We start from the raw sequence: 72,089 nt of genomic DNA on the forward strand, positions 1-72,089 counted from the left end.
TGGCTGCACGCCTCCGCCTTTTTAGGCTACTCTCTCGTAAGCTATTATTACGTTCCGCCGTACTAGTCCTCATTTTACTAGCATTAATTATCTGTTGTTACTTAGTTACAAGTCTACTTATTAATTCTTGTGTTACATATATTTCGTTTCCTTATTTTTTGCATTTATCGTGTTTACTAGTAATTATACTTGTAATAACTTTCATGTACGAGTTTCTTTAAATTAGTATAAAATTACTTCTTAAATTTCATTGATAACTGATATAATCAACAACGCCTTGAAAGATTAAAATACTTTATAAAAATACAGTATAGATTCAAACTGCAAGAATGTGCCTGAAAATGAGGGTAAAACATATTAGTAATGAAGACATACAAGAAGAATCAGAATTTAACTCTGCCCTTGCAATTCGACGAAGACAAGTGAGACAATAATTGTCATGATGAATCAACTAATGTTAATTATCATGATGAATCAACCCAAATAAATGTAGAATTAATATATTTTCTATGGTTTTAGACAACAGGTATATTCCGTTAAATGAAATTTTTAAATGACTAAAACTAGACAGTGATAAATATGATTATTTAACGGTATGTTGGAATAAATAATGATAGTTCGCAAAAAATATTGCGTTTTTAATAATATGTTGGAAAAGGGTAGAAAGCGTTCTCATATAATGAAGTCAGACAGTAATAAATTTGTTTATTTCAAAATGTAAAATAAATAATGAAGATTTGGCAAAAAATGTTACATTTTTATTAATTTATTGAACAAGAGTAGAAAAGATATCCATAATATTGAAGTCCATCATGAGGCATGTGATCAGAGGGATAAGCTGCAACAAGAATAAATTAAACTCGAAATGCAATGTTCATAATCAAAAGTCAACTTGTACGTATGATCATGACACAACATAACATGTAAATCTTGCCTGACAAAAGAATTAAAATTCTACATGTGATCATAGAGACGTAAAAAATAAATAAATAAATTCCACAAAAATTACATAAGAGGTTTGCTTAAGTATAATTTTATTTCCTGTATATTATCTCAGAATCTCTTTTAACAGGGAAAAAAGTAAAAATTATAAACTACTGGAAACTTCTTTTTCGAATTCACAGGCCGACTCCGGAAACCATAGCGGCAGCCATGATCTCCAGAATTATAAAAGTGCGTTCGTTACTCATCAGTGCAAGAAATAAGTGAATCAATTGAAAACTATTTATTTGTATTTCTGAACAAAATATTGCAACAAATATATTTGTTTAGAGATATAAGCAGAGATATGTTTTAATGCCAATTACTTCTAATGCCTTATATAAAAATCTTTATTTATCGATTTCAAAATTTCTAATTCCAATTCTTTTGCATGTTAGCATCTGCATCCAGAATTAAATTTAAAGGTAACGATAAAATTTTGCGGCAACATATATACTTCAAGCTTGTCAATTTGATCAACCATCTGGAATCGGAAAATTTCCACTTTTTTTAAATTCGCTTTACCTGATAGAGAAACAATTAATCTATCACTAGTTCAGTTAACATCTGCCCTATCTTAAAACTCTCTGGTCTATAAACGTGTTAAATATTTTTAGTTAAGAATCACCTGGACTTAAGATAATATATAAAAAAGCAAATACATTGAAACACAACAAAACAGAATGAGAGTGACCTGTGGTCATTCTCCACTTGATAATATAAGAAATGTGACAACACATATTTTTATCATGATGTTCCACTCTTGCAGTAGGCGAGTATATGCTGCATTAATTTATTTGATATTTGATTTGCTCAAAACTATCGGAAATATAATATCAAACTTTATTAAAGACAAGATCTTGGTTTCAAGATATGCTTTCCGGTAACTCCACTCTATTTGTTTAATAAAATGATTTGGCCTTAGGCGAAATTAGAATTTAAGGATAAAATTAAATTTCTGTTACTTGAAATGATATAACAAATTAAATTTATAGTATAATAGATATGTTACCGTGAAAGACCGAAATTGGAGAATGTCGACTTTCACCGGAGAATGTCAACATTCACCAAATACGTCGGTGAAAGATCGAATATTTCTTTACATTCTTGTACATTCGGACCCTCACCGGTGTATGTCGACAATCACAGATATGCTCTGGTGTAGGTCGAAAAGAGAGGAGTATATGTACACGCTGCCATTCCAAAAGGAAGTGTTCCACAAATAAATGCAGTTGTAAAAGCAAGGGCCTCTTGTGCAATTCAAAGTGGCATAATAGTTTAAGTTGTTGCAATAAATAAGATTTGAATCACATAATTTGGTAAGTTTATAACTTATATTACTTTCGTTTCTCATTTTGAATGTACTGTGTGTTTTAAGTTCTTATGTTCTTAAGTTCTTATTCTGAGTCTCAAGTGCGTTTTTTCGCGAATGAATTACGGAGAAGGAAATATAATATTCTTATATGTTCAACATTCACCCATTAGTACATGGTGAATGTCGACATTTACCGGTATAAGTCAGAAATAAGAGTATTTGGAAAATATTTCGGACATACACCAAGCGACTATGCGAATGTTGACATTCACCGGTGAAAGTCGACATTCTCCAGATTTCAGCGTTTCACCGTAACAGATGTTATAAATAAAATTAAATTAGATAATTATTTAAATAACTATCTAATTTTCATTTTCCTGTGTTAGAGATATGAAAAAATTGAGAAATGAAAAGACAGAGTCAGTTAAAAATATAACAGCTTAATTAAACTTAAAACAAAATGAACGGTTAAAACAAAAGTACGGTACGTACTTTAAAAATGTTGCATTCTGAACATACCTCCTAATAGTTCAGACTCCTAACATGGAAACATGTGAAAAAATTTGACCCCCCCCCAAAAAAAACATTGTCATTTTTAATGATTTAAAATAGATATCTTAATACTTCTCTAATTTAATATTTAAAATATGTAATACTAATTAAAAGAGTTTTAAAATAGAATTTAAAATGAATTTCATTATTTATTCTGATGGAGTTTAATTAAAATATCTGCCTATGACACCTAAATTTAATTTATTATATCATTTCAAGTAACAGAAATTTAATTTTATCCTTAAATTCTAATTTCGCCTAAGGCCAAATCATTTGATTAAATAAACAGAGTGGAGTTACCGGAAAGCATATCTTGAAACCAAGATCTTGTCTTAATAAAGTTTGATATTATATTTCCGATAGTTTTGAGCAAATCAAATGTCAAATAAATTAATGCAGCATATACTCACCTACTGCAAGAGTGAAACATCATGATAAAAATATGTGTTGTCATATTTCTTATATTACCAAGTGGAGAATGACCACAGGTCACTCTCATTCTGTTTTGTTGTATTTCAATGTATTTGCATTTTTATATATTATCTTAAGTCCAGGTGATTCTTAACTAAAAATATTTAACACGTTTATAGGAAAGGAAGAAGCTTCAGAGTCTAGCCAATGAATGAGAATCGTGAAATGACAGCCGCGGCAGAAGAGGGAGGGATAAGGTTATCGTATTTCCTGTCAACACGTCAGAACACTGGGTAAACGACGGCACACATTTAAAGTGAACCTCACTACCCATCACGACGGAGTGATAATGTGGACAGTTATTGTTAGCATAACCGGTGAGCCCTTTTTCTTTTTTGAACCTAATCGAGAGTAAATAAATAAATAAATAAATCATGCCGTAAATGTAGTACCATCGGTAATTAAAAAATTATGCTTGATTCCATCTAGTACATGTAATGAATATGAAAAATATGGAATGATGAACAAAATAATTTTCCGTAAATTAACCTTTCTGTTTACCTCGCAAAAAATATATATATATATATATATATATATATATATATATATATATTACTGGTTTTTTTTTTCGCTTTGAGCATATTATTTAGTATATTATTTGGGTTTAAATTTCTATGTGTTGCTTTCTTGTTTTCCCATTTATGAAGCTTTTCATTCAAGAAATAAAGCTCTTAATAATGAATCATTTGTAAACAGTAATTTTAATACCTTAGAGAGACACAGTTTCAAATAAGTATGCAAAACTTATATTTTTATTTCAGACTGATCATGTACATATATCTCCTAATTAAACTAATCTCGTGGTTTCTTCATTAAAGTATGTTAAACTTCTAAAAGGAATTCTCAGACATATAAGATCTTAAAACCTACAAAATTTCAAAATATTATGAAAAACCAATTAAGTATACAGAAATTCCAGAAAATCTGACAAAAGTATTTAATTGTAACAGCTCTCATTGAAAGATACCAGTTTGATTGAAATCAGTGACTTCTAGGAAACTTCAAATCAGTGGCTTCTTGCAATTTGTATTGCATACATACTTTTTATATATTTACAATTTAGACATAATATAGGGAATATGCTAAACATATGTCTTTCGAAGCCCGAAATGAACCATGAAATGAACTGAGGTAAAGAAAGCAATTTATTCCGAGGAAACGTGACTGTAGTTCTGCTTAAAATATTTGTAAATTAATCAGTAGTCTTAAAATTTAGTCTGCATACTAAACAATATTTTATAAAGCACTAGAAATATCAGTTACAAAATTTTAATGAAATACATGGGAGAAAGACTCACAAACATATTTCTGCAATTTATATGAGAACAAATTTTTTTTAACAATTTGTGATAGTTTTAGCTAATTTGAAGCATGGTAATCTTTTATGTTGAGATGCGCTTCAAGACTTTCAGTGAAATCTGAGGTCTCTATTTTAGGCCATTTTTGCTTTTCAATGAATTTGAATATTTGAAAATATTAATTTGACGTTTAAAATCCTTGAAAGTAATATATTTCTCATTTTTACAGCTTTCGCATTTGGTTTTTCGTAAACTCACACCTGGCTGTAATTTGGTTGGTTTACGTACAATGATTCCGAAACAGATCACCGCGTCTAACCCAGAAAGTAATGAAATAGAAAAGCTGAAAGCTGTTGTTGAAAGAACAGTGGAGACATTTTCCACCGGTAAAGACAAGCAAGATGTGGATAGAGCTAGTTCCTCTTTTATGATTGATGATATTTTAGGGATTAAAAAGACCAAATCATATTCCTCTAAACTTTCTGATAACGCCAACTTAACAAAAGGCTGCCGCTTGGTGTCTTCCACTTCAGAATTTCAAGACATTTACCCTCATCATAAAGATGAGCAGCCTGTCCTCTCTTATAATCAGCTATCAGTCAGACCACCTATAAAGCCTACTCCTATGCTTCTTTCACCATTGCAAGTTATGAGGTTTGGCTTTTATTCGCCTACTGACATGTCACCTTCTCCTTCATGCTCCAGCCACAGTCAGAATGTTTTTACATTCCCCGGAAATGAACTCGGGGACCACACGGACGCTTTTAGCATAAGGAATGAGCAACTGCTTCGCTCAAGCATGTTCCGTCCACCAAATCTTTTAGAGTTCCCGAATCACGCTCCAAAATCATCAAATGCTTGCATTTCCCAAGCGTCAATTGTAACATTGTCTGTTCCTAATGTAGGTAAGTAGAAATTTCGATTTCTGTATAACAAATTATTTGCCGGTGTTTTCTTAGCTTTTACAAAAATTAATATAACATTTTCCTACTAATGTACTAAATATTTTATGAAAGGTAATATTCTTTAAGAAGGCGTACATTATTCCTAGTTGCTAACCTTGGAAATGTCTCTAATTTTTTAAACAGAGACATAAACTCTGAAACTCCTTAATTGCGAGAATGCCTTTGGAAGATAATTTTTGGCATGCTGTCATTTACCTTAAGTTCAGGTAATCTAGTTCTCAAACCGAATGAATCTGAAATGCCGTTTTGTATAAGTCTGATAAAATGCAATCTGTTCTTGGAAAGAATAGTTCTGGTAGCAGATGACAGGATTAGAAATTAATGAGGGAAAAAAAAAAAAAAAAAAAAAAAGATAGAAAACTAGAACAAGAGAAATAATTTTGAGAAAATAGCTCAAACTTTTATGAGGGTTCTTCTCGGAATTGAAAATCTAAGTACATTAAAAGCGATTTTTCCTCTGATGAGTTCTATGCTCTGTTTCGTGAAGCTAAATAATTTTTTCCCACGATTGTTTATAAAAGATATGAATCAAAAAGGAAACTTTTAACTCACATATATTTTAAGTATATGCTGCGGTAGTTGAGCTACGTAACCTTGAATTAAACAAAGATTTTCGTTTAACCACGCAATGCAAACAAAAATATTTAAATATAAGGAAATCCTGACGTGAATAAATATAAAGCTGCCTTTCAAAAAACCATTTTTTGAAATAAAATTCTTTCTAACTTATTAAAAAAGTAAAAAAAAGCAAGCTCTTTAGAAATTTTATTGATGTAAATTGAATGTAGATATCATAGAATAATTATAGTTTAATTAAACAAGTTTTGACAGCAAAAGAATATGCCATATTTTCAGAATGATCCAAATTCACCAAACTTTTTAAACATTTGCATGTCAGAAACTTTAAATGTATAGTAATACAATTAAGTAATAAACTTACGGGAATTATGTAGAAATGTATAAAATTATGGGTTTATTTTAAGGAATTTACTACGCAGGTTTTTTTAATGCAGGTTTTTTTCAATTACAATTATGTTCCTCGGCCTGGGCTTCATCTATATAAGAACGAAAAATACCTCGTAACAAATGATGAATATAACGGCCTTCATTATTGAACACTGCCTGAAAACGAGCTAAGACATATGGAAAGTAGATACAGCATTTTTTTTTAGTATTCGTTTATATATGACGACATAGAGCATCTTTCCCCACTGCTAACGACTTTAGGGAATCTCTGTAGACACGGGACTTCAAGTAGCTCCATAATAAAAAAGACACGATTTGATATATGATTCTGTGAAGCATCATTCATTCTGACAGTAATGGCCCAATATCCGTTTTAGCTAGAAGTTCAGAAAAAAGTTAAACAATATGGAGTAAAAAAGTTAAACAATATGGAGTAAAAAAGTTAAACAATATGGAGTAAAAAAGTTAAACAATATGAGAATAAAAGTTAAGTAATATGGAAGAGTAACGCAAAACACAGTGATTGTCTTTCCTCCAAAATAAGAATAAAGTTGTTTTGTAGCTAGGTCAGCATAATCCACGCTTTTGATACGGAAAGTTCAAAATGAAACAGTATATCCAGGTATTAAAACAAAATGTTGAATATTTTCTTCTGCTGCTTGAGAAAGGGCAAAGAATTTTTACCTATTTGTTTTGATTGTATTATTTTTATTATGTTATTTTTACTGAAAATTTTTTCTGTTCCAGTTTTGATGTATGTGCTTTCTGTTAGAGCACTGATAACCAAAATTTTGATTTAATTATTTAATTATTATAACTTTGGTTATTTAATTAATTTCGCAGCATACTGTATGAATTTAAAAAAGCATCTAAAGGAGATTTTATGAGCCTTCATTATGTCAAGGTATACTCCGACTAAATCAGTGAGAAAATATCGTTATTTAAATATACATTAATATTAGGAATTACCAAACGAGGTTTATTAACTTGCCAATCAAAGTGCCTATTATATTGATACTATTTTTATTTTTAAAATTAATGCAAATAATATTGCAAATGATGTTGAAACTGGTTAAGTTATACAGAATATTCCTAAGTGCAGCTTTGAGAGAAGAATTTTAGTTATGATATTATTATAATAGTAAGCTACAAGACATTTCTTTTCATTACTGTATATGATATATAAAAATTATTTAATTTTCCTAAATCTTACCTTCGACTTCGCACATAAAAAATTACTGAATTAATCACGCTATTTTTAATAAAAAAAAAGGTTTCTTGATTTTGAAGTTTAATAAAATGAATACTAGTACTAATACTACTACTGATAATAAGGATAATAACACTTTCATAATGATACGAAAAATGAGGAGGAATCATGGTAAGATATTTTATCATACTTGTGCTCAGCATCTAATGAACGGTAGAAAGTTTTAAAGTCTCAGAATTGCAATGCTTAAAATATTAAAGTAAGATTTCTCTGAAAGAAACATCATATCGTAATTGAGCATACGTCGTATTTTGAAGAAAAGTAATGTTGATGCTAGGTTTGGATTAGTATCTCAAGAAGAATCACAAAGCTGAATTAGGTGAGAATAATTTATGACTTTTGGCCTGATAAATTAGTTTTATGCAAACATAAATAGAAGTGCAAAATAAAATGGTTTAACATTTTGCTGTACTGTAGCTCGTGAAATAAATTAATTTTAAGAAGCTTAAAATTACATATTTAATGCTAATAAATCTAAGTAAGTTTTTAAAAGGAAAGTCGTAAATGTCTGGATATGTCCTTTTAGAATTTCAGAATGTATTATGCACGTCGTTTTCTTGTACGTGATAAAATACGAATGTATATTCGCATTTACTCAGTCTCGTATGAGATGAAACTAAGCGGAATTGATTTTTTTTCCTAAACAGGTGATTCACAATAACGTCCACAAGGCTAGAAATTATTTCTGAATTTTGCAGTAACTGATCATTTTAAGATTCTTTTAATATAATTGAGCTATTCAGTATCAGATACATTTTCCACCTTCCAACTTGTATAAGGTAAAAGAGGTAATGTTTTCTGTCCTATATCTCGATAATGAGTTTTCAATGAAAAAAACACGAATTAGGAGGCCAACAACGCGTTTTTGCTGTTTTTACGATGATATCTGTGTGTCTGTATGTGTGTCGTCCACGATAACTCTTAAATCAAGCTCTCCAAAAGTCCCATTTTTCGTATATAAGCTTTTTGCATTAATACGAAGAGCCAGTTAGACTCTGTGTAAAACTGGATAACCGGAAGTTGTACTTTACTCGAAGACCATAAAGGTCTGTTTACACAAGCTGGTCTTTGATCCCAAGAACCGTGCATAAACTTGATGGCGCTAAAAAAAAAAAAAAAAAAAAAATCGATGTAGCTAGCACATAACCTTCCGCCAATTCCAAGTTTTAAATAACAACGAGCTTTAAGTAAAGTGTTTATTTAAAGCTTGTCGCTATTAAAACATGGAATGGGTTGATCCTTTGTAAATAAAACCTAAAATGTTTACTGTTGTTTGGTTTTTGGTGTTCTAAAGAGTAATACGTAGTAAAAAATGTGCTTGCTTACCAAAGGAACGTACTTGAACTAACTGAAACGTATGTTTTAATGGTATTTTCCATGAGATTAACAAAAGAGATGAAGAGGGCATACCAATCTATGACATGTGAGAAAATGTAAGATGGTTAAGAGATGATTAATTTGACTGGAATAAACTGCTGCGTTATGTCAGTAGAGCTTACTTAGCCATTACATTAGGTCGGCAGGTACTTGGCTGCAAGAATTTCATACCTAACTTCATAGTAAATTCTATGGATACTAATTATAATGACTCCCGTTTTGGCCTTCGGCAGCTACATTTCATGCCAAAGTTCCATGCTTCAAATCGCCGCACCACGCGGGCGAGAATGACAGCTACTTGTCACGTCGATAAGCAGCACGATACACACACAGCGCGATTATATATAGCACTGGGCTTTTCATCTATTCGGCACTGCACAAACCAAAGAAGGAATGCAAATTTCCCAAATTTTTCTGCAAGCAAAGTTAAAAAAAAAAAAAAAAAAATCCTCTTAATTTCATTTTAAAATAATTCCTAATAATTTTTCGGGTAAACCACAATAAGCAATTATGTCTATGATTTAAGAATAATGAAGAAATTTTGAGGTGGCCAGCACATTTCCATGTTAAGATATGGATGGTTTATTTTATTTGATTATGGCAAAACACATGAGGGAGGTATGTCCTCATGGAGGGTTTTCTAAAGGAAATTGACTCACGCTATCATCCCACATAGGAAAACCCCGAAAAAACCCATGCAGCCAATCGTTTCGCTTAGAATGGATACCATGTCGAGCTACCACGTCTCAGCGACGTGACCTCTCGGCTACTAGCGGTTTGGTTTCGTTTATTTAATTATGGCAAAGTACACTAGGGCTATCTGCCTAAGGGGAATGACTTCGTAGAGGATTTTCTGAGGGATACTGACTCGTATACATGTTACACAAGAGGAAAACCATGAAAACGCTCTTGTAGCCAGTCCGTTTGCCTGGATTCGAACCCTGGACCGAAATACCAGTGTTGTGCAGCGACTACCGCTCGGCCGCTGGTGGGCAAGGCTAGTGGTGGGCTGTTAAGACATGGAACTATCAGTATAACAACGAGCTTCAAGTAAACTATGCGTTCCGATTCATTGTTTGTAAATATAATCTAATTTGTTTATAAATGCTATGGCTCAATACTAATTACAAACATTACCCTTTTTTTTATCACTATGTTTTTCCATACAGTGGAAAATAATACCTATATGAGTTCAGGTACACATTCGCTCTCATGCTTATGTTTGAAAATGTCGCATTGAGAAATAAACAATTCTCTAGTATATCATCTGTATGTATAGTGTTTCGGATTGACAAATCAAATGATTTAACAATCACAAAATTTTTTATAGCAGCATACATTTAGAATTCCCGATAGAATTCCAGTCTTTTCTCAGTTCATGATACCCAAGATCAGTTTCCTTAATAAGATGATTTTTTAATTTAACTTAATTTATTAAAGATCACATTCTTTGCGCTTTAGCCGTATAAAACGTAACAGTAAAATCACAAAAGTCTTTAAAATCAGCATATCTTTAGTATTCTAAATAGAGTGTTAAGTTTTGCCATACATTTTTTTATATTCGCTATACTATTCATATTTGCTGTATGATTTCTTTAAAAATAATGCATAGCGATAACATTTGGTGGCAGCATCCTTTTATTTGAAAAGTGATTCGGCACAAGAGTAAAACGAGGTTTGAATTTGAGAATGAAAAAAATTTGAGGTTTGAGGCTAATTAATTGCTTCATAAAGAGACCTCGTCTTCATAATGAGCTTGTTCTCGTTGCATTTGGCCTAATTCCAAGAATACATTTAAAGCTTATAAATGCAAATTGTTTTGAACCCCATATCAACCACAAGAGTTCATATCTAAAACGGTTTTTATCTTATTAAGAATACTGAATACTGATATCATAAACTGAGAAAAGACTAAAAAAGAAAAATATAGTAACACTTAATACTGTGTCGAAAATTCCAAAGATATGCTGCTTTAAAACATTTTGTGATTGTAAAGTCATTGATTTGTGAATCCGAAACACTATATTTCGATCAATTTGACATTTTCAAATGAAAGCATGAGAACGGATGTGTACATGAGCATATAATAATTATTGGTGTCCACTGTGTCGGAGAATAGAATAATAAGAAACAGAGCAGATTTTATAATTAATATTGAGCCATAGATTTTATAAAAAAATTACACTCTATTTACAAACTATTAATCGGAAGTTTACTTAAAGCTCGTCGCTGTATAACCAATTTCATGTCTTGAAAGCCCGCCAGTGGCAGAGAGATAAAATCGTTGAGCCCTGGTAGCTTGACTTGGGATCGATTCTAAGTGAACGTTCTGGCTGCATAGTTTTCGTGGCTCTGCCTATGTGTAACGTGGGCACAAGTTAGTTTCCTTTAGAAAATCCTCCATGAAGGCATACCGCCCGTCAGACAAATAGCCCTAGTGTGCTTTGCCATAATCAAGTAAACCAAACGATCTCTGTTTTAATATGGATTGGTGGGAGGTTATATGCTGGCCAGCTCAGAATTTCTTCATTTCTAATAACTATACTTAATAACGAGAAATTCTTAAATCATAAACATGGTTGCTTCTTCAGGCTTGCCAGAAAGACGAGTGGGAATTTATTCTATATGAAATTGAATGAATTTTTTACCTTTGCTTGCAGTATGGTATGAGTTAATGCGAGTAAAATTAAAGATATGCTCTTTTCACGCGGCTTTAAAACAGCATAATTTATAACTCCAATCTGTTTAATTTCTGATCCAATCCGTGGCTGAGTGGTTGACACCACTCAATGCTGAGTTCGATCCCAGGCGAACGGACTGGCTGCAAGGCTGAATTCCATGGCTTTCCGTATGTGTGACACGAATGCAAACGAATTTCCCCTAAAATTTTCTCCTAACAGATTTTCCACGAAGGCATCCCTCCTCTTAAGCAGACATCTCTCATGTGCTTTACTGTATGCAAAATTTCAGACTTCACTTTAAACAGAAAATTATTTGTAAAATAAACTAGACTTAATTTTCGCATAAATAAACTGCGATTTTATGCTTGAAGGTTTCACTTGAATTCAACTTGCTAGCATAAAATGTGAAACATTTTACTTACTCTTGTATTTGTCAAATCTAAAATTTTCAGACATATGGAGGGCGCGGAGTGTTGTGTTCATGTCCGAAATAAACAATTCGCTCTTGGAATCGTGAAAATATTTAGTTCTCAAAGGAAAGTACTATTTAAAGTTTTGAAACGATAATGGGCAATTCAAATTATTACTTTGTACTCCAAAATCCAATCCCAAAGTAAAACAATCCATGTTATTAGTTTTTAATGCATCTGAGTTTGTACTAATGCATTATAATTTTTATTTATACCATTTTAAGTACGCATTAGTATAGACTCAGAAATCAGAGCCATATGAAGAGGCGTTGAATTCCCGTGCATTGATGACAAGGAAGTGAACGACAACTTTCAGCGTAGAATACGCGAGAGTTTCGGAAGGAAAGAGACTGACGACTAACGGAAGCCATTCTTGTCCAGAAGAATATACGCGCTTTCGTCAGTTCCGCGAACGGAAAGCTCTTTTTCAGTTCCTATTACCCTTATCCGAAAGATTTGCGTGAGCCGGCTGAAACAACCAGCACGTGAGGAATCAAGAAAGGTCTTCAGCCAGTCGAAAGGGCTTAAGCATGCCCTTTGACCTAATGTCGGTTTTCAGCGCCTTAGCACTTTTAGATTATATAAAGCACTGAAAGTGAAAAAAGAGGCTTATATTGAGTTTATTAAAAACTGCTTTTGTAATGTAGCTCTGCATTCTTCAAAGGTAGTCTCAAGGAGTTGTTTTTTGTATCCAAATTGCGGATAAAATAAAGGTCTAAGACAGACGAATATGTGAATTTGATTGAAAATATAAATTAGCATCTATATAGACCAAAAGTGTCATTCCCTTGATCTGATGCAATCAGCTTGTACTTTGTTTGTAGTAAGCATAAAAAATTTGAGTAAAGATGGTGCTACTTAAACTGAGAAGAGTGAGGTTGTTTAAAACACAATGGGCCTAAATAATATCTAAAACACAAGAACATGAATATCTAAAACATATAAATATTTAAACATACAACGGGAAATTCAAATTATTTTGAAAGTGGTTTTAACTTAGTTAAAAACTGGGCTTTGCAATTTAAAATATTCAAAGAGATAGTATATTTTTATTTAATTTCAAATATCATAGTCTGAGCGGATATGTCAACGCATGCTCAGAATCAGCCTGCAAATCTCCTACTTCTAGCTCTCACTGATACGGCAATCGATTTTGGGTATCATGCAAGTGAGTAATGGTATCTAATTCAACTGCGGTGCAGTGAGTAGAGCTAAAGCACTATCTTAAAATACTCTTCCGAAATTTAGTAAAGTTTGTCTTAATTTTAAAGGTAAAACCCACAATTCTGTGATATTCAATAGGCTCTACATGTACGCGGTTACAAATAATGTTTTGATCAAATATCAAATATAGACTAAGGATATTAATAACTGCGACTTAAATTATTTTCACTGTCCTCCTTTTCCGTTCTCTAATAGTCTTTTATGCTTTCTGTATGAATAATAAATTTATTTCTATTAATATTTCTGATTAAACTGCTGTACTATATAACAATAATATTTCATACTATTCAACGGATTTTTCAGAATGTATTTTTTTAACTCTGATTAATTTGTTTGAATACATCCAGAGGAATACGCCCTTCTCCATATGAAATTTTCCTTACGAATGCCTCATTTTGGCTTACCGCCAATTCGAAGCTAGACATGCGGTGAAGATGACTTCAGTGAAAGTTTTAGTTTTTGCGCTTTTTCTCCGTTGCAGAAGCAGTTAACTTCCTATAATACACCTGAGGAGCGTTTCTAGTGACGAGAGAAATGAATTAGCGTTGGGTTGCTCCATGAATCTCCGGGAAATACGTAATCGGCAGATGTATCCCTTCGTTTAAGAAAAGTAAGGAACAGAGAAAGAATTCTAACAATCAAGCAAAGTATTTAATTCAAGGTTTTAAACAAAGTACTTACTGCAGGAGGGGTGGTTCTATAAATAAGGTCATCCAAATCAAATCTCCGTACTTTTAGTAACAACCGAGAAAGAATTTAAGACATTTTTATGTGCATGCAGTTGCAACTCGAAGTATCTCCTTCTGCATCAATTAACGCTCAAATTTATTATTAACAGGTAGTTTAAATTTGGTTTTTATCTTCTACCCAGGGCTGTACGAAAAATATGCTAGTCACATGGACTTGTATCTTTAAGATATGGCGGATTCATACCCTTAGATTTGCACTCTGCTGAGCTTTTCACTACCATAAAAGAATCAGATAGTGTATTTTAAATCTCCTTGCCAGTCTGTTCCAGTCTGCCAGTGGTACAACAGTCTGTTCAGGAAATCCAATATCTTTCATGATTTAAAGTTTCGTTTGGCTCTAAAACTCATAATGAAATTTTCCTTAGTTATCCATGGTTAGTAGTAGCATGAACTTGAATCTACGTTTGTTTACCTGTGGAATGGATGGCCTTTTCTCCCTTTGTTCAGGTCTTAATTTTGTTTGATCTTTTTCTGGTGGTCGGTCTGTGTTTCAGAGAAAGTTATTGTATGTAACTGTCTCTTCAGAAATCCCCAAGTATAGCTATTTGATTTGGAATTAATTTGTGAAAGACCCATTTTGCATTCTTCTTAACCATTTTCAGGTTTTCATTACAATAGTAACGGAATCTAGGGATTCCATTAAGAGACGACAAAGGCATCATAGGCCAAAGTCTGATTCCTTTTTTCGAATGGATAGATATTTTTTGCTTCTGTCCATTTTTTTTACTTTCAAATTCAGATTTGTGTTCTTCTCCTCAATGCTCAGCCAAATGTTATTTTTCTCTTTGGAAGTACGGAACTGGTCATATATGGTGACATAAATAAGGCCTTCAAGACCATAACTTTAACCATAAATGTTTTCTAGCTACAGAAATTATTTCAATAATTAAAGTTTGATTATGTCACCGTGCTGACGCTGAGGGAATTTTTATTTTAAATTCGCATGAGTATCTGCAACAGAAGAAATAAAAAGTGGACAGATATCTAATAATATGAATAGCCAACTGACCTTGAAACATAAGATCATAGCATTCTCACGCTGTATATAAATTTTAAAGACTGGCTGGTTTAATGCAGATGGCATAATACCCAACCGTTTTAAAATATCCGGAAGAGGAAAATAAAATATTGTAAAAGAATTGTTTGCTAATCTTGTGTATAAGAAAACTAATGAGTCATCTGTCTAGCCCCATCAGTTTTCTGGTATCAGAAAAGTGCCTTAGAATCAAAATTCTAGGCTTATGCTATCAAAACGTAGCAATAAAGATTAATAAAAAAGTAAAGCTTAGTTTAATGTTGAACTCTCTTAATACAAATTCGAAAGTTATTACTGAAAGTTTAGTCAGATATCTTAATGCAGCAAGAACTGCAGCTCATGACTAAAACATTTTGCTTATATATGTTAAAATATAATTTAATTCACATGTCATAAAATAACAGAAAGAAGTGCGGTTTTTTAATCTTCTATGGTAATGCACATATAATTTAATACTAGGGTATTAAAAGAATTTAGTTTCTGTTTTGCGTAATGAAATTCGGAAACCTCGATCAGTCGCGGGCCAAAAGGTGTAAAACTGGTGAGAGAGGATTAATTGTGAGAGATTTAGTTATTTAATCATTTCAGCCATTCTACCTTCCATCTTTACGAAACGATCCTGCAGCAAGAACGTCCCTTAACAGTTTAAACTGACAATACTTTCTAAGAGAACTGAATTAATGAATGTAAGTCTTTTTTCAACATTTGAATTAATAATTCAATTATAAATGTTTCTGAAATTTTCGATTTTTTTTTTTGCCCCGCTCAGGAGGAGTTTTAATTTTTGCTCATTAAAGAAAGATTTTATGGCTTTTTTAACTTGTGATTCCTTTTTATAATTAAGGTAGAGGATTTTTTAGTCAAACGCCTTACTAGATTTTTTTTTTAACATTTAATGCGCATATATCAAAAGACTGCACTTAAAGTCGTTTTTAAATATACGTGGGCACATCTATCGTAAAGTGTAACTGGATGAGGAGTAAAATGTTCTGATTTATTATATGCTTAGTGTGAAAGCTGCTTAGACCTGAGAAAAAGATACGAACATTTTCTTCTCTTTGGATAAGTGCATACATTAGTTTTCTGTTTGTCGCAATGCGAACATAGTAAAACCATTTTTTTTCCATAAAATGGGCAAGCAAAAGCACTTTGACTCCACCCCCCCCCTAATAGCATCGTAATAGGTTAAATTTTTTTTAGCGGCAGGAAATTGCCACTTCCTGCGAAAAGAAGCATCTAATGTGTTGATCTCCGTTACCAATCAAAAACTTTAACTCTACAAAATCGAAAGCTTTCTCCCTCATTTCTCTTTTCAACAAATATTTACGTCTAGATAAACGTGCTGCTTTTTAGATAAGTTGCTCCCTAAGGAGTACGGATTTTTGCCACTGAAACGTTGTGAGTCAACTTTGTAATCTTCTCCCAATATACACTCTTGCATCAAATTAATGAGAACAGATGGGCGGCAGTTCATTTCGATATCGTTGGGAGTTTTTCGAGCACTTTGGCACGGATGACATTGATGTGCCACTTTATCGACGGACATCATTTGGTATAAAGTGTAGGTATTGTACAAGAATAAATTTTACTTTTATATAAAGCGTTTTAAATAGATTACTTTGGGGCCTTTCGGGAGAAAAAAATCCGAAGATTATCACATTGGATTTTGGGGGAAGGAATAGTAAATAATTAAGGAATTAAACACAGTAAAAATAGGCATTAATTTTCATTTCCACCATGGGTTGAATTTCGGATCTATCGAGTTACCATTCGAGTTGACGAAGGTTATTATCATTGCCTCTAGGTTTCTTCCTGATTGCACTACACTGAATGTTCTCACAAAAACGTGTTTTTCAATTAATGATGAAAGTAAAATATGATGTCGAAATTTTTATCCACATCAATGAGAACAAGAAGTTTAGATGTGTACAGTATATTAGATTTTAGGAAAAGAAAACATGAAAAATCCGGATGTGCTACCACTTACTTCACGAAGGCGCAGAGTGAAGGCAAAAATTTACTAAGAATTCGAAATATGAACGCTATTTATAATTTTTTTGCAGGATAGAATGCTGTAATTATAAAGTATTTGAGTACTTGCCTTCGAACGGGGTTCTGAATCCTTTTTTGCACATCATATAAATCAGTGCTTAGTTGTACTTCTGACCGAAATATTGAACGGAGATTTATTTTCTTCTACCGTAACCTCTTGTCATGGATATGCAGGGTTAAAGCTGTAAGGTTAAATGTAATTGACTCTTAAAACTACACTTTGTTTAACCTACCTATGATACACAGTGTCTTCCTGGTCGGTGCACATGTTAGTGACTCTGGCTGCCGTACCGATGTGCATCCTGGAAAAGGCAAGAATGTTTGTAAACATACAATATCTGAGAGGCATGAGACACTTAAAATACTGATAGCCGATATTCTTTTCGAGTGGCTTGGTATTAGGAGAAGAAGGGTGGGAGACTCTCGGACCATCCCACGGGGTGTTTTCCATCAAAGTTGGGGAGAAGTTGCACAGTTAATGCGGTGGGAAAATACCTGTATGACCAATGGTGAAATTCTGGTGTTTCGTTCACTAGTACCTGTACTTGTGGTATGGATTACTTATTGCATTCTCATTTTATCTTGAGGTCTAGTAATCTAAGAATCACGAGCAATGAATAAAAATTTATCAACACTGTGACTCGAAATAGCACAACTAAAACATAACAAAATTTATCCGCTGCTATTTTAGGGGGGTCTTGTCCAAATACAAACAATTACGAATTCGAGAGTTCACCGAAATCAGCTCGACAAAATGGTGAGGGACTTACGGAATAAATAGGTTTCCACAAAGCTTTTTAAATTCCGCATTCGTCCGCTATTTAAATATCACATTATTTTCATTCCAGTGCCGTAAGAAAGAAAAGTAACAGGAAAAGATTAACATAAAAATGGAGTGTTGCTTAAAATAAGGCATCCAAAGCTACTTTTAATCATAAATACGTAATACTTTAGATATGAAGTTTTTACAGATGAAACTGCTTGAATCATTTTCACCGATAGTTGCGGCTAACACCTAATATACATCTGCACGCATTGATTGTTCTTACTTACAGCAGGTGAAACATATCCAGTTGAGAACAGCGCAAGAAATAGAAGACATAAAGAACAAATGTATTACAGCAGACTGTAGTATATACCAGAGATAGGGGAAGCAAAGGCACGCACGCGACAAAAAAATTTGGGCACGGCATTATTTGATGAATTTAGGTACTTGCCACTAACGCCAGTCGATGCCTGACTACTGTAAAAACTGTTACTCTCACGAGCAGCGATTGTGGTTAGTCCTGCCTTTTTGTCTCATGTGTGGAGGTGGGAAACTCAATGCTTGTCCGAACGGGAATGAGCGTACGCGGACGGCGTAAATTCGTGAGAAACTAGTTATTCACTTTTTCTTTTTGTTTGGTGTGTGCGTATGTCGGCTGTGATTTTGCATAGCTTTTATCGTTTTTAAAATAATTTTCTTAACATAATTTCTTGCTTAATTTTGTGTGAATTGTACTTAAAATTTTAAGTATTGTTCAACATGGCCACTGATTTGACCCCCCCCCAGAAAAAGCAAATATATATAATAGAGAATTTAAAACTTAATTGATAAAGGAAATGGCATGATTAATGAAGGCGATAAAGCGGTAATATATATAATAGAGAATTTAAAACTTAATTGATAAAGGAAATGGCATGATTAATGAAGGCGATAAAGCGGTGTGCGTTCAATGGTCTGGAAGAGAAGTATGTAGATAGTCATCTGTAAAACAGCATTAAGAAGAATGCCGAATAAGTTCTCAAGAGAATCAAATTAGCAACGTGGGCGGACAGAAAAGCACATTAACATAAAATGACTGGTTATTGAAACCAAAGAAACTTTATAAGCTTCAAGGAGAAAACAAAACAGTTATCTCATTCACGCTTTTGTGGTGAAACTGCAAATTTTCAGTAAAGGTATTGCTTCCAAAAATTACAAATATTTTCCAAACTTGAAAAAAAAAAAAAAAAAATTACCTACAGTTTGGATTTACAAAAAAAAAAAAAAAAAAAAAAAAAAAAAAAAAAAAAAAAAAAAAAAAAAAAGACCAAGCAGAAGTCACTGAAGAGTTTTTGGTAATAATTTCTTCAGTCAAAGAATTTTCATTGAGGATTTTAGAGTTTAAGGAGCTATCGGAAATACTCAAATTTATAATGTATATTAATGTAACTCCACTTAGTAAATTTAATTTCTCCAAGTTTAATTGGTTGGAAATTGAAGGCATTGAAATGCTGCTAATTGATTTAAATATATGGACAAAAACTTATGACAATAAGGGAAAAATTAGAAGTAATCGAATTAGAAAGATTATCAGGCAATATGAGCAATAAGCAAAAATGCTAATACTAAAATCACAGAAACGTGAAAATCAATTCCAGACACATATTGCTGTCTGAAGGAACTGGCGTTTTCGATTTTGACAATATTTTCATCTACCTAAGCCTGTGAATCGTTACTTTCAGAAATGAATAACATTAAAGATCCGCTTAGAAACCGTTTGTCACATGACTCCGATTCAGCTTGCATTCGGCTAAAAGTAACAAGGTACGAATCTAATATAAATTATTTGATACCTTATATGCAACAGCAGAAGTCGTACTATTTTTTTTTTTGTTAAATAAACATAAAAACTATTAATGTTATGATTGGTGTATAAATGTCTGTTTCTGGTTGCAGATAAAGAGTATTAATGTAGAAGTTTTTAATTCTAATTTTTTCCTCACTAATCTTTAAGTTAACATTGTATGTTGGCACTTCATTGCCAAATTAAGTATTTCTTTCAAAACACTTTCACGTAGATGTGTAAAGGTTCACCATCCCGAGTGTATACCTTTACGCGAAAATATAATATGCTGTCTGCATTTGCTTCAGGAAGATGCGTTAGCGAGTACAGTAGAACCCAGAGGAGAAGTTCTGTAAAACGATTTTCCCGGTAAAATGCTTGATTTTTAAAGTTTATAAATAAAGGTTAAAAAGTGTATCCAACTTTTTCCTGAATTATACAGTTTTTCTTTTTAAGTTTCCTTTCCTAACAAGTCTAATTTCATAATGAGAATAATGCGTATTTTATGAAGTTTGATTAATGTAGTAAGATTTTAAGACATGCATCCAAATTCAAATTTTATCCAGTTGATCGATGCCTTTTTGTCTGCCTTCCGAGCTATCGATATATTCTACGATGCGAACAGGCAGTACTCATGTGAGACGAAAATTTTACAATTCCCGCAATTATCAGTTTAAAAGTCGACACGGCTTGGAGAGTGGATTTCATCATTTAATTAGCAGATAAAATTAATCAATGCATTCCTGTTAGTGTGTAGTATGGAGTTTTCAATTATCTACTGAAAAATTATTCCCTTTCTTTCTACTGAAAAATTATTCTTAGAAAACTGCTGCGATTTGAGAAAGTTATATGCACTACGTTTAATGCGGCTTCTTCCTCCAGGAGATAGTTTCACCAAAAACAAAAATATTGACTTACTTATTAAATTCACTACAGATTATTGTAAAAATATGTAAGTTGTCTCTCTTGACTCTCTTAATGGTTTCAACTTTGTTCACTACGTATTCAATTTCTTTCGAAAAGCCGCGCACGAGTGATCGAGTGGTAAAATAACTGAAAATTGATAGTTCAATTCGAGTTTAAGTCAGGGTGAACGGCTGGCTGCATTTGTCATAATCCAAATAATCCAACTTAGTTATTTTAATAAGCTTTCTCGCTTGAGGAACTTCTAAGCACCTGGCCCTTAGGAAATATTTTAACAGGATTCTATTATATTTGAATTTCCAAAATTTTATCTTAAAGGATTTCCTGCCGCATTATTTTAATCAAATTTAGAAGTTTCGTAAAGCTCTAATTATGATAAAACGAAACCCCACGATAAATTGAGCTCGGCCATTAGCTAGCAAGAGTATAACTCCGGTTTCATATCAGTCCATGTCCAGGCGTTATTATTTAACTGAGAGTTATTACCTCCCAAAAATCTATATACATAGGTAAGACAGGTAATGCTTCCTGTCCAAAAATTCGATAATAAGTTTTCAGTGAATAACCACGAGTTAGGGTCCCCACAGTATGTTTCTACTATTTTTAGAATGCTGTCTATCTGTGTGTATGTGTGTGACGATTTTTCGTTCATGATAAAACTTATATGAAATTTTCAAAATTTCATTTTCCGTATTTAAGTTTTTGCATTGAAATAATTTGGGGTAAAATTAGACAACCGGAAGTGATAGTTAAAATAAAGCCCGTAATAGTTTTTAAGAAAAATGATATTAAAATATAATCCAACATTTTCAAATTTTAGCATTTAAGACATTTATATCGATTAAAACAACAGATTTGCTCTTAACTGATAAAATAGAAGTGATACTTTACTTGAAGTTCTGACGAGAATTACGTGAAAAAAATATATTATGAGATATTCCAAAACCTCTAAGATTTGGTATTTGAAACATGTATGTGATTGAAAACTATATATTACATTAATAAGCATCAAATGTATTCTTGGAATTATGCGAAATTACAAGAAAAGTGAGTTTCATGAGAATAAATTTCTGAAAAATTTCGAAATAACAGAATTATTTATTTTTGGAAGTGCCTTAAAGATCTTCAAACAAGCCTCAGTATTAAAAGAATTTAAAATTTTAATTACTAAAAAGGATTTTAAAACTTCAACTCTTTAAAAATTTAATAAAATAATTCTTACATTATATAAGACCATTTTTAAACCTGTTACAAAGAACAAAATTCATATTACGTTTGAAAGTTTACCAGAGAGAGTATAAAAATACGTTTTAAATATACATACCTAAATAATTTTTTTTAAGGACCTGTTAAAAATAAAAATCTGAACTATTCCCTGCATTCCTGGAGCAAACAATCAGTTTCATTATAATGTGCTCGCTCATTTTAGAATACAAAAATTTGGGCTCAGAATAGAATTGCGTCGTTCAGTTTTCAATGTACAAAAATCTATTAAATTCTTTTGAATTCAACTATATACAAGTTATAAAATGTAACATGTTAATGTATTCAGTATCAACAACACAAATCTTAAGTTATATTCAGAACTGCTTAAAATATGTGTCCATAAATCAATTTTACTTTAATTGCAGCAAACTTTTAATTAAGTAGCAATGTTCTATACACTTCAGTGAAAATTAAATAAAGTTTTCTTTTATCTTATGATGTTAGAGCATCAAGTCATCATATAAAATTCTATGAAATGAAAAATAAATGGAATAAATTTTCTACATATATACGTGTATATACGTACATATTCATATGTGTTCTAATGCACAATTATCTGTGTCATGAGATAATAAAAATACAAAAATGAAGGAAACTTAATTTTTATTTCCTTGTACGAAGTAAAAAGGAAGTATTGTAATCGGGAAAAGTTTCAGGCAGCATATTTCAACGCAAATATCCATTTTCACCGCTATCGAATGCAATTTAACGATGCTTTGCTTGACATCTGCTCGTAAGGACAGAATAAAGGACTCTTTTAACCACCAAAAATCGTCAAACTAATTTAAAATGAATTCTGAAGAGAATTTTTCGTGACGTCTGTGCGTACCTACGTATGTATCTCGCATAACTCAAAACGAGTAGCCTCAGAACGTTGAACTTTTGTATATAGGGTGCTATAACATGCAGATGTACACCTCGTATTTTGGTTGCAATCGGCAGCACCAAATATATATATATATATATATATATATATATATCCACTTTGTTACTCGGCTCAGTGATCTCAGTTTTTTTTATTCTTATATGTTTGTAAATTGTGCATTTTTTGTTTTAAAAATGATTCAATTAGGCTGTTCTTATCTTCCGGTTAAGGTTTCTATGCCTTTAGTAAATCTATATGCAATATTTTTAAAATTATCATAAATTTAAAAGTTGTTTAAATGCCGCTAAGCCTAATAATCTTTTCCATGTCGGCCATTGCTTGTTTACATTTGAAACAAGAGAATAGTAGATTTGTTGCCAATCTAGAGAAAGTAAGCTTCGCAATAACAAAGATAACGCCTTTTATTATTGCAAATTAAATCATGCTTAATACATTCTGGAATTTATTCGAGCAAATAAGTGTTTAAGATTTACTTCATAATTTTCAATACAGACATTTTGAGATTTTACGTATTTTTGCCTTGCCGCGAAGTGAGAACTGAATTAATTGAATGATAAATGCTGAATCGTCTGTGAAAAACTGTTTCTTCCTTTTTTTTTTTTCTTTCGGTTTTTGTTGTTGTTCTTTGCTTAATTTCTTTTATACATCGTTTTAGATTTATTATCATATTTGAATAGAACATGTGCGAACGATTAGATAATTCTTAAAATGATATAAATTTTGTGCATTCTGAGTTAAAAAATGATTGCGATGTAGCACTATTAAGTGAACCTAGGGCCAGAGTGTCGCTATGGTAAACAAATATAGTGAATTTGCATTTATTCTATTGTGGTTTATGCGCTATCGACGAAGTAGATTTGATTCAATCCAATAAGTTTAAATGAAATGCAAGAAAAAAATGGGTATAATTTAATATTCCGTACAAGGAAGTCATGTGGTGCACACATCAGAGTATTTATAGAAGAAATATCAGTCGTATTTATGAATTATATAAATGAATTTGTAGGTGTTATTTTAATTTCCTAGTAGTTATTTTTTTATTTTGAACATCTTTCCTTTATTCTCTTGCTTCTCCGCCAGAATGAGTTTTCAGGATCACGCTTCATGTAAATGAGGTAGAACCAGTATTTAAGGGGAAGTCTTGGTCACTTCCGTAAAAGAGCTTAAAAGTTGTTAGTAGACCGTGTTCCGCCTTCTGACCATGCCGTTGCTTTAAGTCAAATCTTACTACATTCGGTCGTATTGTTACGTGCCTGGTAGTATTAGCCTGTGAGCTTAAAATAAGGGCCAACTCTGTTAGTTATTTCTGTGCAACTTCGAATAGTTTTTAGTTAGCATTAGACTAGTTTCTTATTTCCTGTCTTAAGCCCAAGCGGAGGCTTCCTGTAAGCCTGAGAGGGGTCAATTGCAAATATTCTGAGTCAAATAAAAGGGAAATTTAACCTTTTCCTGGACTTGTTCTTACAGCTTTAAGAAGTAAACGATTAGTCGCTACACACTTCCAAAGTATTCTAGTTGCTAAAGACAACCAATTTAGCTAGAATGTTATAAATTATTTAAGTCCTTTTAAAACAATATCTTTTCCTTTTGATATATTTTTAAATCTTTCTCCATAAAAAATCACTCTTCTTTAATATTATCTGTATTCTTCCACAAAAATAAATAATAATAATTAAAAAAAAACTCAACCTTAATCACATTCGTTGCAAGTTCATAAAGTGTAATTAGAAACACATTTTAATTATTATAATAAGGCTACAATTATTCATAATTACCTACTAAATGCATTATTTACAATATAAATTAATTTTAATTTCGTTAATTAAATGTGATATTAAAATAAAAACAAAATTTTATTAACATGAAGCATTGCTAACATTAATACTGAATTATAAATTTTTATAATACATAGGATGTGTATAATTAACTAAATATCCAGAAATGTCTGTAATTAGCTGCGAATGCTAATCTCAATTTGATATTTTGTAAATTAAACACGTACTGAATTATATAAATTAGCTTTGTACTTAAAAATAAAAAGCACAAAGAATTACAACATTTAAATCACTTAGACATTTAGGCAATTATAGTGCGACTAAATTTGTAAAATAAATTAAAGATTCTATGCACTGACAACTGACAACAGTTTGAGCGAGTCTTATTCGCGAGGTCATCGTGTAAATTAAAGTTCTTATGCTTCCTGGCTCTTATGTTGCATTTAAAGTATAAGTATAGCAATGACAACATTTACCAATGACGCGTGCATTATGAATCAAACTGAAGAATAAAACCAACTTTATCAGACTGCAAGAGATTTTATGAATTAAAATTTTCAACCAGACGTTTAAATAGTTTACTAAGAGAAAAATGCCGTCCAACCGGTATAGTGGTTAGCGTCGCAGACTGCCGTGTCGAAGGGCCCGGGTTCGAATCCAGGAGAAGGCATGGATATTTGTAAATGTATAGTATCTTTGCGGCATGGGGGCACTCTAAACATGCAGCAAGCCGAAAGTCCTCTCGAGAGGTTGTTGTAGAGGAAGAGGGAGAACCTCGGACCCCCCCGGCCTGCTCTCCGTCAAAATTGAGGGCAGAATTGAACTAAATCGCACTGTCACCTGTAAGGTGCTCAAGGCTGTTGCCAACGACAAGCGTAAACTTGGGCTCCTTGCCACGAGGAAGGAATTTTATGGGCTTGGGCTGACTATTGATTAGACAAGTGAGCATTAGCAACAGCAACGAAAAAAATGAAGTCACATTGGTTACATTCTTAATACATATGCCTCTAGCAGTGTAATAACTACATCTACCGAAAGATTCACAGCCAATTTCAGTGTAAATACTTCTCTAAAGGTGTACCATGAACTTCATTCCATACTACTCGCATTAGCACTAGTTCCAGGTACATATAAATAAAACAATCCCCAACTATATAAACTATTTACAATATAGGGATAATGTATAAAACGTTCTACGTATCACATAATGGGAAAATTAAAATATATATTTTTTAGACATTATAAAACTAGCAGTTATTTTCCCATATGCTCTGAAATTATACATGCCAAAAACAATTAAAATGTAGATTATTTTGATAAACAATATATTAAGTTTTAAAGAGAATATACACAGTTTATCAGATAAAGTGATACACTTCTAGAAGACACCTGAAATTCTACACTGGCAACTGAAATTGGGAATTATCTTCCTTTAATATATTTATGCCACACATGGTATATGTTTTCATGGTTATGGGAAAGATCAGTTAATCTTTATAGTCAGCTGCTTAATAATTGCAAACACAAATTAATATTTTAAATACAGCTGAACATTGGTAAACCAAATAAACATAGTTGCATTTCAGTCAAAATAAAAGTGATGATAAAGGAAAAAAATCGATTAATCAAAATTTTGTTAACACGAAGAAAGATTAAACATTAATTTTGAATTCTAAATTTTGATATTCAGAAAGTATATTTCTAAATGACACTTCTCAAATATTTTATGGGCTCTGAAAATCACAGATCTGAGCAAAATTATTACACGAGTCGTATAAGATCATTAACCTATCAATCATATAGTATCTGCAGAAATTAAAGCATAGGATTGACATTAAAAATAATGAGTTAAGAAATTAAAAAACGAAGATAATGAAAATACATTATAATAATGAAATAAAATATACATTATTATATTATAAGATAATGAAAGCCCTAACTATTTACAGAATATTTTCATCATACAGATAGGCAGGCATAAAATCCTAACACATAATTTTGATACACCAAGATCTTAAAACTTGACTTTTATTAATAATGAAAAATATTTTCCATAAAATGTTTAAAAAATTTCTTTTTACAAAATTATAAATTTATTAAAAACTTAGCATTTGAAAACATGAGATTTATTCTATCAATACCTAAACATGAGGTATACTTCAATTAAGTTACTTTAAAATAATTATGACAAACATACTCACCAAGCATATTTCGGATACAGAATATAGACTCAATAACTATATTATTTGAACAGTATGTATTTCAAATAAAACTTAAATTATGTACATATCTTTGGAAAATTAACAGTCAATTATTCAATAATATTATTGTAAAAGATATGTATTTTATAGTTATGCATCAGAGAACTATTATCTATAGAACTTTTTATTATTCAGTTAAATAAATCATAGACTTCTTAATTATTTTTAACTAAGAACTGACTATAAATACTTTGCAGAAAAAAATTCATGCGACGTAATTCATAGTTAATATAAATACTCCTATTTATATTATAAGAAATTTAAAAAAGTAGTTTATGATAGAAATGTAAACCCTCGGGTTTAAAGCTACTGATGTAAGAGAAACAAAATTAACTAATAATAATTATTATACTTATTAATATATATTCTTATTAATATATATTAATATATATAACATATATTATTAATATATATTCACGTAATATTTTATTATAGAAAATTGAAACAAAATAAAAATACACATTGAGTGGATATAAATCAAAATTAGTGCTCAAATTTCAACTTAGAACTTTTAAAAATGATTGGCATAATTGTTCAAAACTAATAAAAATTTCACCTTTTGTATAATCCTTCACTGAAGAGTAAAACGTTTTAAATATTTTTTTCATACTCGTTTATTGGCTTACCAGTAGTTCTCCAACAAATCAAGAACATTCGCAGTTTGTCCTAAGTTTTTATTTCAGACAGGCTGAATGCTTGGAGTTTTATCCATGTGTGGGGTCAATATGGCCTATTTTCCTTAAAAAATCGTCCCTAGTTTTGTTATAACTAGTTTGTAAAAGCGCAGATAGTTGATATTAACACACATACTTTCGTCACATAGTTTATATGCTAGGCCTTTAGCAATTACTGTGAAGTCTTTAATTGATATTACGTTCGACTATCTATTATTAGTAGATACACAATACATAAATCTATTATTAGTAGATACACAATACATAAATCTATTATTAGTAGATACACAATACATAAATCTATTATTAGTAGATAGCTATTATTAGTAGATATTTATTATTAGTAGATACACAATAAATATTAAACTGAGTAAAATACATCCTAACTAGTATTAACAAAGTATAAACACGAAATGAATTTAATGTTTTGTTTTACTTGATCATGGGAAAGCACTCGAGGGCTATTTGCCTAAGGGAAGGGACGTTTTTGCGGAAGACCTCCTAAAGGAAACTGGCTGATATGCATGTTATACATATGAAAAACCCTGAGAACGCCCATGCTGTCATCCCGTTTGCTTGAATCGAACCCAGGTCGTTGTTCAGCGATTTTAAAGGCTCGGCCGCTGGTGGCCCTGAATTTAATGAACGTGTATTTGCAGAAGTACTGATTTAAAAAATAAATTATTCTTAATTAGGAATGCAGTATAACTATGGCTTTAGAAATATATTTTATTAATCATAACAGTGTTGTAAATTTTTCCAGAAATGATCTATTGGATATATTACAAATAATGTCAATTAAAGGTATTGCTAAAAAGTAAACGAGTCATCTTGCGTTTTTTTCTTGAATTTATAATTACTTTCTTATTATTGTATACGCAGAACGCTTTCTACATAAGGGTTAATAATTCAGTGCAACTCTGGACTGCAGTTTTGCTTAAAAAATGCAAGTATTTTCAGATATAGATTAGATGTAAACAATACAGCTATTATTTATTACAAAAAAGAATTACTTCAAACATTCTGAAATCTTTGTAATGATGATTATCCATTATAATTATTATATTATTATAATTATACATAAAATTTATGGAAAAATAAAATGTTTATATCTTTCATTTATTAGGTACTCATGGTATATTTAAACTGAGTTTAACTATTTTAAAAGCTGCTGTTTTAGAAATGATAAAATGAAGTTACATCCAGATAGGGTTTAAAATTAATATTTCATGCAATTATGATTTAAGTGTGCATCGAAAACCTGATTAAATTTGTTGAGAAAAATGATTTTATGTGATAATTTAAAAATCCAAAACTTAGTACTTATGTTTTTCGTTTATTCCAATATTTTTTTAAAAAAGCTTGCTTAACTATTTTACATTTGTTGCAGTAACAACTGCCTAAACCTATATGGAATTCGAAAAATAGAATATTGAGGGCAAGATATAAATATGAAACTTTGAAACGGTGAAATCTAATTAAAATCCTACGTTCAGTCAATGGAAAACTCCCTGACGTATTTTAAAATGGAGGCTCCTAAAAGCTGGATACAGGAAATGGATACCATATTCAACATTACCACATCTTTCTTTATATACACACCTCTAGCTTTAAAATCTACTGATACAGGATTTTAAAAATAATAAAGTTATCATATTTTTGAAGAATATTATTTTAGTCATTAAAGATTTGAGCTAAGAAAAATTGATCGAAATTCAATACTAATGCGGTTATATTTTTAAAACAAAAGCAAAAATTTAGAAATTACGTAAAGTTGCATCGTACCTTGCACCCCTGAAAACTTTTACCTATTAATTGTAAATAAACGAAAAACTTAAAACTATTAAAGAAAATTAATTCAATTTTTTATAAAAACTATCCCTTGCTTTATATGATATATTATGTGATTTACCTGGAAATCTTTCATTTTCTTCTGTTGTAGGGAACTCTATTCAAATATTATGCTCAAACTTTCTGATTAGTTTATTGTTCTTCTTTCATAATGTCCTTGAATTAACAGCACTGTCAGCTGTGGCTCAAAGACAAAGGAAAGGTATGGAAAATTTAGTGATGCATTGCTACCGATTTGTTTTCAGACACATCAGCATAGTCAATGAAGGCGTAAATTAAAATCGTGTAGCCAAATATGGCTATTATAAATAGTGGTAGCATGTCTTTACATTTATATATAGTCTTTACATTTATATATATTTATATATAGATATAGTCTATATACATTTATATATAGAAAGTAATAACCTATCTTGTTTACTTAGAATTTAAATGGCGTGTCCGTTATTCTCTGTGTCTTTATACAAACTCAAACTGGCATCAGGTCTAGGGAAACAGTTCTTTCAAAATGTACTGAGCTTTTCTCATACACCAATATCAATCTTATATTATACTTTATCTAATTTTAAAAAACACATATTACAAAATATATTACATATTACATAAACATGTTACTTTCATATGAAAGAGAGGGTTGCTATGTATCCCCTTATCAAAACAGTGAAAAAGCAAAAGAAATTGTTATAAATATTTTTAAATGATAAGAAAACGTAACTGCACACTGGATTAATCCTGATTGAATATATGCTGCAAGTTATTGAACAATATTGCAAGTTATTGACTTCATATTTCTGATTTTTAATCATGCTTAAGGTAATTTGATAGGTCCTTTTTTTGAAACATTTTTTAGACTTTTGCGGTTTTTATAGCGATTTAATAGTTATATTAATAAAATAAAACACCTTGAAATTTAAAGGATGAAAGTATACTTTAACTGCGATGAACATATTTCAGAATTTTAGAATCTTAGCATTTGTAATTATATAATTTTAAATAGACAGAAAAATTAGTGCTGTCCATCTGAAATGGAATCTATGGAACAATTAAAATGCCTTTATGGATTTAAATGATCAAAAACTTTATCTTTTTACATTGATGTTATCTAACTCGAATGTCTTTAAAGTATCAAATTTGATATCTCCAAATATTTCTACTAAAGATCTAATACATTTTTATATCGATGAAAAGTACTCAGTAAGTTCTTTACTTTAGATATATTTTTAATCCAAAAAATTACTTTGTACGCCAACCGTAAATGTTATTATCAGAGCACAAATAAATACAGCTTTCAATGTCTGTTGCATTGAACAGACTTTAAACTTTCTAAGAATGTTTCTAATGCATTGCTAAAGAATATAAAAAACTCTAATATGCATTTGAATAACAAAAGTGTTGCTTTTGCCTCTGGCTCATTCAGTCTGATAAAGCATAATCTGTCACAGCCTTCTACGTGTCTATTCTTCTATTCTATCCTTCTACGGGTCTATAACACTTTAGAAATATAGGAATTATAATACTATGTATGCTTGATTGAGACCATCCTGATTTCGAGAAGCGAAAGTAAAGGAAAAGATTGCCCATGTTAACTCCAAAATTTTGATTTTCAAATTTTGTATTTTTTTTGCGTAAGTGTATTTTTGGATGTAGTTTTGTATAAAAAATAATTGCTATAAAAACCTCTCTAAATACGAGTGTTTTTTGGTCATTTTGAAGGAAAGAACTCAAAATTGCATATATATTCGTGGAAGAATTTTTTTATTCTTCATAAAGCATTTAATTATTGGTACATTTGTAGAGACATTAGGATTATTTTGGAAACAGAAGAGATAAAAAATTAGCAAACGCCTTCGCGGGGAATCGAACTACGGACCTCTGAAATACCAGCTCAGTGTGCTGGCCACTGCACCACGAAGGCACGCTGGGAAGGCGGGAGAAATACCTTATATATTTCCCTTTTTAAAGGGCGACTGGGGTTTTTAGGGGACCCAATCGACAAATCCTGGGTGTGGAGAGTCGTCATCCACAACCCTTTTAGTTCGGGCGCCACTGTAGAGACATTAGAATTTTACGAAGCAGGCAAGATGAAAAACCAGCAATCGCCTTCGCCGTGAATCGAACTACGGACCTCTGAAAAACCGGCTCAGTGTGCTGAACACTACACCACGAAGGTACGCTAGGAAGGCGGATACATTAACTTGGTTTTATTTTAAACAGACCGAACATTTGCGTTCAAAGTGTTTGTATAAAAAAGTATAGACGTTGATTTTGAAAAACGTCTACACTTTTACATGAGCGTATACAGTGGCTCTAGATTATAATAACAAATGCTTAATATACAAGCTGTGCAGTAAAAGCAGTTCGAATGTATTTTAACTGCCGAATATAAACCTTACTAGAACACTTTTTTGCTGCTAATTTATAAAAGATTTTAAACCTAGAATTCTCTCTGAGCACCATTTCAGAACGCTAGCTTATGTATTCTTTATAGTTATAATTAAACTATAAAAACTTTAAAAATTTTTTTAAAGATGGTGGTAGGAATAAATACAATTTTAATTTAGAAAAAGAGGAGAAATTAGTCTGATTTTCCTGCCGATTTGCATTTAGGTGAAAATTCGTAAAATTCGTAATCTACGAAGTCACATCAAAAAGGATTGGAAATCTGCAAACCTTAAGATCAATGTATAAGTCTGAGGATCATATATCCAACAGAGGTGTTTCACGTGATAATTTTTCCCATTTAAATAAACAAGCGAATTAAAGGAGAGAGAAACTACCTCGTATTTTACGAAACGAACAAGTGTATATTTTGCTACCCCTGGAGTATTTTCTACATAGAAATCAGGCTGAAAATTTATAACGATATAACTGCAACTTTATTCGGCCATTAGCTCTCAAAAGAATATAGGACATCTGAGTGTATTTTATATCAAAAAATTTTCAATTTTATATAAAATGGATACAGATTTATTGCAGCAGAGAGAGCATGAAGAAAATTATTGAAAAGAATAATTTCAACCGTAAAATAACTGTATTGATTAGTATTAATATTTAGAATTCATGATGAAGGTAAAGATTTGAGTTGGAAAATAAGTTACTTAAAATGCTTGGAATACTCAAGTTAATATTAAAACTACATTTGTAGAGATCGTTATTGAAACTACATTTGTAGATATATCGAATCAAGAAACTTTAAAATTTAGTTGTACTTTCGCTGGGATTCGAACTTCAGATCTTCCAGTTGTTTGCTGGATGTTCTAATTACTTACATCACAAGAGTATGTAGAGGGCAACCCAATAACTTTTTTATATTTTCACAGAACTACAGTAATATTAAATATTTGTCACATAGTATTTGCGATGAGTTTACAAGCATCATTAGCAGATATTTAACAGTACTTGCAATGGAAAAAATTAAATCTTCAAAAACTACAATCTTACACTGTATCTGAGGTATTTGGTACGTGGTATCTCTACACCAAGTACTTTACATACGCATATTCTCATATATGCAATAAGGTACAATATCATCGCATTTGGAACGGAAAATATTGCTCATCTGAACCAAATTTAAAATTCATATTAAAACTTATTTAGGTTAACATATGAAAAAGCTGGAAGTATTCATAAAAGTATTTATGATTACAAGTTTGTACTAAACATTGCATCCTGAATGCGATCTGCATATCTTGCGCTATTCATTCTTTGAATTTAGTAGTTAGTTCTGCTGCAGAAAACTGGAGAGCTAATCCTCAGAAACTGATGAAACTGATTCGACAGTTACTTATCCTGCTTTTTTTTTTTTCTTTTCTGCGTCCACCCATGTGAAAAATTTTGTGTTGAAAGTTGAACTAAGAAAATACTTTGACAACAAAACTTATACTAGGTAGCAAGTACTGTAATGGCACTAAAATTCGGTCACAACCATATAAAATGGGTCTTATTCCAAACCTGCGCTTCAGGTTCGGGAAGAGAATAACTGTAGTGGCAGCTACATCTTTGTTAATGGAAACGATCAAATATCAAACATCACTTATTGGAACCATACTTAATGGAAACTAAATAACACCAACAAACTATATCTCATTAAAAATCAATTTATTAAAATTATTGTAAAATTTCCTTACCCGGTTTCATCATAAAGTTTTTAATCAGAAAAGAAGCAATTCTATAACACATTTAGCAACTGAAGAACAGAATCAAATAAACTCAGGCGATGAAAAGAAGAAAAGCTCCGTTTGATAAAAGCAACGAAGAAACTAAATCGGTTTCACCACAAGAACATTTTATTTCAAAATCCTTTAATATCATTTATGGAAGAACGGGTTCGTATAAACAAATTATATAAAAATAATATAAAAAGTTAAGAAATATTCTTAGATTTAAAGTTGTCTAACCCAGGAAAATGTGTCCCAAGAAAATTTAAAAGAAGATCTACAAAAAACGATGTAGCTATTGCTATTTTGATGACAAACTTGAATAGATTTTATACTTTTAAAATAAGATAAAGACATATTTCGTTCTATCACACGAATATACTAAGCTGAAAGAAAACTGTTGTTAGTGTTTCTAAACGCAGAAATAGTTTTATCAGTATTTTGACGACTCCAGTTTTCATTTCATTCGTAGAAAAACCTTTTTCTGTCTTAAGATTTAAAAAGTATTACCTAATATGTGCGATGTGAGAAGAAAGGTTAAACCGTATGTCACTATTATATATGGAACAACAAATATGAAATAATAACACTGAAAATTATTGATGAAATTTCTAGAGAGAAATCGAGAAAAAATATTTTAAAGCTTTCTGCTTAATATCAAACTAAGTTAACTACTAATAGTTCCTACTTAAATATTGCAGGGTTTTACTTTAAGTTTTCTAGTAGTTATTTTTATTTTGGAACAAGCCTTTTCTATACATTTTAAATTTTCACCTACGTTTTCCTGCCAGAATGAACCTTTTCAGGATTACGATTTATGCAAATGAAATAGAAAGGAGTATTTAAGCTGAATCACTCCAGTAGGAGAGCATGTTCATCCTTTCGGCCACGTTGCTGTTAGTCTAAGCTCACTGCGTGTACTTCGTTCGTTCTGTACTTCTACGTGCCTGCTAGTATACGCATATGATCTTTAAATAAAGGCCAACTCTGTGAGTTGATTCTATGCAGCTTCGTCTGGTTACATTTTATTTAGTATTAGATTAGTTTTATATTTTCTAATTTGAATTAAAGCCAAGTGGAGACTTATTGTACGCCGGAGAAGGTGCCATCTGTTAATTTATTTCGAGTTGAAACTGAAGGTTAATTTAACCCTTCTTTGGACTTGCTACTTACAAGGTCTCAGAGAATAGTCGCTACACAGTTCTTCAACATTTTAGCTTACAGGGAACTCTAATTTAGCTAGGATATTACAAGATATACAATGTTTCAGCATTTAGTTTTCTTTCCATGAAATATTTTACTTTTTGGTATAATTTTAATTTTTATGTAACTTATGTTTCCCGCTATTGAAAAAAAGGATATAACAAAGTTACTATTAAATAAAAACATTCATATTCAACAATTAACAGTACTACTTATTTTTGTATTATGCTTCTGAATCGTAATTCTGTTTCTAGTATATAGACACAGGGGGGGGGCGGAAAAAATGTAATTCATTTGTTTTGTTTATTACATATTTATCATCGAAGTGTTACAAAATGAATGCATAGTTAATTGCCCAAGCACTGAAAAGGAGTTTAGTGCAGAACAATTTCAATGTATTCAGCATTTTGCTTCATAACCTCTTGCAAGCGAACCTTTGCATTCGTAGCAACCCTTCAGCATGCATTTTTTGCACGATTTGCACGGCACAACTGCACAATAACAGCCAATAATAGCCTTGAGCTGCGCTGCATTTTCAGGCTTCTTTGCTAATTATATACTATTGATAAAAAAGTAAGAATTTAAAAGACTATGAAATATTAACTTGAAATATACATGTACGCATGCATTGAATTTAGTAAGGTAAATAACTGATGATACATAGATTAACATAGTGACGGCTGATTTTTAAGCAGTTCAAAACATTACTGTAAAAATCATTCATTATATTCTTAAATTATTATATTCCGATATATTTATGAACTTAACAGTATTCTGAGTAGTTTTAGTAATAAAACGCTGATCTAACTGCTGGTTTGTAGATATTTCATCCCATACTTAACACAAATAAGTGCTGGTTTCTTACAGAGAGTCAGTTGTCAAGAAAACAAACGTAGTCGAAATTATTAAAGGCAGACAAAACATAGTAAAGTAAAATTGATACATAAAAATCTCAGTCAAAATATCAAAAATAATGGTATGGATTCAATAAATTAACAACAAATACTGAATTAAGAAGTATCAAATGTCAGAAGGAGAGAAAAAAATTGGCATGATCGGACGAGACCGTGAATGTGATTCTAAAATTACGGATGAAAGCAGTGAATTCATTCTAAAACTTAAAAAGCGAGAATATCTCCAATTAGTTATTCAAAATTTGGGGCTTGAAACTAAACATCATGCCAAGAAAAGTTAAAGCAGTGGAAGAAAATTTAAGCTCTAAATGATTCAAATAATATCACATGGATAATCATTTACGCTCAGAAAATACAACCCATAAAGTAAAAATTATAAGAAAATGTCGGAATATGCAGGAAATTATAAAGACTTAAAATGTTAAATAATAGCGTTTAAAAGGGAATAAAATGTAAGAATTATTAATGGCAAGTCTGTGGGAAGTATTACAAATGAAAAATGTATAATATGTAAATTAAAACTATGAAATATAGGCAAAATAACTATTAAATGAGAAGCATATGGGTAGTAGTTGAGGTTACAAGTAGAAAATGAAAGATTTAATTAAAAAATATTGCACATCGTAAGGAAGTTATTGTTAAACATGTGAAAGACTTAGAAAGCTCTACATAAAGTAAGTAATAAAACAGTTAAAGTACTTTAAATATTGAGATTATGATGATGACTATACTCTTATGAAAAATGCGAAAAATGAATTAAAAGTACATAGAGAATAAGAAAATACAGAATTGCGAGTGAAACTAAAATACAGACCTAAAATTAAAAATGATAACAAATATCATGTATGGTCCAAACACATAAAAACTATGTTAAAATTCGGAAAATCTTGATTCAAAAGTACAAACAAATTAAAAATAGCAACAAAAATAAAGCAATTAAAAGTCATACGAGTGAGAAATCTAAGTCGGAAATAACACCACAAAGGAAATTGTAATGTAATGTGCGGATATAAATGAGAATTAACAATTTACCGAAAAAAAAAGTCGGAATATCAAGAAAAATACATATTACAGATACTAAAAGTTGTGTTAATTCATTAAGATAATCATTAAAAGAATTATCGCAGAAAAATGCGTAAAAGATTTTCTAAGCCCTAACCCAAGTAACCAACTTCTCAAGAAATGTCACTGAGATAAGGAGTTACAACAAATTCGAGAAGTGAAGGGAAAGTCTATACACTCTGTAATTGCAAAAAGAAGTGTTCCACGAACTAAATGCAGTTGTAAAAGCAAGGGATTCTTGTGCAATTTAAAGTGTCATAATAGTTTAAGTTGTAATAAATAAGACTGTATAATGGCAATCACGTGATTTATGTGTAAGTTCATTATTGGTAATATTATCATTATTCTTTTGATTTAGAATGTACTGTCTTTTTTAGGTTCAACAGTTTATTTACATGTGCTATTAATTAAGCTTTGTCCTATTTTGATATATATCATAATATGTTATAACGAAGTAAGATTTAAAAAATTGCACTTTTGTTTTAGCGTAACAAAAATATTTTTATTCAACATTCACCATCAGTGCATGCTGAATGTCGACATTTGCTGGTATAAGTGAGAAATAGTGATAATTAGCAAATATTTCGGACATCCACCAAGTGACTATTTAAATGCTGACATTCACGGAGGAATTCCAACATTTGCCAGATATCAGTCTTTCGCAGTAACACACACATATATATATGATGCTAGCGCAATGTTATTTACATTAGTTACATTGCAATTTATACTTATTCAGTGTTAATTCCCATTTATTAAAAAGGAAGTTTTTAATGCATTTCACTTCAAAACTGTAAATTACTATAAAAGTACCCTTTTTTGAATACGTAATACAATGATTAAATATTTTTAGAAAGGCTATGGTGCTATGATTTGAAATAACTTTAATTAGTACAAAAACGTACAGATAAAGTTTAGTTGCACTGTGTGCGTTGTATATACAATAAATACTTCTTTTTCTCCCTCATATAACGGGGCGCATTTATCTCTCCGCCTCAGGTGAAAAATATTTAGGCTTCCCCACTTGTATTTGGTCACCTGGATCTCGTCATTTTCCCATTTTCTCTTTGAGGGAGAGAGTATAAGTAATTTTCCCATTCACTCATTCATGCTTTTGTGATGTAGCTGGTAACAGGTCCAGCCGGAAAATTGAAGATCCCCAATTCGAATCCTGATAGGGCACAGTTGATGTGTCGTATTCGCTGCTTCGTAAAACTTAGTGTCTCATCTATCTACCTCGCTTATGTTTGCTTTCCCTATTGATCAAGGACTGCTTTAAAATTTATTCTTCAGTGCTCAACAAATAGTATCTGTAATATTAGAGCTAAAAAATATCGATGTTAATATGGTTTATGTGAAAGAACATCCAGTGTGCTAAAATATTTCAGAATTTCACATCTTTTCTTGCATCCCAAGACAGGAAAAAAAAAAAAAAAAAAAAAAAAAAAAACTTGTTCTTTTTAGCTCTCATAAAGTTGTAAAGTTCCTTCTTCTTAAAGTAAAGGTCGAGGAACCTAATAAATTGTTCAGCGAATTATCACTTAGTTCAAATAACAGAAATCTTTAACTTTAGAAGGGTTAACTACCCTTTATTTCCCTCAGATAAGATGAACAGTCGGTCCCTTTCTTCGGGCTTACAACAAAGCCTCCACTTGGGCTTAAACTCAAAAATAAGAACTAAGAACTAACTATCACTAACTAACAGACTTAGTCGAAGCTAACGCAAATTTAACGTAGTTGGCCCTTAAATTTAAATTAGCCGGCGACTATCTAAAAGGCACGTAATGTACGGCCGAGAGTAACAGCTTAGCCCGAAGGCAAACACGTGCTACTCAGGATTCCTAGCTCTCCCTCTCGAAGTAAGTTGAACCTTCCTTTAATACGGCTTCTTCCTCATTTGCGTTCAACGCGATTCTAAAAACTCATTCTGGCAGGGATTTGTAAGTTGAAAAGAGGAAACAAAGGAAAGCACAATTATATTAAAAATAGCCGTTATAAAATTAAAATATACCTTACAAGGTCGTTTCAAGGTTTATGTATTCAATAATGCCAAGCGTGGACGTTAACCCTTTCCGGCACGCTACCTTTTAAAGTCGGAGTTTTGATTAAAAAAAAAATTAAAAAGGTAGGCAGTCTAATTAGGCCTAGAGGTAAATTTTGTGAAGATAGCACTTATCGTTTTAATTCTGTGGGCGTGCCCAAAGTGGCACACTGATTGAATAGAACTTCGAAAAGAGGGCTGAAACGAGCATTGTTGTCAATGAACTGACCGATGAGATGCGGAGAAACAAAGAATACAGACTCTCAGTTGTCCTGGATTATCGGTGAGCCCGGTCTGGGCACACCTAGGATTCGCCATCTGATTTTAGACAAGATTTCAACGTAAAAATTTAAAACTAATATAGAATAAGGAGATTAGCATACAGCCAAAAAATAATATAGAATTTTCTTTTCAAACAATTCCTTCTATACCCTAAAAAAGAATCTGGAAGATTTCTTTGAAAAATGAGGGTCTTAAAAAACTAAACATGGCTAAAATATATGGACTGTTTTGTGTTGAGCTGCCATCTACTATAAATAAAGAAGGTTCAGAGTAACCTATAGTAACTTATAGATCTTTTTTCATTCAACTTTTCTGTGCGTACAGAAGGAAATTTTTAGGTGTGTCCAGACCGGACACACTGTGCCGCAAAGGGTTAATAAGAATTCTTCTGTGTATCACATAAAAGTTTTAAAGAAAGGTAGTAGTCAAATGACGAAATAAAATATTCAGAACTTCTTTAGATTCTTAACGAAATTTTCCTTACTTATTTAAAATAAATTTAGCTCAATTGATGTCTATTTTATTAACACTAGGGTTCAATGATTTTATAACCTTAATCAACTGATTTATGCAATGTTTCCCAGATAAAGTAAAGAAACTCCTTTATATACCGGTGTGACAGTTACAAAATTATGTGCTAATATATGCAATAAACAATGTATTTTAATATTATTTTTCTGCACTTTATTTGGTTTCTTTCCATTTAACACTCGAATTTTTCTCTTAGAGTGTATTACGTATTGCAGATTGTTCGAGTAACAGACCGATTATTTGGAAACATGTTCTGCACAGGAATACACCAAAAAGAAAAGGTGGGCAAATTCGTTTTACGAACGATCAAACAGGTAAACTGGAGAAAACATTTACAGATCAAAAGTATCTATCTCCAACAGAAAGGAAAAGACTGGCATCTGCTTTGCGATTAACGGAGCGACAGGTGAGATTTCTTTTTGAGAAATAAAATAAAATAATAAAAAGAAACCCCGCTTATTGAGAAAAATGCTTTGCTCATTTGATTTATCAGTAGCCCAAATAAAAGAATGCAAATCTATCATTAGACATGACAGTATGTATTTCAGATCTACTTAGAGATAAAATATAAATTTTAGAAACAAAAACTCCTATTTTGATCAGAAATATTTTCTGAAGGTGGAACTTCTGACTTCGGTTTAGCAGCTACTTTACAAGAATCAGTAATGCGGGATACAAGTTTAAATATTTGCCTAATTCTTGTATTTTTGTAGCCTAACCGAGGCCTATTATTTCGGAACATAGTACACATTAGCTTCCAGTTTCAGTAAAAACCAGATTCACATCAATGTATATTATTTATAATGTGATTTTCAGTAACATTTGACAGAGACTTTCTAAAGGTTCTTTTCAGTCATAGAGAACTTTTATTTGTCGTATGACTAACTGGTACTCGGTGATGAAATTTTACGGTAAGTAAAATTTTTTTCAACTCGTGGCAAGACCATACGAAATCTAATTCCCAGACATAAACTTTATAAATGATGTCAATATATGAAAGACAAGAGAGTGACTCCGTGATAAGGAAATAATGTTTAACTCTAAATGTTAAGCTTTACAAATAATGTAAGAATACGGACCTTAAGCTCGTGCGCAAAATTAAGAGAATTGTCGAATTTCGAAAAAAGCTAATGGACAGAATTTATTGAAATAAGATGTAAACATACATTTATAACAGAAAAAGAGATGTAACATTCAAAAGTCGTTTTATGGACGCACGATCATCAGTGAAGCTCGTGTACGGATGTTCAAAATCCATGTTGTGATATCGATATTAGCCCACCAAACTTTTTTTATGGTTTCCTCTGTGTTGTAATGACACTACGTGCCAGTTCATTAAAAAAATTCTCAACAAAGGTATTCCTCAAGACAGATAGCCTTGCTTTCTTTTTAACCCTTTAACTGTCAAGTTATTTTGATGATTTGGGTACACAAATTGTCAAATTTTTTTATTGCAAAAACCAAATGTTTAGTACAAAATAAAATATACTTAAGTAGTTAAAAATTGATATTTTGACGTACATGGGTAAAATTTTTAAAGTTTTGTAGCCACTGCATATTTTCTTTGAGGCAGCTGTCACTCAACATGGCAGTTGCAAAGTTCGCTTCTAGTGGAGCATTATTTTCTAAAAATGAAAAAAATTAACTATTTTCTAAAACATAAATAAATATAAGTGAATACCTATTAGTAGTTCAGTAATTCAGTCTTATGTGGTACAACTGGAAACACTTTTCCAAGCACAAACCAACTCCACAATCACTACACCAGAATCGTGATTCCTTCCTTATCTTTTCCCCATTTTTATCCTTTTTCGAACAACACACTTTGCACTATCTTGTAGGCCCACGTTTCGCAGGAATAGGAGGAAAATGGGATATAAAATGTCGTTCAGTAAGACGGGCAGGGTTATCTATTGTAGGTGGTCTGCCAACATTCTTTTGTCCAGAAGCTGCATCATCATATTTATGTAAAAGCTCTTCTACAACTTGGATTCGAAATTCTAAAAATGTAATACGTTTCCCAACTACATTTTTATAGAGCAAATATGAGTTCCAGAGTACCTTGTCTAGTAAATGTAAAAGTATCTTTTTATAACATTTTATCTGACGTTTTCGAATTGTTGGATGAAAGGATATTTCCTGGTCACAGCGATCTACACCACCCATAGTTAGACCGTAATTAGAAACAATCTTCGGCTTGAGTATATCTCCATTTTTTATTTTTGAGGCTGACCATGGAAGTATCATGAATACTGCTCATCAAACACACATCCTTCATCTTCGGTTGAAGAATCTAAATCATCTATATAACGTTTCAAAGAACTGGACGCTATTTTACAACAAAAAGATCCCATGCACCTTGAACCAAATAACCTCTAACCTTTGAAATCTTCAGTAAAGTGCTGTCATCTATTGAACTGAGCGCACATTAACTTTTCCCGAGATACAGTCGGGTTTGACAAAGAGATGAAGCCGAGAAATAAACGTCTCCCGATATATATTCGGGTATAACAATATTTCTCGATATATATTCGGGTATAACAAAAAAAAAAAAAAAAAAAAAAAAAAAAAAAAAAATTACCCCGAGTAACACTCGGGCGTGACATTTTCGAACACTAGTGCTGTGCCTGAGATTATTTCGGGCATGACAGTTAAAAGGTTAATAACCTGCTAACTAATTCAGTATCAGTAATATGAATAACGTTTTGAAAGAATACATACTGTGGAAGAAACTACATCAAAAATATTGTTACGAATTTTGTATTTAGATAGATAATTTTAGTAGAATTGTAATTAAAATTATTGTATTTCTCCGTGCAATGCAGCAGCGCGAGACAAATTTTAAAATAAAGCTATGCCGAAAAAAAAAAAAAAAAAAAAAAAAAAAAAAAAAAGGAGCACGTGCATTTTAACATTGAATAAATGAGTATCTCGTTAATTTGTATCGAAATTAAATAAATGCAATTGACCACTATGTAAGCTGTAACCGTAATTACATCCTCTTATTACTTTCCAGAAATTTAGGGAAGCAGAAATTACTAGAAATTTCTCGCCACCGCTTGAAAACTATAAAAGGCCGAAGAGATAGCGTCTAGGTTTCAGTTGCTTAGAGTTGCTGCGAGTGTTTCTTAGTTTTGAGTGAACTGAGATATCTGAATTAGCTTTCTCTTTAGATACACTTTGCGTAACGTTGTATTTAAACGTTTTTAGTAGTTTGAAGTATAACTGCTGATTATACGGCGTGTTAATGGGAACACTTGTATGAATATCTCCGAGGAAAATCCCAGCGTTCTGATATATTTCTTTTAATAAGAATAAATTTTATTAACCTAGTATCGGACTTGTGCATTCAATCTATTAGGAACTCGTACGTACGCAACAATATAATCAGTATAGGCATTTTATTCTGTCTAAAGTAGGAAGATTTTCTTAAAAAGCCAGTTTTTCTCGAAGAGCACTTTCCAAAGGCATCCACTGTTTCAGGAAATAACTCTCAAGTGTTTCTCCATAGTCTAAATAATCCGGTCTCAAGCAGATTTATTTCCATGAGATGTGTTAAAACAGAATTACAAATTGAAAATATATTTCCATATCCTAATTTTATGAGATGACATTTAAGTTGATAATAAATGTGTTATTTTATTTAATTTAAAATTTCATTTGACTATGGACTTTGTTCAATTGACATTTTAATAACGCTTTGAATTTTATAGGTTAAAACATGGTTTCAAAATAGGAGAGCGAAATGGCGCAGGCTTAAACAGGTAAAATATATTGTTACTTTCATCTTAAATACTTGAACTGATTTAAAAGTTACTAAATCAATAATATCGTATTTTGCAATGCGGGTACATTTTGTGTGTTTGAAACAAATTATAAAGTGAAGTTTTGAAAATATTATACAAATAAGAAGAAGTCTCTAGAAATCATTAATTTTTTTCGATACGGTAAGAACGAAAAATCAAGTCTGCTCTCATCGAGATCCCTAACCACAGATTTTCTATTCGTGAACTGGACATGATATTCCCTTACGCCTCAAGAAACACATACAAGGAATGAGATAGTTCCTACGACGAAGGATTTCTGGAAACGTATCTGAAGAAATAAACTTTAATGCGTTATGTAATATTCCCATTGCAATTCCTTTAATACTCTTGGATTGAAATTCATTCGATATCGTTATTTCAGACATCATATTCCAGCTAACGTATGGAGGTGAATAAGGGGATTTAGAAAAAATTTCTGACGGATTACTATTCTCTCTGTAAGCGACTTTTTTTTTTGATAAGATTGATTCATTTAATTACGGCAAAGCGTCGAAAGCTATCTGCCTAAAGGGAGGGATGCCTTCGTGAAGGACTTTCTAAGGGAAACTGGCTCGTATACACTTTACGCATGGGAAAAACCACGAAAACACCTATGCAGACAGCCCGTTCGCGGAATTCAAACCTCGGACTGAACCGCCAGAGTTCAGCGATTTTACCGCTTGGCCGCCGGTTGGGCGCTCTTGTTGATAATATTGGATACCGTGTTTCCTTTCCGTTCTCCAGATCATGACACGACTTGAGTCACAGCTTGGAAAGTATCAATTTGCATATGAGTATCATTGAGCTTCTTTGTTTTCTGCTCCCTGACATATTTCAACTCAGTCTATAGTCGAGCTGCTCTGTGTAAGAAGTCAATGGAATACAGAAGAGCTTACTTCTTAACAATAAAAACAGGTATAGTTCGACCAGTACAACAGCGACCATGAAAGCAAACACGCATGCATATTACGAACGGATTTATTCAAAAAATAGAGAGAAAAGATGTAATAAGGATTTTCCCGTTGTTGTTTTTTCCTTATTTATTTCGACAGTGTTCAAACAGCACAGAATAGCAAGGATGCAGAAAAGTGCTCTTTTTTTTTACCTAAGTTGATATACCGAACATGATTTGTTATTAACTACTTGATTACATCGTAGTTAATTTTTCACTTTTTATTTATATATGTATCATTATGTATTATTTAAAAATATGAGAATTCTCAAAATCTAATTTGTCTGTGCATATATAATTTTTAGATAAAGTGTATTAAATAATTATTATTGTACTGCAATATATAACTGGTATAATAATTATTTAATTATTTTATTTTATGATATAATTTTTATTATCTTATTATCATTACAATGATAATAATCGTATAATTATAATAACATAATTATTATAATTATACAACTGTAAATAATTATTACAATTACGCTTTAATTAATAATCATTATACCGCTTTTACAATTTTCAGTATTAAAGCTTACATGCGTTAAAACACACCAAAAAAAAAGCATTTCTTAGTAACTAATTATAATAACTATAATCTTTTAGTTATTATAATTAGTTACTAGTTTATAGGATTATAAATTATTATTATAGTTAATTTTATTAATTATAATAATTATACTATAATATGTAATTACTACATCTCTTTTTGAATTTTTCGCTAAAATCTACATGCACTGATACACGTACTGAGGGAAAAATGGTCAAAGAATAGAATGCACTGATTTTAGTGGTATTATGTTTAAAAATAAGCGAATACTCTTCATATGATTTTTTTTAACAATGCCTTGGTTTTCAGGCTTAGGTTCAATTCTTGGTTCTCAGGCTGCAAATGAATAAGAAAACGAATTTATTTTCTGCGAAAATGAACCAGAAGTGCAAAAGATAATTTAGGACAAAATGATCATGGGTAGAAAATTTCCTCTTTCTAGCGAAGAAAGGATCTAGTGTGACCTCTCATTTCTTTTTGGACTACTTTTGGTCACGAAGTAATTATCACTACTTTTGGACGACTCGAAAGTTTTAGAAGCAATGCCAGCCAAAGTTACGTTTGCTGTTGATCGAACTATGTAGTACATTCTCCTTCTTTTACAAATTGACTTAATATAAGCCGAGACGAGGTTGTGGCTCTTCTTCTAGTCGAAGACTCCAAAAAGTTATGATCGGAAGGGAATGCAACTTCGTGAATGACCTGGATCTGTAGTATTTCAAACTGTGGATTTTTATTCAGAAACTGATAGAAATATGACAGTCATATCATTAACATTTAACCATCTTCAGGAGCTCATTTTCGTCCGTTCTATATCCTATAAAATCATTTAAACTACATTTCCCAGATATCTTACGTGATATTTTAAACATTTTGTTTCAAAATATAGTGAGGATTTGTCCAGAATCAAAGCGTTTACCTATATAAACCTTATGGAGGCTTGACTGTATTAAAAATGGGTGTCTACTGCGCAGAAAGTTAGTGGTAGCTTACAGTTAAGTAAATATTTTTCGAACTTTGAATCTTTATCCTTCACTGTTACATTACCATCAACTCATTATCATGCTTTTACATTCAGTTTCGAACTGTAAAAGAGCTGTTTGTTATATAATATTCTGGAGTCATTAGGATTTTTTGAAGCAGGAGATGTGACAAATGAGCAATGCCCTCGCCAGGACTCGAACCTCGGACCTCTCGATATGCGCCCAGTGTGCTCACCATTACATCAGGAAGGCATGCTAAAAAGGGAGAAATACTATATATACTCCCCCTTTTAAAGGGCGACTGGGGATTAGGGAATACAATTGCCAAATCCTGGTGGTGAATAATAAACATTCACCACCATCTGTCTAAGCTATAAACATCCGTTCGAATTTTCCTCCGAGTTGGCATTACTCCGCTTGTTTTGTCCTTAGAACGGAGACCTTTTCAGAGGGTTTACTCTTTACCATCTTTAGTTCGGGCGCCACTGTAGAGACATTAGTTTTTTTTTTTTGAGGCAGAAGACATGAAAAATGAGCAATGCCCTCACCGGGACTCAAACACACGCCGAGTGTACTGACCATTACACCACGAAGGCATGCTAAGAAGGTCTGAGAAGTACCTTATAACATTTGGAAAGCAATGTACCTGATATGGGAAATAAAAAATTTCAAGTTTATGTTTTTAATGCAGTAGACTGCGCTAGAAAAATGTCCTGAAATATTTTGTAAATAACAAATATAATGATAATATAATTTTTTATAGGGAGAAGGAGAGAAATTTAAAACTAAAATGGTTACTCCAAATTGCACCTTTTAACATAAAATTATCTTAAAATTGTTGAAATACTTATTTATTTATTCATTTTTTAGGAAAATTCTAGTCATCTAGCAAGCACAAATCCAGATGAAGTCCTCGGAGTTCATCAGTCCATGCGGCCAAACATCAGGAAATTTTCGGGCAAAGATGAATGTATTTCTTCTAGTCATTGATACAAATAAATATCAAAATTTGCTTGCAAATTGATTTTGCAAATCGTTTTAGTATTTTAAACTTTTTAAATTGTATATTTGATTATATTTGCAATATATATTATATTTGTTTAAAATTCTAATGAGTCACTAATGTGATAAATAAAGTAATTTTATACTAACTGTTATTTCTAATATGCATATGCTTCCTTCATTATATAAAAATTACACGAAATTCTTTTCACTTATGGTTTTGAAATATTCAAATATTTTTAACTCGTATTTAATCAAAACGCGTATATACACATGCATGCAGGTATACATTGTTTCCCTTTTCAATTTTAACACTCCCCCCCCTAGGTAAAGTGGCGTGGTAAAATTAGGATAGTTTTTGAGATAATACTCTAGTATTACTTGAAATTAAACAGTTTTTAACTCAGATTATGTCTGGGAGATACCTTTCAAGTGAACATCAAAATGTGCGATTATTTAGGTACCGTTCATAAGGGTTGTTTAAAACGGTCTTGAAAAATCTATCGTTCTAAATAACTGCTTTCACCAGAAGAAGCATCTTCAAAAGCTGGACTCAAAAGAGGTATTTCTTTTACTCTACCTCGAAAGCAGAGCGAAAGACAGATTCTTGTCCATCGTTCTACACAGAACTACTTGCTTTTCGCTTTTTCACCGAAATATGAGTGAATTCAGAAATCTTCCAACCAAATTAGTTTTTGTGATATCCTTATTTTAACAATGATTTCTAGCAAAGCGTATTAGGACTGGCTAAAACGTACAGCCATGGGAATTCGCAAAATTCATGGCAATTGGAAACACAAGGTCATCAAAAAAATCCAATGCACCAGGAACAGAATTTGGGCATTTTGCTGACCCCGCTTTCAGTAGTTTTATAAATTTACTAATAACGCTTATCACTGACAGATTCAGACATGTGTGATGCAAGAATAAAACAGGAAGCAAATGTTTTTCTTTAAAATCATCTGAACTTGAAAACCAAATCGTTAGTTATTCATACATATTTGAACCTACAACCCGTTATCGAATTCTTCACGGACAAACCGCTGAGTTACATTAATTGCAAGTAAGTTGAAAAATCAAAATATTTGCTTGATGTTAAAGCAAGGCATCGGAATTTATAAGTGAAGAGAAGACTTCATGATTTAATATGAATGGAAGTCAAAGATTGTAAGTTGATTCTTTGGAAAAGGTTAAAGATAGAGGAAAAGGAAAAGAATGGCATATGGTTTTTTGGGGGACTTCTTGGGAGGATAAAGCAAATTCTTCAGATTTCTGGATGATTTCCGAGTAAATGTGTTTACCCTAAATTGACTAAATCTTTTCAAAAGCTGGCACATAAGACAGTTTAGGCGACTGGGAAAAATTATATGGAGAATAATAATCTTATTATTTCAAATAACTAATTATTTTAGATTGTTTTTATTCCCTCCGTTATTTACATGTATCATCCAAACATATCTCAGGATTCCAAACGATTTCAGTTTATTGTGAAAGAAGTTGTCTTAAAGAAAATGCTTATTGGCCAGATTCAAATACCATTGTTTATTTATGTTTTTAGAACTACTGGTACTTTTAGAGATGGTCGTAAATATGAAGTCTCCGTATACGTATTGCACTTACTATCGAAATAAATACTTTATTGCTGGAATTGTTCTCAGGAAGCGGAGTTCAATTTTTAGCATACGGTTTTGAAAGAAACATGATTTTTCCCATTATGTGGCAACTTTCGCTTCTTTAAATCAGTTTCATTTTCACACTCGAAAAATTGTTTCAATTTTATTGCTATTTGATATCAATCTAAATAAAATGTTTCAATGAATAATTTGTTATCAAATATTCTTCCTTAAAATATTTTCTTTCGGAAATTAAACTCTTGCCCGCGGGTTCACGTTCTCCGATATTTTCAAAATGTGATTAATTAAAAATTCTTCATTTGCTTAAATTTCACTCTCCATTTTTTAAATACAAAACGCAGCTGGAACGGAAGCCCAGAAATTATTGTGAAATCAATATTTTTATGGATCTTACGAATTCCCTAAATCGTATATTTAAATATCTAGTACGATATCTACATATACATCTGTCTATTCAATATATCCAGGAAAAACATGCTCGTGACCGTATGGAGACACTAAAAAACTCATGCCAACGTAATGCGGTAATATTTGAAACTGCAGGATCCTTTCCAGGCAATACCCTAAAGAGTTACTGTCCCAAACAGGACTTCACTTTAATTTATACAGTAATGTACCTCATTATCCAGTCATTAGATTCAAGCCTTACGTAACCCCAAAAGTTAAATAAAGTGTCTCAAAAATGGGAAATTTTGAAATGGAGATCTAGAGAAAACAAAAAATAATTCAAGAAGATTTAATTAGTATTGAGAACATTGCACTCATGTTGATGAAAGATGGGTCAAATTGTGATCTTGAAGATGTTGTAAAATAGATTAACTACCATTTCTATAGCAACATTACTATAGTTTTGATAGCCTGCATAATTTGACGTAATATCATCACATCAGTTTGGACTATTTCATCAAGGATTTTTTTACTTCATTTCCTCAATTGTAGCAGGTCGAGGATGATACAGTTTGCCCTTAAGATTATCTTGAATTTGAAAATCACAGCGATAGATCAAGTCTGGGGGATGGGGAGACTGGCCAAACAGGTGTCGTAGAACTGCTTATGGGAATTTGCCAATCGACCTGCTATACAAAGGAAGAACTAAAAGAAAGTACTGCTCTATTTGCATAGAAATATAACTGAATATTAGCTTTAAAACATACATCTACAGTATGTACGTATGTACGTATGTAATGGCATTCTTTGTATTATTTATTGCTATCTTTCAACTATTTATTCTTTTTATATGTAGCTCTGTTTCAGAATTTTGGAGATACTTATAAAGATTTATTTTCTTTATTAAATTTTCTAGTTTTTAAGAAATTTAATGACAATTTTTAGGAATGTATTAAAGTCCTCTGCACATCATTAGTTCCTAAAGTATAATGTGAGTTCAAAACAAATGGTCATATAAAAAAAAGAAAGTAAATTAAGAAATTCACCGTCTAAGAACTTGTAGTCATTCATGCTGCTATCGTAAAAAATGAATTGGATGTCGAAGCAATTACTAATATATTTACGCAATCATAATGAATGCAACAATTGTTCCTAATATAGTGCACAATGCACAGCACGTGTATATATATATATATATATATAAGGTAACAAAAATATGTACATCAGAATTCTAACTTTAATTTGCAATAGCTCATAAATTCTCTTTATTAACATAATTATACTCCCTTTTGTATTAAAAATAGTAATTGCTTATACTAAATCGCTTTTAATGGCGCCATTCAAAATTAATCCATGGCATATGATTCTTGCATAACGATAATGACGTATGCACTTGCGTAACACTTCAGCCAATAATAATTCCAAATTTGCAACCCGAAAATTAAAATTAATCGATCAAAATATAGCTTGACAGAAACTAAATCATTCTGAGCTGAGCTTTCATCTTGGACATGTAGTTTCTCTTTGCCGCTTCTGTGTTATCAACTGGTTTCTTGCCTGATGCTCTTTGTTCATAGAAATTAATTGTTATAAAAATGTAGAAAAGACAATAACTTGATCAGGAACAAGCACGCAAAGTGCACCCATTATGGTGTGAAATTCATATTTAGAATGTGCTTATGAAGTAAAAAAAATGCTGAATTCGCCTTGACTTTTATGGACTTGACTTTACGTATCGACAAGCCAACATCATCCACATTACTTCCTGCAGAAAAAGCCTTTATTTGAGCTTTTTTTTTGGGGGGGGGGAATTTATTTGAATTCTCTTGTAAACATCTGCATTTACATTTAATATGTAGCAGATGTGACTAGTAATATGTACAATATACACTTTATAACTTAAAAAGCGACACATTAAGAAGGAGTGATCCGAATGGGACGAAGATTGGTACATATTATGTACATGTATTAGTAACGAAACTATAAGAGTATTGTAAGAATTGAATGCTTTATTGAGGAAGTACAGTTGCAAGAGAAAAAAAAATCTATAACGCTTCGGCCCACCTCTGGCCCATATGCCAGCTGTTATCCGGCTCAGCATTAACGGGTAGATTTTGGTGGTTGTTGTCCTCCTGCGAGACTGCTTGACCAATATACATTCCAATTAGCTAGTTAAGTCAGCGCAATCTCCGGGACGGTCGGAGAGGCCTGCTCATCAGAGCCCAAGTGTGATCCATTGAGGAAAGATCTGACTGTCGTGCTGGCCAGGGAAGTTCTGGAGAAGCACGAAAACAAGCAATATAATGGCGTGTCGTATGAGGCCGGACATTATCCTGTTGAAAGAAATTGAGTCCAGGTACCCGCGAAAGGAAGAACAACATTAGTGGTGTAGAATCCCGTTCACGTACTGCCATGCTCCAAGGGTGTCACAGATGACAACCAAATGGATCCGGCTATCAAATGAAATGCCACTCCCTACTATAACTCTAGGTTGTTGGACTTGTGGCAGACAACAGTTAAGTGAGTGTCCCACCGCTGTCCTGGACGTCTCCTGACGCGTCTACGTTGATTACCGAGGCTTAGTTCGAAGCGGAACTCACAGCTGAGAAGGATTCTACTTCAGCCTGAGAGATCCCCAGTCTGTGAGGTCGCAGGTCGAATGTCTCCGACACCATTGCAGACGTGCCTGATGATGCTCAACGGTGAGGGGCAATCACCGCAATGGCTTCCATGACCACAGCCCCACCCCCGTTCTCTGAATGGAGTATCAATACTTCTTGTAGTTACTGGTGTGCCCGTTACACTTTGGATCGCTAATAAGGACGATTCAGGGGCTGTGAGTACTGATAGGACGATCATTCTGTCCTCGCATTTTATGGTCGCTCTCAGTTGACCGTCACCTTCTTAATGCTCTTTACGGGCATGGTTAATCCATTCCTGCGAACATCGTTGAATGGTAGCATAGGTTGGAGCATTTTTAGTCCAAATGCACGTCCATTCTTAAATAGTGACATCTGCTCATACAAAACGAAATTACATTCAATGGAAGTTATGCCTTAATATTAGAATGTGCTCTGTTTTATATACCCTCTGGATGTTCCGTTTGAATGCGCTGGAGTTCCAGCTAGTCAGTCATAGCCGCAAAGGTTAATAATTTTCATATTTTGCCGTAAGTTATGGGCATACGCAATTTCTTCCCGTTCGGATAACTCCTTCTTAGTGCGTCGCTTTTTATGTTATAGAGTATATGTAATAAATAAAGCTTATTTCGAAAACATTCTAATAGTACCAATTTTCACTTACGCATATTTTGAAAATTTTATTAATTTCTTATAGTATTAAATGATAGCCTTATAACTGAGGGTGGGTGTCTGTCTCCTGCGACAAATACTTTTAGCATTTCATTGCCTTATGAAAAGATAAAAGTAAGAGACCATAATTAGGAGAAAAATGAAAGAGTAATTCATAAAGAGATCTGGAGACACCTCGCAACAACGCTTATCAATTCTAGATCCGCAATGCAATAAACTTTTCTATTTACTTGTACTTGAATTACCAAACCGTGCAATAACTGGCATTAATATGCAGTGGCGACATCTTTGAATAACGAGTTTAACTAGAAGTTTTCCTTCTTTCTCACCTTAATTGCTGGAAATACTTCAGATACCATGATTGTAAAACGAATTTTCTTTCAGTTTTAAAACTTGAAATAATGTACAACGTGTGAAGAAGATTCGTTAATTTAGAAATGAGTTATTTGATAAACTTATTTTGCATTTTCAGCCGTACATTCACCCATGCTTTGTTAAATGATGGAAAACTGTCATCTGAACCTTTCGCCTGTTTCAGTTGAAATTTATAGTTTTAGTCAGAAACTACCAATATCCTAGCCAAAAATTTCAAACGGGAAACAGTATTCGTAATGAAAACAAAATAAAGAAGAGAAACTTGTAAAATATCCGAAGACATATTAATAAATGAAAATCAATTTCAGAAACTGTGTACATATTAAAAGGAACAATGAAAAAATAAAGAAAGCTCAAGTGTTAAGTTTCTAGGTTTTTTTTTTTTTTTTCGTCTAAATTACCATTATCTTGTACTTAACGATTTTCTTGTACTCATCTTAATCATATATGAAAGAAATCTGAAATTTAAATTCAGTTTTCCTTTAAGAAATGTAGTGCCTTCTCGCTCTACAACGATTAGTTTTCTCCTAGCAATACGTAGATATATAACAGCCGGTGAACTATCTGAACTAATATCATGTGGTGCCATCTGTCGGTGAATATCGAATATGAAAACAAGAACCTGTTCTTGTCCATTTTTTATATTCAGTATTAATAATTATCAAAATATGCAAGTTGATATAGCGAAATTTAGCTTTGTCAATATATTACCAGTGACGTCAAAAAATTCAAACCGCTTGCTGTCGATTTAATTTCAACGCATTAAAATTACGTGTAGTTTTAATACCAAGAAATTAGTTTCAACTTGCTGAAAAATTTCAAGCTTAAAAAAGCATTTCAGGATAATAGAATTTGTAATATAATTTCTTTCAAACTTCCTACGATCACAAGAAAGTTTTATTTCATGGCCAAAGAATAAAATCTGCATTACGTTATATGTTTTCATATAAATAATATGATATTTTTGTATATGTTACGGTTAAAGCTCAATGACTGACCAAATTGAGAAATGGCCAGCCACTTCTAGAATTGGTCATTATATGATCAAAGTCCGACACAGACAATAATTTACCATTATTTCAGGCTTTGGTAATTCCAGGTGCAGGTTTATGAGTAAGAAACTGACCAAAGTTAGAAAATAATAATTATTTTAATAATTTTCAGGGAATTCATATTCTTAGCCTTAAAGGTATATTAACAATTAATGACACCAACGATAAAAGTTACCTCTCCTCCTTAGTACACCATCACTAGTCCAAATGATTGATCACAAGCAGCTTATGAAAGGAGTAAAAGTCACATAAAATGGATGAACAAATCATGATTTAAGGACTCTGATCTGTTTTGTAATTCATGTCGTAGCTATCAAAAGCTAGATTTTATCATTAGCGAAATCATTATTTATTTTTAGAATGTAATTAGAAATAAACATGAAATATTTCCTGCATTACACGGAGGTACAAAAAAAAAAAAAAAAAAAAAAAAAAAAAAATATAAATTACGTAATTATAAACTTTTCTCAGAGCTATAAAAATTACATTGATCGCCTGTGATAATAACATGTTTACTAGTTCTAATCTGCCCAAGTAAGTAAAAAACGCAGATTACAGTGTTAAAATTATCACTTATTTGTTTTATTCAGTTATTACGTTTTTGAGAAAATATTTAATTATTTTTATTTATTTCATATTTATTTACTTTTGCTGCGAGGATGTTTTTAACAGTTTATTTGTTTTGTTTTCTTTAGTCGAATACGGCAAAACACGTGAGAAATAAAAGAAAAAAATCTTTAGAGGAAATATAAAGGTGAAGACCTTTTAGAGAAACTGTTTCCTATTAATGTTATACTAGGAAAAAACTGATCCACTAATGACCAAGTGGCTGAGACCTCTAAAACTGGTATAGCTGCTCTGGCTCGACTTCTTGTTTCCCATGTGTAACATCAAAATGAGTCAGATTCCTTTGAAGTCTTCCATGAAGGCATCGCTTCCTTTAAGCAGATAGCAGCTGTGCGATTTCCTGCTTTCAAATAAACTGATCAACACGTGGAAACTAAGAGAGCATTCGTATAGCATCCCATTCGCCATGTCTAGAACGCGAGTCGAATAATAAGTATTTAGTGGTAATACCCATTCACCCAGATGAGTCAGTCTCCATAGATATTTCTAACTGTGTGTGTTAAAATAATGGCGCTAGTGAAGAAAATTCATTGTTTAACAGTTATGTCATGAAACTGTAAACAGACCTTTTTTTTGATACAAGAAAATGAAAATACAAAACAGATCAAATATTAAATTCACAATTTCTTTATCAATTTTTATATGATTTTTATGCCTTTATGAAACTCCTTACAGCAGCATGTCTATTCATTTATCTTTATTTTTTTTCGGAGCATGTAAATCTTCACAGAGATTTCTAACTGTGCAGTAATGATAATATTAATGATAAAGTGAAGCTTTTAACTATTATACTATTAAATAACAAATATTCCTTTCATCTGATGCAGTGCAACTTCTAAGATTCTAGAAGTTGAAATGAGTCTAGTTCTATGTTCTGCCAGCTTCTAGTCAAACATAGAAATGGCTATGTAAAGCGCAAAAAAAATTACAAATTTTGCCTGTTTAAGGCTTTCACTACATAACGCGACCAGTGCTAGAAGTGGCAAAATCTATCTATCTACACTCGTGTGCAGAATTAAGAGAATTTGCAAATGATGCCTATTTTAACGAAAAATTTTGAACCAAAGATACTAATTACGCCGCCAAAGGATTATGAAAATATTCAGAATTGAATATGTAAACGTACAAGTGCGTATCTGCGAAGCTGTGATTGTGGAGGTGATATAAACGCAAGAGGGTTTTTCGCTGATTTGTGTGCTCGTACTCCTTCATGATATTCGCTATAATTCTTGTTGGGTATTCTAGAGTTGGGTAAATTTATAAGGTGTCAGATAAAATGAGTAGGCACGAGCGTATGCATGACGGAATGAGATGATGAATTTTCAGCAGATTGGAGGCAGTCCAGTTACAAGCACAGGCGGCTACAGAGCTCAATGTAAGGCCCAGGATCATCTGCAATTTGTGGAAATAGTCTAAGGACACTGGATCCATATCGAGAAGACCTCAGCAAGGTAGACCAAGAACCAGAACGACGAATGGGAATCGTTATTTGTCATTCTCAGCTTGGCGCCGCAGGATTTATACAGCTTCATAGCTCTCACATGAGCCGTATGTTGCCACTTGGAGCCCAATTTCACGGTCTACGGTTTCACGAAGGCTTAACGAGTAGGGCTGTATGCTAAAAGACCCGATGTTTGTGTTTCGTTTGCCTATAGTACTATGATGGAAACAACTTGAGCCTTAGACCAGACTTCAGTGAAGCACCGTGCATTTTACAGATGAGTCGAGATTCAGCCTAGACATTGATTCTCGGCGTACCAGTATCTGGAAAAAGCCCGAAGCACGATACCATCACTCCCTCATCGGGAAAAACGATTATTACGGTGGTGGAGGTGTAATGGTGTAGGCAGGCATTAAGGTGATCGGGTTGCATACCTCTGTGTTACAGAAAAATCTTCACGACTACTATGAGGTATACAAAGGAGATCTTAGAGCCCTATGGTCGACTATATAGGACACAGATGGCCTTCAGTAGCTGCTAATGGATGACAGAGCTCTTCCACATAAGGCTCAGCTGGTCAACGATTACATGGAAAGCGAGGATATTCCTCCAACGGATTAGCAAACTACATCTCCTGAAGCAACGTGTAGAGTATGTTTGCGACAATCTAGAGTGAGTATTTTCATATCCCCGTACCCATCCGAGAAGCATCCCGAAGCTGCCTTCCTGCAACAACGTGATCGACCGCCTCCTATCCAGTATACCGTCACGCTGCGCGACCTTTCTGGCTGTGAGAGAGGACCATGCTCCACATCAGATTCATTTTCAGTTCGATATCACAACATGGATTTTAAACATCCGTTTACTAAGAGCTTTAATGGTAATCATGTGTACATAAAATGACTTTTGAATGGCACAACTCTTTTTCTACTATAAATGTAAATTCATTTAAAATTTCAATAAAAATCTGTCGACTAGTTTTTCAGAAATTCGACATAATAGCAAATTCTATTACTCGTACTATATACTTCTATACAATATACTATATATATAGATACAGAGAAAAACATAGTAATATATGAAAACAAAAACAAAATCAAAATTTAAACCTGTCCTGCTCTATAGCTGCTGGATTCAAGTAAATTAAACTCAAAGCAATTAAAATTAAATTGGAATTAAAACAAGGCAATTCCCTAATTATTAATACTTCCAACCGCGGAAAAGGTCTCACATTGTAGCTAAACATAATCAAATTAATAAAAGACTCATGATTAGCATAAACCGGAAAATAAAGATGCAAATGGTAAAGCAATAAAAATGAAATTAAAAATTAAAAATTAATTTCCTTTGTCTGAAATCCTAATTCTGAACTCATCAGGGAAAAAGGAATTCAAGTTTCAGAAAAGTTCATTTCTGAAATTCATTTCAATAATTCAAAGTTTAACAGGATAGGACATTTTGAACACATATAAATGTACTGTTTTCTCCCATTGGACACTTAGTCCCGTATCTCATACTATTTCAAAGAAGTTCAACTTTTTTAAGTCTCCAAAGTAGCTTTGAATTTAACTATTTTTTGCAAGAGTCCACAGTTTGGAAAACGATGGGCTTTTTTAAGAAATTCAGTACGTTCAATAATTCTGTTTTCTAATGGATTTACAGTTTTTTTAGCCAAGCTAAAAAAAGCCAAGCTAAAAGCCTTTTTTTTGGCCAAGCTAAAACCTTTTTTCGGGTTACAATTTTATGTTATTTATAGAAATTATTTTTTGGAAAGTTTTTCATTTTCTTAGTATTAAAAGTTTACAATCGCATGATTGGGGGACCACCCATTTTTAAGTTTTATTTACATGATAATTTGATTTAAAAGTGAATTCTTTCTATTCATTAATTTGTAACTGCTTTTGAAAGTACGATTTGCATGTAATGTATCTTTGGATTTTTGTTTTTTTAGTGAAGTCATTTTTGCATAATATAGTAGTTTATTCAATTTCCCCTTTTTTTATTAATTTTTTCTTTTTTCCCAGTGATCGAATGTGTGTAGGTAAAATTCTGGGCATATTTGAGACTTGATTTTTCGGTTTTAAAGTATTTATTGAAAATTTAATTGAATCTTTTATCAGTTTTGTTTTAAATCTCAAATGACTCAGAAGAACGGAACAAGTATTCGAGACACATTAATCGACTTTTCTGAAACTTAAATTCATTTTCCCCTGATGAGTTTTAAATTAGAGTTTTAGACAAAGGAGATTAATTTTTAATTTTTATTTTCATTCTCATTTTTATTACTTTACCATTTTCATTTTTATTTTTCGGTTTTATTCTAATGATAATTTTTTTATTAATTGGATTATGTTTAGCTATTATGTGAGATCTTTTTTTAGGGAATTGCTTATTTTGATTTCAATTTAATTTTAATTTTAATTTTGATTACTTTCAATGTTTTCGTTGAAAGTCAGCTAGGAAAGCTCCTTTTTACAGATACTACCATGCATGCGTTGGCAAATAATCGTAATTTGTCAGGACGCGACCTCTGCAAATGCGATCTTCTTCACGTAGCGAGGACAGTAACCCTTAAAGCTAAAATAATTTTCACATCTTACTGCTGCATATCTTATAATAGTCATGGGTTTAATTTTCATATTGTTGTAAAAATCAAGTTTAATGTTTGGTTCATGTTCAAAATCAGATTTGGTTTCCCTCTGCTTCTACTTAAAATAATAAACATTAGTTATTCCTCTGTTTCCTATCATTCATGAATAACTCTCAGTATCAGACAACCAGGTACTTATGCATATTAAGAAAAATTACTAAACATATTCAGGCATATAGAACAGGATATGTAAAAGTAATTTGAAGTCATTCATCAAGAATAAACTGCATTCACCTTACGAGACCTCGTTATTTATTTTATAATGATTCATTCATGGAGTGCCATTATCGACACCAGTGCATTAAAAGACGCCGATCAACAGACGAGCGGTGACGCCGCTGAATTCTGGTAGCTCTGTCCAGAGTTCGAACACCGGGGGAGGGGCTGGCTGTATGGGCGTTTTCGTGGTTTTCATGTATAATGTGTATACGAGCAAGTTTCCGTTAGAAAATACTCCACGAAGACATCCCCTCCTTCTTAGACAGACAGTCCTCGAGTGCTTTGTCATAATTAAACATACCATAGAGAAGTGAAGGTCCGTCGTTGTCTTATTGTAATAAATTTTAAAAAATTCATACAGTATTAGAGTTTCGATTCATTGCTAAGAGTTAATATTTTTAAATATATGTGCTACATTTTTGCTTTATGATACAGATATTTTTTGGTTGAATTGAATTGGGTAGTGCATATCAATAAATATTTTTTGTCAGTTATGGAGCTCTGGAAGTTGAATTTTTACTTCTTTGTACGAAGTAAAAAGGAAGTATTGTAATCGCGAAAAGTTTCAGGCAGCATATTTCAACGAAAATATGCATTTTGACCGCTATCGAATGCAATTTAACGATGTTTTTGCGTGATATCTGCACGTAAGGACAGAATAAAAGACTCTTTTCTCCAAAAAATTTATAAAACTGCTTTAAAATGAATTCTGAAGTGAATGTTTCATGGCTTCTGTACGAACGTACGTAAGTATCTCGCATAACTCGAAAACGAGTAGCCTCAGAACGTTGAAATTTTGTATATAGGACTGCTGTAACATGTAGATGTGCACCTCGTATTTTGGTTGCAATCGGCCGCACAAAAAGTATATAAATATATATATATATCCACTCTGTTACTCGACTCAGTGATTCAGTTTCTTTATTTTTATATGTTTGTAAATTGTGCATTTTTTGTTTTAAAAATGATTGAATTATGCTGTTCTTATCTTCCGGTTAAGGTTTCTATGCCTTTAGTAAATCTATATGCAATATTTTTAGAATTATCATAAATTTAAAAGCTGTTTAGGTGCCGCTAAGCCTAATAATTTTTTTGATGGCGGCCATTGCTTGTTCACATTTAAAACAGCAGAATAGTGGATTCGTTGCTAATCTGGAGAAACTTAGCTTCGGAACAACAAAGATAACGCCTTAATTTATTATTGCGAATTAAATCATGCTTAATCCTTTCTGGAATTTTTTCGAGGAGATAAGTGTTTATTTACTTCATAAATTTTAATACAGATATTTTGATTTCTTATGTATTTTTGCCTTGTCGCGAAGTGAGAACTGAATTAATTAAATGAGAAATACTCAATCGTTTGTGAAAAACGGTTTCTTTTTTGTTTTGTTTACTTAATTTCTTTTATACATGATTCTATCTTTATTATAGTATTTGAATAGAACATGTGGCAACGATTAGATAATTCTTTAAATGATATAAATTTTGGGCATTCTGAGTTGTAATATGAACGAAATACAATACTGTTAAGTGAACCTAGCGCCAGAGTGTCGCTATGGTAAACAAATAGAGTGAATTTTAAAGAATGCATTTATTCTATTGTGGTTTATGCGCTGTCGGCGAAGTAGATTTAATTCAATCCAATAAGTTTAAATGAAATGCAAGAAAAAATGCGTATAATTTAATATTCCGTACAAGGAAGTCATGTGGTGTACACATCAGATTTTTTGTTCTCATAATAGTTTTCTTCCCTATTAAGATAAATAAGTTTACCGTCAATTAGAAGCTTGTTTAAGAAACATTAAGGGGGCAGAACTCCTATTTGTTTTAAACATCTTCATTGCGTGATAGTTATAGAAATAATATATTGTTTTTGTTTATTGTTTAATTTATTATATGCTTGCCTCTTTTATTACTGGTGAATAAGAAAAGGAAATATTAACTCAGTTTTTGCCACTTACATATGTTTGAAACTGGAGACGATTATACTTAGACGATTTAGAAGGAAAAAAAATAGTACGATGAATCGACCCAATTAATTTCTTAATGAGGGCATTTGAAATTCAAAATTAGCTTTTTATTTTTGAGTTTATCAAAAAAAAAAATGTGCAAACAATAAAACAGTTTAAATGAATTATAAGGCGTACGATAAAAGTGGTAGTACGGTACAATAAATGCGGTATTTGAGGTACCATAAATACGGATAAATGTGCTGCACTATGAATTTAAAAAGTTCGCTGTACGCGGACCTTTTTAAATTTCTGAGATTCTAAATCGGCATGCAGTTGACACTAGTGCATTAAAAATTACATATTTTAAGTGCTGCTGGACTACAAATATTCATGACTTTCTTAATGTTTCTTGTCTGCCGCGTACATTAATTTCTTGCCTGCTGCATACCTGATATATCCGTTCCGTACTAATATGAGCTAAAGAAATTTATGATACCTAAGAATTGAAAGTTCAGAACTTATTAATTTTATTAATCACAAATATCCTTATTTATTTCTGACTCTTTATTTCATATTTAAAAATAGCAGCTTCACAGTTTTTATTCTCTTTTTGTTCCCAAACTGTCAGATGCATCTCTTCAGTTTTTAATTTTAATTTTTTTTTTTTTTTTTTTTTTTTTTTTTGTAATTGCAATAAGGCGAAGCGCATGAGGACGATCTGCCTAAGGAGAAGGATCCTTCGCTGAGGGCTTTCTCAGAAGAAATTTCCGTTATTCCTGGAAAAAATCTCGAAAACACCTATGCAGTAGACCTGTTTTCCGAGATTCTAACTCCCCTATGCACTACTTACCTTCCAGTGATATTATAAATTATCCCTATCTTTCGTGAGCACATTCCCTGAGCATTATTTAATTTAATTTTATCTTATCGTGCCTGATATTGACGTAACTTTTCTTAATTGGTCAAATTCTTTTAATCTTTTCGTAATTGACCCAACTTATTGGTTATTTAACCGCCGATTTCTTTGTTAAAAAGGGAAAGCTGTGGTTCTCATCCATTTGGGGAAAATAAAATTAAAAAAAGCGGTAATATGTATAGGGCTTATTGCTTATGACTTTCACCATTCTGCTCTCATTTCTAATGCTTATCATGGCCCAAATACGAAACAGGACTACATAAATATACTCATCGTTAAAAAAAGGTGTCCCATTCGTAATTAATGTCTGATTGAAATGCTATTTGGATGGAAGTTAGTAGCCGCCAGCAACAATAAATGATTAAAAATTGAGAGCGGTATAAAAATATTTACTGCACAACTTACAAAAACGTTATAACTTTTAAAGGATTGTTGCAAAATCATTGTTTTCAATGCACTTTAACACACTTCGCGGCATTGAATTACAGAGATCCCTAACGTAGCATTAACTCCTCTCATGCAGATTTATGGCATCTTATAATTTTTAATTACTATTTGATTAGATTTTAATTACTATTTGAAGTCCGAGTTAGCATTAGATTCCTCACCATTAAAAACGAACCAAAATATTGCACCATAAAATCTATAAATGAAGCTACTTAATTTACAGTATGATACAAATTTTATTCAAATCTTTGAGTGTCCAGATTTTACGACCTTTCATTTATATTTGTCAGGAAATTAGTACCTTCAGTTACAAATATTTGCACTTTAAGCACAATCGTTTTGTTTGGGAATACATTTATATGTAAACATTATTTTTATTTCTATTCTTTTTACAGTTGAAAACTGATAAGAAATAAAACCCATATTAGCCAATGAGCATCTACAATCCACGATGAAGATAACATCTAGTAGTTTCTTTCCAAGGCTGGAAATTATATCAGAATCGAAACACCTCCAAATGTCCAGTTGTAGTAAAAAATAAAGAAGTTTGTAATTATTTGCATACAAATATGCGTATTTTTGTTCAAGTATCAAAGAAAAGTTTAATAAATAAGAGAGACTAGCTTGTCATTATTTATTCTGAAGTTTCGTACATCTTGAGAAGTTTTCTCTGAAAGAAAGTTTTTATAATTGCTTTATTTTTAGCTTAAATTAAAGAAAGTTTTAAAATAGTTAATTAAACATGTTAGAATCATTTGAAATAAATATGTCTGAAAATGTAATAGTTAACTGTCATTATGCTAATTAAGACACAATAACACGCCGAATAAATACTAATTCAGAAGTCAAACAACAAATATCAGCGTTATATTTTCAAAATTTTCACAGGACTTCTGAATTAGTGTCATTATGCTATTTGAATTACAAAGTGTTGGTTTAGTTGATCATGGCAAAGCACACTAAGGCTACCTGCCTAAAAGGAGCGCTACCTTCGCCTTCGTAGAGGACTTTCTAAGGAAAACTTTGGGGTGGTAATACGTTACGCATGGGAAAAATCAAGAAAGCGCTCATGCAGCAAGCTCGTTCGTCTGGAATGAAACCCAGGTCAGAACTACCAGTGTTTAGCCATTTTATTGCTCGGCCGTTGGTGAGCCGAATTATAAAGCGTAGCGAACAAAAATATCTAACCGATGCCAAGCTTTAAATTTTGAGCAGAAAATAAATTTAACTTTCATTTTTTTTTTCATTGGACATTAATATCATTGTTGTTTATGCATATTTTGATAAATGTTTAGTTAGAAAGGTTTTAAATTTATTTCAGACATTTTTATTTTGTTAATTAAAACTTTCATCTTGTTAAGAAAAGGCCGTTAGCTGTTTTCAGATCAGGCATTCGGCCCGCATGCAGTTTTAGTCGGAGACCATTGTTGCATATCATTAATATTAATTTTATTGTGAGCTGATGAATAAAGAAACACTAAACTGTTAACCATTAATACAAGAAAGCGGTCTTGAAATCCTTTATAAATCTCTTTGATTCGTATAGAAAATATTTTTATATGTAAACAGAAGTATAATAACAGTTTAGTTATTCGAAATGTTTTTCAGAGATTGAATTCCTTAACTTTTTGAAATACATACATAAATGTATGACAAAAAGTTCATTTCATTCACTTCAAAAATGATATTTCATAAATCAATAACTTTTTTTTTCCTTTTATCTACTGCCCCTGTCAGCAAATGCTTTCTACACGATTTAATGAGAAAAATATCTATTCACAAACCAATTTCAGTTGAAGAAACATACACAAAAGCTGTTCAATGAATTAACTGAATTTTTACCTATTCCGAAGCCCACTTTACTTTATAAATGCGTATCTTATCCAAGCGATATCAAAGCTCATCAATTAGTGAGGAGGCGTCAGGTACTGTAAGTGAGCTAACAGGAAGACACCGTTTATCAAAAACATATGTTGAGAGAAGAAAGAAAAATGCAATTTAATAGGACGCGTATTCCATCATCCATCCTTTGGAAACTTCTGATTTGCATTGTTATAAAGTTGTCTTCCGAATTTGACAACACAACAAAAGCAAGCATTCCTTTTATGTTTGCCGCTATTTCGTGTTTCGCCTAAGAGGCAAATTACCGAACATTTTACAGCATCGAAACGAATCTAATTAGCTTTCGGAATGTGTGAAACCAATCAATAAGCGATCAAAGAAACATCCCTTCTTCATGACCTATTACCTTAATTAACTTTCCCAAATTAGCAATTAGATTGCAACGCATTACAAGTGCACTGACTCCCGATTTCTATTGACTGACAACGAGGGTTACCATAGCCATCGTATCTCGCCACAAGAGTTAAGATGCGTTGGCGAGGTAAAGCGCTCTTTAACGACACGAAGGAGTTTCCGCATTTTTGAATCTCTTGTAATAAATAACTTCTTTGTTTGAAGATATAAGATATATGTTTAGATATTTGGTACTCGCTCTTAACTATTGCTAAAATTTCTTTTACTTGGGTTCAAATAGCCAATATCAGTTGAATTCCTTAACATTTCCTCATGCAAACATTCTGATTTACAGAAGCAGCAGCTGTGTTTTCTCTCATGTTTCATACATGTTTCTTCTCTCGAAAGCGCTCCCCTAGTAGTCGAAGGTCTTTAAGTTGCAAACTACTGATAGCTAGTTTTCTTTGCATTTGACTTACGGATTCTGCATCGAGTTGTTACATCATTCCCGAGCATATAGCGAACTAATATGCCTTAGAAAGTTCTCCATGAACACAGCTATCTTCTTAGGCAGATTGGCCTTAGACGTTTTGTCATAACTAATTAATCTATTATTAAGATTTTGGAACTAAATAAATGGTAAATATGTGGGGAATGGAAATGCGTAACTGTATACGATTTTAGGTTGAATGGATTAATTAGTTATGACAAAACGTCTAAGGCCAATCCATTTATTTAGCTCCGAAATCTTAATAACCGAAAGTTATAATTTGAAATCTTTTACGATCATTTTCGATTATTAATTTGCTCTGCAGATCTTGCAGTTAAAAGATCTTATAAGTCCGTGGTTAAAGTGTGCATGGGGTGCTTCAAAGTATTATTCATTGTTGACAAGATATTTCATGCATTTTAAATTCTCTAATCTACAATAAAAATGATATTAAGTGGCAAGTAATATATCTATATCTATATCTATATATAGAGAGAGTATATGAAAAAATACGAAGTAAAAAGAGTTCAAAACCTAATCTAGTCGCTCGATGAAAGCAGCAACAAGTGGCGGTAATATGGCAAAATAGATTTCAGTAAATAATACGTTAAAATTCATCCCATATTCAATTCGGAATAAATCATATGAAAAAAAAAAAAAAAAAAAAAAAAAAAAGAAGAAGAAGAAGAAGAAGAAAAGAAACAGAAGCACAGTGGCAAACTGCAAGAAAAAGGGAGCAAGACATACAGAAACCAAAAATGGAAATAAGAAATTTAAATTTTTTGTTGCAAAGTCATCAAGGGGTCGGTTGCGACAAAAGAAGTAAATAAATATCTGCACTTGACATTTTTTAAAATAACAACTCCTCTAACTGTAAAATTTGCAATGGTCTGGGTAATGATCTCATTAAATACAGAATCCCTAAATATAAAACTAATAGTAACTACTTCAAAATTGATTTCATACATCCTATCTTTATTGAATATAGTAAAATACTCAAAACAATACAAAGAATATTTCTCAGTTAATGACTCTAACATCCAAATCTGCTTTAAATAGAACAAAAATGAAGTAGTATCATTACCAGTCACAACAGTGAACTAATTATTGACGCGGCTTATTTCTTTCACGAATCGAGCTTTTAAGACTATACTGAGCAATATCAAAACCCGAGATCTTAATATTGTTAAGAACCAACAACTTGTGACATTATGCATCAAGTTAAAAATTAACTACAATCATAGTAAGAATATTTGTCTTAAAAAGATTAAACACAATCTTGACCAATTTATGATTACGATCAGCTACAAATATAACTAGCTATTTGTACAGCTTCTTTGAAAAATAGAAACATGATGTTTACAATGGCATTTAAAATAATATTAGTAAACTTCAAGTCAATAATGCAAACAGCAGTAATTTTAGCCTCAAAAAACTTAGGAAAATTACTGAAGAGCTTAAAACCCAATTGATGAATTAATCAATTGACAAAATAAGATGATTGCTCGAAGGGCGCTGAAGGTAGACTGAATCCGAACCGTAAGTCTAAGAGGGCAGGAGCTGATGGCATGAAAATTACCCATAAATTACACTATTATAAATTCTCTAGTTTGTATACACTTCCAAAATTTCATAAAAATCCAGTCAAACTCAGACTTACGGAGTAAGTAATTACAAAAGAAATGGATCAATATTTATTTCACTAAAATTCTCAAAAAAATTTGTATTAAGGTCCAGAACAAATTAATATTGAACTACATTGGATTATCAATACTTATCAGAAAATTATTAAAACTGTTAACAAACAACAAATTTACAATACCAGCTATTACGATTTTGAGAACTTACACACCATTGTGCCATTTAATGAAATTTACAATAGTTTAATTGAGCTCTATCACCAGTTTCCCAGCATTAAAAATTTAACTGATTTCGATAAATGGAACTCTTATCATAAATTCTACTCTTTCTGACAATTTATTAAATATTAAAGAAAAATTTTCTACAAATTAATGGTATTCTTATGGGAACCAATTATTCAACTGCCGTATGTAACTATTCCTCTTCGTTAAGGAATATAATTTTATTAACAATTATTACAAACCAGAACTTTTTTAAATTTAGCTGCAGGTACTTTGATGACAACATTGTCATTAATAATTACAATGAAATTGAAAAAAAAAAAGATATCTATCTTAAATAATATTTAATAAATCTAACAAAGATGACACCGAAGCAGCTTGCTTACAAATTTATAATCCCAACAATATTACTTTATTTGATAAAAGAAGAGTTTTCAATTTCACAACAATTAAACTAATAATTGGAAATGTAATATCTCCAGAAAAATATTGCTAACGTTATTACTAATGAAGCAAAAAGAATAAAAATATTTGTAACGACAGCAAAGGTTTTACAGAGAGTTTAGTGTATTAATTAAAATGTTAAATGATAGTATTAAAATTCCATATAATTTCAGCAAAAAACAGCTAGCTCAACCGCAGTTGTCAATCTAAAAATTACATTCGTTCCCATACTGCTGTTCATGAAAGGCTGTACTTAAACCATTATGGTTCAAGTATAGCCTTAGTATATTTAGGTAGTAATCATTAGGGTTTAGGTATAACCTTAGTATAATAACCTTAGTAAATTTTTTATAGTATAGTTTGGATGTTCTCAACACAGTTGAATTAGGCATTCTTGTCAAAATTTCTTACCATCGTTTCAATTTAGATCAGACTATCTTATAGTTATCTACCTCTTTTAATAACGAAATGGGCCTATTTAGTTTCCAAGTCTCAAGAAAGCTCGCTTGAATCAGTTTAATATTCTGTAATCTTTCCCAACTTTATTTATTTTCTGCCTTTATTCTCTTTTAGGTTACTTTATAACATTTTTGCTAAATTCCTCTTATGTATTTTCTAAGACATTGCTCACAGTTTATTTAACACTGCCTTAACTTCATCACAATTATTTAGCTTCTTCGAAGTTATCTATTTATTCTCCATAATTTTTTTAACGTTTTCAAATACTTTGATATTAAACACTACAACTCATCCCAATCGTTGAGCTAAACACAGAAACTTATACCATTCATTGAACTAATACATAATTTAATTTTTTGGTGGTTACTGTTGAATTTCTTTTAGAATTTATAATTCAGCTAATTAGGTGGTTTTTTTTTTCTTTTTTCTCCTTTTACAAATTATTCATTTTTACTACATCAAATTTACTGTTATAACGGAAGTTTTTCTAATTGTTTTTTTAACATTAATCAGTTTAAAATTCGTAATTTATCTAAATTCAGTACTTAGCACATTTTAGGTTTAGCAACAGTATTTTGCTACTAAACAGGATGAATATATCTTTTCATTTAAAAGCTTTTGTTACTCTGATGTTACAGGTTTTAAGAATTACCTCCTCTTTTTGGTTTTCATTTTTAATTTTTATTTTATTACTTTTTAGATCAAATTTAATTTATTATTTTTTATATGTTGGACTGCTTCTGTTTTACATACTTTTTGGACTCCGTCCACTTAAACTGAAAATGATTAGACTTTTAAGCTTTTTTTTTTTTTTTTTTTTTTTTTTTTTTTTTGCTTGTTTATGATTTTTATGCTAGAATTATTTTTTTAAAAATTGAAACGGCTTATATAGTTTCAAAATTTATATATTTTTCTTTTATTTATTGGATTGCTTACCTTTGCATGGTTTCTTTTTTTGACTCGGTCTGCTCAAAATAATAATTTATGCTTTTTTAAATTTATTTATGTTTTTAATGCTATATTTTGCAATTGCTACACTACTTCGGCCTTCAGGGGGTGGACTAATATACACGGATTACTCTGATTGTTTTTCTGAGATTATTTTAAGCTTTGAACTTTTATTTGTGTCTTTACTGGTTCAGAAACAGGATGATTTGTTTATTTCTTTCGTTTCACCAATCCTTGATCATGATGCAGCGAAAGAAGCAAGTTTCTTATTTCATTTTTGGTTTTGGCATGTTTTGCCAACTTTTTCTTACAGTTTACCACTGTGTTTCTGGTTTTTGCGCATGGTTTATTCCGAAAAGAATATAGGATGAATTTTAAACGTATTATTTATTTGAATTTATTTTGCATTATATATATATCTATGTATACACTTACATATACACATCAGAATATGTTACAGAAAGATAAAACCATTTACAATTGAATTAATAAATTGAGTTTCATACGGAATTGAATTCTAATGACATAAATTTGAAATTAAAATTAATTCTTGTATTGTATGTAAATAAATTCGACTAAATTTCATAACACTAAAAATAAAAATAAAAAATAAATTGTTTGGATCATTGTTCCAGAATGATAGAACCATCTGAGTAAACTATCCGTATTATGAAAATTTCTGTACCACCAGGCAATTTCATCATCAGGCATGAGACCAGATATAAAGATACTACGATTTGTTTTGTAAAACTTTAACTGTGAAGCTTCCTAGGCTTTAGTGTTATTCAGTATAAAACGTACAAAGTATTAGTGACGAAGGAGCAAGCAAATCTAAATTAATTATATCGGGTAGATTTATACTGCTTTGATAAATTTGACTATGGCGAAGCAAATATAAATTTGACTGTAGCAGATTCAGGGCTATCTGCCTAAGGGAAAGAATTCCTAAGAGGAAGAACTGTGCAGGACTTTTTAAGGGAAACTTGTTCGTATCTATGCTATACACAGAATTGTGGAGAAGAAACTCTACCTGAAGGGAGGAATTTTGAAGGACTTCCTAGGGAAAACTGGCTACACGCAGGGAAAGCCGTGAAAACATCCATGCAGCCGGCTTTTTAGCTTGGAATGGAACCCAAGTCAAACTACCAGTGCTCAGCGACTTTACTGCTCCGCTTCTGGTTGGCCGTAAATTAATTATTTCAGCAATTCTCAAGTTCATTAATCGTTCTTGCTATACTGTTTCCTAGTTTGGATTGTATATCAAGCAACAACTATACTGCCCTTCTTTCATTCTCTCCTAATGAATATGACATTCGAATATGAAACGAATAACACCTTCACTAGCCATAACGGTTTCGGAATTTCATACTGTATTGCATCTGATAAACTGTAAACTATTTTGTAATAGAAAATGGAATGTCGCTTTTGTTTGAATATCATTACAAATTTTCCTTGCCTGAAATTGGACCAAATAATTCCAGTCACCCGGATCATCTAAACATAACATCTGACCGCTCAAGGCAAATTGGTCCCATTTCTGACAAGATAGATACTTCACTTTCTAATTAAAGACATTTTTAGTCTTTCAAATGCTGAATACGAACCAGTTCCATTAGAATGTTCTTCCCAAAAATCTCTCCCTTTTTGTTATACATATTCTGTCAGTCAAACGGTCTTTCAAAACTGAATGGTCTGTTTCAGACTTGTAAGCCGATAGAGAAGATTGACCATGAAACTGAATATTTGGCAAAACTAGAATTAAATGGAATACTCTTTTTTGGGAAAAAATTCCATTCAGTTTTAAGTACCTAGAAAATAGCATAATAGGTATTATTAATGAACCTAGAAATTCTTTGTGTCGACAGTTTATTTCCACTTAACAGTCTGTTCTTGTGTCATTAATAATTTCTAATGCCCATTGCTGAATCAAATTTAAATTTAAATATAGGAAAGGTTAGATAAGAACATGATGACCTAAAATAAGGCCTTAAACTCTTAAAATATTTTTGGCACCCCCATACATGTTTACTCCAGTTTTTTCTTCATTCCTCCTCTCTCTAGGTTTTGTTACCATGCATTCCGTGGTAAAACCGGCAATTGGAAATTTTTTAGTGCCCACTTTTCTGAATATCTAAGAACATTCTTGTGGTGCCTCCTCTCTCTGATACCCTAAGGTCGTGCTTATATTGCTTAATGGTTAATCCATCCCTTGAGAGAGGCCCTTATTAAGAATTCTAAGGAAACCTAACATTTATTCACTTTTAAGGAAGCAAATTATGTATACAAATTTCAGCAAAAAAAGTTAGATTTCTTTTATTTCAGGCCTTCTAGTATTTTCATCAGTGATCTTCTAGTCCAATGTTGGCCTACGACCCTTGGTTTGGACACTCACATATGAAGGTTTTTTAAATGACCCACGCTTTGAATTTTATAAACTTATCTTTTATATCATGAAACAGAGAACAGACAATCGAAAATATTAATAAATTAAAGTACAATATCTAATGTCGAATTAATACTATATTAAAAAAAATCCCATGCGGACACTGGCTAACTGATTTTCTATCATTTGACTGCAGCTATGTATGACTCGTGACAATCGGTTATAAACTTGACTTACATATTCGTTGCATCGTAGAACGGGAATGACCAGCTCGCAGTCATGAAATAATTGGCAGCTTTGGCGTACGCATAAGTGCTTAATGAATCAGTTTTATCATTATTTATTATTGTTAAATTTTCTCGTCTAAAGATGTATGTATATCGAGGACATTAATAAAAAATTTCTTCTAAAATTGTTATATTCTAATCACATTTTTTTGGTAGCGCTGTACCAAGTCGGCGGTCAAAAAATAAAAATAAATGACACTTCCAGACTATATTAAATAGAATGTTTTGATAAGTGTAGTCTGACTGAAAAAAACATGAAACGATTGCATGTGTAATTTGTAACGGAAAAGTCACTTTACGTCCATACACTGTAAAAAGACATTTTAGAAAGTTGCATCCAAATCTTGGCTTTTCAACACAGAAAATATTTTTAACAAAAGAAAAGGGCAGAATAATTCACAAACCCGTTTTTAAAAACTTCTTTGATCCCCCCCCCCAAAAAAAATAAATAACATTACAGCTATCGGTTTTTAAATAGCCCATTATATTTTTCATCTTGGGAAACCTCTTTCAAAAGAAGATTTTGTAAAACAAGAGTTTTAGAATGTAAAACTATTTTTCTTGAATACTTTAAAGGAAAAGATTGATTGTAAGGCATATAAATTAGTTACCATTGAGTCGCAATACAATTAAAGAGTTAGCAGTTGAATTAGAAAGGATTATATCTTCGCATATACATAACGACTTGAAGCATGCAGGAATATATTCAGTTGCTTTAGATGAGGGCATATATGCAAATGGTTATGCATAACCGATAGTTTTTTCTCGATCAGTATTTTTAAAGAATCTGATATTGCATTTAAAGAAATAGACACTGACCTACATAAAATTGTTTCTGTAATAACAGATAGTGCA

At 31.8% G+C, this 72,089-nt stretch overlaps 1 protein-coding gene across 1 annotated transcript; it reads left to right on the forward strand.

The window, feature by feature from the left end:
- Nucleotides 1–3,487: 3,487 nt before the first annotated feature.
- Nucleotides 3,488–47,270, forward strand: LOC118188156 (uncharacterized). The gene is made up of 5 exons (XM_035358528.2): nt 3,488–3,636; nt 4,847–5,522; nt 40,038–40,228; nt 43,536–43,586; nt 46,984–47,270. The coding sequence occupies exons 2-5, from the start codon at nt 4,907–4,909 to the stop codon at nt 47,101–47,103; spliced, it is 978 nt and encodes a 325-aa protein (XP_035214419.1). The 5' UTR covers nt 3,488–3,636; nt 4,847–4,906; the 3' UTR covers nt 47,104–47,270.
- The last annotated feature ends 24,819 nt before the right edge of the window (nt 47,271–72,089 follow it).

This window comes from Stegodyphus dumicola, chromosome X1, assembly GCF_044657685.1.
Source record: "Stegodyphus dumicola isolate Sdum_Otavi_A_Nest chromosome X1, ASM4465768v1".
Classification (NCBI taxonomy): Eukaryota; Metazoa; Arthropoda; class Arachnida; order Araneae; family Eresidae; genus Stegodyphus; species Stegodyphus dumicola.

What these genes read in the sequence shown, in the direction of transcription:
- LOC118188156 (XM_035358528.2), top strand. Translation starts at nt 4,907, where the DNA reads ATGATTCCGAAACAGATCACCGCGTCTAACCCAGAAAGTAATGAAATA. An exon ending in ATTGTCTGTTCCTAATGTAG is followed by an intron (nt 5,523 to 40,037) that starts GTAAGTAGAAAT and finishes TACGTATTGCAG; the next exon opens with ATTGTTCGAGTAACAGACCG. An exon ending in TGCGATTAACGGAGCGACAG is followed by an intron (nt 40,229 to 43,535) that starts GTGAGATTTCTT and finishes TGAATTTTATAG; the next exon opens with GTTAAAACATGGTTTCAAAA.